Source organism: Cynara cardunculus (genome assembly GCF_001531365.2).
Source record: "Cynara cardunculus var. scolymus isolate 2C chromosome LG 13, CcrdV1, whole genome shotgun sequence".
Taxonomy (NCBI): domain Eukaryota; kingdom Viridiplantae; phylum Streptophyta; class Magnoliopsida; order Asterales; family Asteraceae; genus Cynara; species Cynara cardunculus.
This window is the reverse complement of record NC_037540.1, coordinates 38,954,565-39,005,368: the sequence shown is the minus strand read 5'-3', so window position 1 is coordinate 39,005,368 and position 50,804 is coordinate 38,954,565. Positions and strand designations below refer to the sequence as shown.

The 50,804-nt window shown below is 35.3% G+C and overlaps 2 protein-coding genes across 4 annotated transcripts; one reads left to right on the top strand and one right to left on the bottom strand.

Annotated features, from left to right (window-relative positions):
• The first annotated feature begins 18,995 nt into the window (after positions 1 to 18,995).
• Positions 18,996 to 34,429, top strand: LOC112524278 (histone-lysine N-methyltransferase ATXR3). Of its 3 annotated transcripts, XM_025134040.1 has the most exons (20): positions 18,996 to 19,229; positions 19,436 to 21,578; positions 21,724 to 21,780; positions 23,988 to 25,181; positions 25,974 to 26,335; positions 26,492 to 27,025; positions 27,110 to 27,210; positions 28,395 to 29,433; positions 30,485 to 30,556; positions 30,673 to 30,783; positions 30,879 to 30,979; positions 31,290 to 31,389; positions 31,504 to 31,599; positions 31,758 to 31,925; positions 32,012 to 32,137; positions 32,497 to 32,550; positions 32,632 to 32,876; positions 32,962 to 33,070; positions 33,152 to 33,454; positions 33,933 to 34,429. In XM_025134040.1, the coding sequence occupies exons 2-20, from the start codon at positions 19,553 to 19,555 to the stop codon at positions 34,107 to 34,109; spliced, it is 6,975 nt and encodes a 2,324-aa protein (XP_024989808.1). In that variant the 5' UTR covers positions 18,996 to 19,229; positions 19,436 to 19,552; the 3' UTR covers positions 34,110 to 34,429. The 3 variants fall into 3 exon arrangements, with proteins under 3 accessions (XP_024989808.1, XP_024989809.1, XP_024989810.1); XM_025134041.1 differs by lacking the exon at positions 31,504 to 31,599; XM_025134042.1 differs by lacking the exons at positions 32,632 to 32,876; positions 32,962 to 33,070; positions 33,152 to 33,454; positions 33,933 to 34,429 and having other exon boundaries at positions 32,493 to 32,550.
• An 8,113-nt stretch (positions 34,430 to 42,542) lies between these two features.
• On the bottom strand, positions 42,543 to 47,720 carry LOC112525669 (formin-like protein 3). The gene is made up of 6 exons (XM_025135890.1): positions 47,429 to 47,720; positions 46,057 to 46,669; positions 45,456 to 45,882; positions 45,181 to 45,380; positions 44,404 to 44,639; positions 42,543 to 43,523 (listed from the first exon to the last, which is right to left on the bottom strand). Exons 1-6 carry the CDS (start codon positions 47,630 to 47,632, stop codon positions 42,660 to 42,662), a joined length of 2,544 nt encoding a protein of 847 aa, XP_024991658.1. The 5' UTR covers positions 47,633 to 47,720; the 3' UTR covers positions 42,543 to 42,659.
• Between the last annotated feature and the right edge of the window lie 3,084 nt (positions 47,721 to 50,804).

Sequence of the window (50,804 nt, the reverse complement as noted above, 5' to 3'; positions counted from 1 at the left end):
ATTTATAATATAGATTATTATTTTTATATATAATTTAATTTAAGTTTAATAATAAAACAATTTATTTTTGGTTTAATATTATAAATTTTATAAAGATAATAATTAAGTATTCTATTAGAACTCAATGATTATAGTAATTATATTTTAGATTTTTTATATTAAAATGAGATGTTTATCTTGTATTTGATTATGTTTATCTGCAGTTAGTTACACGAATTTAGATATGGAATGAAATCGGATAGGGCTGAAATCGGATAAGGATGAACCGGTTTAAGAATTTTAAGAGTTTTTAAAAGTTGTAGCCAAATGCTTTATAAGATAGTATATATATATATATATATATATATTTTTTTTTTTTGAGAGACGGATGTGATTCTGTTGGCATTCGCATTAATTTGCATCCATACCATACTTATAATTAATACATATATATAGAGAGAGATGAGCGATCAAATGAAAACCACTTTCATTTGTACAAACCATCCTCATACGTCGATTTCATTGTTTAATCTTATGAAAAAATTTCATGAAATTGTTTAATCTTGTGAAATTGTTTCATATAATACTTTTTTTGTTGAATTTGTTTCAGATATGGTTATTAAATTGTTTCATATAATATTTAATGAAACTGTTTCATGTATTTTTCTAAAATTAAAATAATGAAGATAATAATATCCATGATTAACACCCTCCACAATAAAAATGGTTAATCAACCTCTCATAATTACAAAAAATTGAACAAAATGAAAAATTATGATTGGTTGAATGGGGTTTTCACAGTTTGTACAAATTGAGTGGTTTTTATTTGAACGCTCCTCTATATATATATATATATATATATGGGTTCACGTGAGACCCGTGAGACCTTTTTTTATACTTGAAACTTTACAGCAAAACGCTATAAAGGTAAAAAAAAAGACAAACTTTTACAGTAAAAACATTGTGAAGATTACCTTTACAGCATTTCATTGTGAAGTTTCAAGTATAAAAAATGGTCTCACGAAAACAGGTTGGTCTCACATGATATATATATATGGGGAAGATCAAATGTTAACCAACAATTTTTGTGTTAACTTTGAAAACCATGACAACCAATCAAATTTCATTCTTCTTGTAGGTATGTCATGTTCACATTTTAATTACAATGGTATTTCAGTAAATTGATTTGATATGTAACTCCTAAACAATTAATAGGGAGTTACAAATCATCAAATACCAAAAAATATGCATTTATAATATTAATATTTTTATTTTTTATAATATTGATCTTCAATGTTCATTGTTTTATCAGTATTTAATTCGCATAGAAAACACGGTAATAAAAATTTCCGGCATCAATCAAGCTAATATGGATAAACACAATGGAAAATAAATCGACAACAGTGAGAAGATTAAATGGTTTACGATGACAATCGGAGTTCAAGGCCGGGAATTGAAAAAATTAACCAAAGCGAATGTCTTGGTAATATATTTTTTATTTTTTTAGATTCGTTTTAAATCGAAATTATGTTCATTACGATGTGTTGTGTTTTTTATAATTCATCTTGTATTGATAGCTTTTTTCTTTAATTATTAAAATACGTACCTAATTCACATGTTCAAATGGAAGTACATGCACGACCCATTTTCGTATTGTCATATTACCGACTTTTATGAATCATGAACCATTACTTTTGATCATATGAACACAAGTGTTATTTTTTAAGCTTGATACCAAATCTTTATATTTGTGTAAGTGTTTGCACCCGGTGTTCATAGCGTTGGGATTATGTGTTCATATATTTTATACGATATGAACAAGGGTGAACATGATATAAACAAGAGGTGAACACGATATGAACAAGGGGTGAACCTTAAACGGTGTGGATGCAATGCATGTATAAAACTCCAATTGACAAAGGATCGCTTCTGAATGTGTTTATAATGAAGAAACTATTGTTCACAAGTTGTTCATATCGTGTTCATATCTGTTTTTTTTTCTTTCCTGTAGCAGTTATTTTTATTATGTTCATATTGTGTTCATAAATGTTATGCAGTCGAAATTCATATATATGTCAAATTTTTGTTCGTATTTGACACAATGGTTCATATATTTATAGTTGTGTTCATATGATTCTTACATTAACAAAAATAAATTAACAAAAAAATCATATAATTTTTTATTTTGTAACTCCCAATTAATTAATGATATGAGAGTTACATAATTTTTTTTTTACCTAAATACCCTTTTCAACTTTGTTCACTTATCTTTATGAAATTTTAAATTTAAAACAATAAGTTTTTATCATGATTAATCACAACCGTTTATTGAAAATTTTGATGGCCAAGATCGGTTAACAAAGTTAACACAAAAATTTTGGTTAACATTTGAACTTGACCCTATATATATATATATATATATATAGGGTTTGGTTCACGTGAGACCAAGGGTTTTTCGTGAGACCCGTAAGACCAATTTATGTTCATTGATCAAATTTATGAATTAATGATCTAATGGTTGCAAAGTTGCAAGGTAGCAATTTCGTAATTAGTGAGAAGTCTCGTGGCGTTTATAAATGTTCAAATCTGACGATTGTAAATCTAATCTAAGGGTTGAGAATTGGTCTTACGGGTCTCACGAAAAATCATTGGTCTCACATGATCCCAAGTCTATATATATATATATNGATTGTTCAATGACTTATTTGTTCCAAAAATTGTCCAAAGAGTTATTTAACATTTTTTGGAATGTCCAAGGACTTATTTATTCCAAAAATTGTCCAATGACTTATTTATTTCAAAAATTGTCCAAGGACTTATTTAACATATTTTGAAATGTCCAATGACTTATTTGTTTCAAAAAATTGTCCAATGACTTATTTAACATGTTTTGGAATGTCCAAGGACTTATTTGTTCCAAAAAATTGTCCAARGACTTATTTAACATGTTTTGGAATGTCCAAGGACTTATTTGTTCCAAAAAAAAGTCTAAAGACTTAATCATTCCAAACAAGAAAGTCCATTGGTTTTTATTGTACTTTTCCCTTTATAAAATCTCATCTCTCCTCTCTCTTTCCTCTCACCTCACCTTTGTCATCAAGACATTCCACCACCACCATCACCACCACCACCTATTCCTGTTACAACCCTAGATATACAAATAATGTAAGCACAATGTAAACACCACTGTAAACCATTTTTGTACAACCCTAGATATACAAATATTGCGATCACAATGTCAACGCCATTGCCAAAACAATTTCTTGTACAGCCCTGTGGTATATACTGTGAAAACAGTCTGCACACCACACTTTGGGCACAGCGTGCACACTCTATAAACGGTGGTTTTGTGATGGGATGACAATGTGCATATTGGCACAATAACGTCGTCACGAAACAATGTTTGCTTCTTCCAATCTACTTCAAATAGATGAATCTGGGTCCTTGACAGGAAATTGATAGATCTGAACTTGCAGCACCGGTCATCCGGTATTCCTCGTTATCCACGGGTGTCACCGACCTGAAACGTAAACTGGAAGAAGGGGGTGTAAGAGATCGTATATAAGCAACCAAAATGTAAGTTTCAAGATCATTAACGAACCTTAATAATGGTGTGGTCGTTGGATCTATGGTAACTGGAGGTGATCGTCGAATCTATGGTGTGGTGACCGAAGGGTGGTCGTCGATCTGTGGTGTAACCCTTAGTTTGGAGGGTGGTCATCGGATCTTTGGTATGGGACTGGAGGATGGTCGTCGGATCTGTGTTATGGTGATCGACTGAAGTTGTCGCTGAATCTGTGGTACCCAAAAGTGGTCAGGAATCTGGGTAGAAAAAATGCTGTGATTAGGGTTTGCAGGAGGAGAGAGATAGTTGACTATATTAAATATATTAAGTTGTTTCCTTATAAAATTACTAAATCACCTCTTATCATTAAATAAATTATAAAACAATTTATTTAAAATGAATGGTTTATATTAAATTTCACGGATCTTACAATTTATGAATTTCTTAAATGATTAAACTCCTAATATTAGGTGTGTGTATATATATTATTGAGTTCACATGAGACCATCCTATTTTAACGAGACATGTGATATCATATTTTTATACTTGAAACTTCATAGTAAAACATTGTAAAGGTAAAAAAAATTGAACCTTCACAGCAAAAACACTGTGAAGGTTACATTCACTGTATTTTGTTGTGAAATTTCAAGTATAAAAAAATGGTCTCACGGGTCTCGTGAAAACAGATGGTCTTGCATGATCCCAAGTCTAGATATATTGTGATAGAGTGTTAAGGGGTTGCCTTCACATGAGAACAAGTTGTTTTCGTGTGACCCATGAGCCACTTTTTTACATTTGACACTTCATATATAGCAAAATAATGTGAAGGTAACCAATCTAGTATCATGTTCAAACGAGAAGTATATCTATGTGTATATGTATATATATATATATATATATATATATATATATATAGGGTGATTCAAATACTAACTCATTTTTTTGTGTTAACTCTACTAACCAATATCAACCAATCACATTTTTTCTTTACTTTATGTTCAAATGTAAGTTATAAATTGAATACAAGGGTCATTTTGTAATTTGACCTTTATGTAACTCCCTAATAATTATTTGGGAGTTACAAATCTTTTAAGATCCCTCTAATTGATCATGAGGTAATTCCGATGTTCACGGTGTTCATGGTGTTCATATCCATGTTATGTCCATGAACATTCACCGTGTTCATATAAATGTTCACCGTGTTCATATAAATGTTCACCGTGTTCATGCGATGTTTTTACAAAAGTACCCTCTGAACCGTTGTTCATAGGCATCTCAATTAATATATTAATTAAATGATTATTTTTATAGTCTTATTTAATAAGGACCGTTTGATGAGAAAATGAACGATGAAGATCGGGTTAACATAGTTTGCACAATAGTTTTGGTTAATATTTGAACCAGCCCCTATATATATAGATATATATATATATATATGGATGGAGGTTTAAAAGAGAACTATCTAATTTAAGAAAACATGATAACACCCTGATAATACATGTGAGAGGACCAGATGTGTGTGGATGGACGGCGTGCCCTGCAACTTAGGCCGCTCCAAAGGTTTTTCACGTTACCGATTTAGTATCATTTGTGATAAATTATAGTATAACATCAAGAATACCTTATCACATGTGATAATATACATGAGGGAGGCCTAATGGTGTATAAACGACTTGGCCTGTAACTAAGGTCGAGCTAAAGGTCGTATGCTTCTCTGATTTAGTATTACATGTGTATCATATGTAATGGAATATAGTATCACGTGTGATTGGTTATGTAAAAAAAAGATGTTCCTGCATTCTCGTAAAATTAATATGTTCTCGTTTGAACCTTTCCTATATACATATATATACACATGTTCATAGATAAAGGATCATGTGAGGATCAGAGTTATAGTGAGAAGTGTAAGAAGGATTTGGATCATTGATCACTTTTATCCCAAAACAAAGTATCTCATTAGTGTTGGTCTACTGGTTCTTCAATTGATACTAGTCCAATAGTGGAGATTCTTTCTTACTCTTCTCACCATAATTTTCATTTTCACCTAAAACCAACCTAACACACACACACACACACATACATACATACATACATACATACATACATACATACATACATACATACATACATACATACATACATACATACATACGTACATACATACATACATACATACACACACACACACACATATATATATATATATAGAGAGAGAGGGGTTTATGGGAACCAGAAAAAATGAAAACTGAGAAATATCTTAATAAACATTCATTTATAGAAAACAAAGGAACATATTCGATTACTTGTATGTATATGTACAGACCATACAAATGAATGATTATTAAGGTGTTTGTATATATGTGTGTGTAGTTAAGTTTAAACGAGAAGACGATTAATTTACAAAACGACGAGAAACAATCTAAACCACATAACCTATTGAAAATGTCATAAATGAAAAATAAAAATTAATTTTAGAAATTAGAGTAATTACCACTTTAAATTGGGTCAACTATTCTGTTTAAGTGTATAATTGTAAAAAGAACACTATTTGAATCCATCAAAAATATCATTACATCTTTTAGATTTTTTTTAATTTTAACTAATATTTAATTTTTTTTGTTAATTTCTAAATGATTTTCTTCACCATTTTTCAGATACAATTTTGATAAGAATTTTTTTCACAATTTTCGTCAAATATCACATGTGATATTCACAATCAATCTATCATTCTTTTCATGATTTTTTCTCTATTTTTTATCCATGTTTTGAATCACATATGATCAGTTACATTTAACATATGATTAGTTACATATCACATATGATTTACTATATGAACTTTTGTACATATTATTTTTGACTAACAGTATACCCGTTGCGATGCGGAGGGATGAAAATCACTCTACATAACTGAAAATCCAAAGAATCTAAAGTGGTTTCACAAAAGTAATCATCAACCACATATATACACGATTATGCAAGTACTGATGGTACTATTGCAAGTTTGATCTCCAATGTTGGTTTGATCTTTGTTATTTGTATCCCGTTGACAACGGAACAAGCCTCTTAAGTCTTATCAGCTCGTGTTGTTCGGTGTCATTAAGATTTTAGCACAATGAAACAAGCCTCTTATCAACTTGGGTTGTTCTGTGTCATTAAATTTTAGCACCCAATGCGGCACCTTGACATCTTTACGCTCTCGGTGCTTTGTCTTAGAGACCACCATGGACAATGCACGTTTACACGCTTGATCTCTTGAGAGATGTTATATGGTCCCTATATCAAACAAGAAATCTTGTACATGATTTAAACTACGACTTATCGCTTAAAGGGATCTTTCATAGGACAATGAGAACTTGAAGTCTAAGCCTGCTGATGGTACACTGCAACAATGGTTCACACGAAGGTCTTGCCGGTAAATCTTGCTCAATCTACAGTTCAGCTGTTTTACATATCTGCCTTATGTTTCATATTCTTTCCTCATAAATCAGTGTGCTAACTGCATATGCAGGTTATCTGTGTTTTCTTTAGCACATGGATCCCTTTTATTCAGTTATCTTATCTGTGGATTCAGCTCCTTTTAAGACTAATCATTGCTTTCTACGTAGGAAAACGATAATGCCCATTGGTTTTGTGCTCCATGAGCTTTTTGGGAAGAGGGCTTATTAAGAACGACAGACACAAACATGAGAATGGATGCATAGGTCGAAGAACTACAACAAAACCTTTGATCTTCACATACCCATGTTGTCCTCCTTTAAGTTCAAAAATCACACAAAGACGGAGAAGAATAATCAGTTCAAGGTCGTTCCTTAGCATGTTAAATGTGAGATTTTGAACAGGGCGTAAATTTACATGTGTTTAGGGTCTTTTTATCGACTTGTGTAAAACTATGGCCGAAATTATTTAGGTTCAAATCATTAATCGTTTGCTTTTAGATTCAAATTATTAATGGTTTAGGTTTAGTTTCATATTGTTGATCGTTTTAAGTTTTACCCATTTTTGTTCTTAACATATATTTTCTGATATCTCATTTATACAATATACTCAAAAGTTTTGAATGTACCAAGGTCTCCAAAAAGATTGGAACGTCCCTGAATCAGTTAATCATTGTTAGGATCTACCAACACCATGGCTTTAGGCACAGACGTCAAAAATCAAACACGAAAACGAGACAGATGAACTTACTTGCATTCAAACAGATTCAGCCAAAGTCACCTTCAATTTCTAGTTTCATGGCTTCCACAAAACCTAATTTGTTAACCTGCAAAACTCCATTGACATCCCAAGAACTTGCATTTAGGGGCTGTTTGTTTGGCTCTTAATGGTGACATTAAGAGCCAACCTCTTAAACGGTAAGAGGTCAGGGTTGTTTGGCAAAAAAAAAAAAAAGGCTCTTAATGGTTACATTACCCCTCTTAACCATTTTGCATCTAGGGCTTCACTAAACCATTCAGATTTCTATTTTTCCAACTTTGTCCTCTCTACTCTCTACCCAACGTTCCTTCACACATCGCCGGTCTTCAAATCGCTCCCCCCACACACGATTGTCGGTCTTCAAATCGCTCCCCCCAAACACGATTGTCGGTCTTCTTCTTCCAGCAGGTCACACGGTTGCCGTCTCCGGTCGCTGTCTCACGTCGCCTTCTTCCAGCAGGTCTCCATTCGCCTCCATCCTTTTCCTCGCAAGCTTCAGGTAAACCGAGGCCATACCCTTTATGATAATGGTTGATCGCAACAAATTCCTTCTTGGAATGTCTCTAGAAAACTGTGACGTTTTGCGTTTAGCAAAGTTTGAAGCCAAAATGGGTCGTTTGTCCATTGTTATCATCACAACGTATTTGTTTTGGTGCAGAAGATTCATATGTTTGTGTTATTATTGAAGGAAGTTTTAGATTCATGGTTAGACTTTTTTCTGCAGAATGTTGGATTGCAATGTTTTGGTTGGGTTTTGTGGCTACCCATACTGCATACTGCATTGGTCCTACTGATGGAACTCGCTGTATATTGATTTGTAAGAACAGTTCCAAAATGCAATGCAGAGTTTTGCTGCCAAAATAGCTGTTTTGTGGATTGTATGATGCTTGATTAGTAATCCTGCAATTGATATGTTTTTGTTTATTATGTTTGGTTGGACTAATATGAAATCTTGTTTTGAACTAATAATGTTACATTTGTTTGGATTAATATGAAATATGTAGTTATATTTGTAAAATAATTGTTTTATCAGATATCTGCCAAACAGCTCTATTTCATTCAATACTAAATCATTCAGATGGTTAAAATGGTAATTTATTGTCATTCAGAGAACAGTTACCAAACAACATTATTTCATTCAACACTTAACCATTCTGACCCTCTTAACCATTCTAACATCTTAACTATTCTGCACTAAATCATTCAGCAACTGTCAAACAACCCCTTATTTTTCCAATTTGTATTTGCTTGGTTTACCGGTTTCACAATTTCGTATCGGGTTTTGCACACTTCTAGTTGTAAATTTTCCATCGTATTCATCAACTTATTCTTTCATTCGTACTAGATGAGTTGATAAAAAATTTCTAATAGTATTGTTTGTTTATTTCTTAATAGTTTCATTAAGAGACAATCTTTGGATCATTAAGAGATGAATCTTATTTGACAACAAGAAAGTCTGTCTCTTAATTATTCTAAAACCCTCTAAATGATTTTGTATCATGGGTTTCCCTTAACCATTCAACGCACCTAATTTCATTGTAAACAATTATATTTCATTTTGCACTATATCATGAAAGCCACTTAATCATTTTACACCAAATCATTCAGCAACTGTCAAACAGCCCTTAGCACCGTAACAAAGTAAATACAATCCTAAACTACGATCATGATCCAAATGCTCTTGTAGATTGTAGATATCGTTGAAGGTTAAGAACATAAAGTTTGCAGCTTTCAGATTCAATCATCATAAAGATTCGATCTTTATTATAAATGTAATTTTTATCGCCTAATCTATTTTGTTTCATTTGAATCGCTCGCAAGATTATGATTAAGCTTCTGCTATTTATATAAATCCTGTAACATAACACTTACCACAAGACTCTGTGTTTTTTTTTTTTCCTTTTTCACTGAATAAAAAGAAACAGGTATAAGGAGAAATATTATACATCTACCCTCATAATTTTTCAATGAAAACAACGATGACGAGTTTAAAGTTTCACACTCAGTACCGTCATTTTCCAAGTATGCACTGTTCTCCTTCTCACGTGTTTGAGCTACAACCATGAGTATATCGTTTACGATCTCCTTTTCTTATATTTTTCAGGGTTGATCGAGGCCCTTGCGAAATACATTCGTTTATTTTTGTTTAACTAGAAGACCCTTCTCAGATTTGTGTCGCTTTAAAGTTCGAGGCACGCCATTTTGTTGATTTATTGTCGTTCATGAAACATTATGTAATTGATATTAATTATAACTTGTACTTTTTGAATATGAAAAAACAGTTAAATGCAACGACATTTTTTCTTTGGCATGTCCATCTTGTAATATACAAGAAAGGTTTAAAAAAATAATGGAACTGTTTTATATCGGTTCGATCAGGAGTTGGACCGTGAACCAATATAAATATGCAATTTTTTGGTTTAAAAATATAAATATAAAACAAAAGCGAGTTTCAGATCCGAACTCTTTAATTAGTACAAACTAATCAAATTGATGTTTAAAGAAATGATGAGAGTTTTTTTATTATGATTTGAATATTTATTAAAGATGATCAAATTTCATTCATATGATTAACGCTTTATGTAAGGAAAATAATCAAGATATTTATGAAATCATATATTCAATAGACTAGATGGACGATTGAGATTGAGTTGTATGGTTTGTACCAATTAGAGTGTTTGTATTTTAAACTTCCTCTATAAAAAAAAAAACGTTCCACCAAGTTTAAAATAATTATTAAAAAAAACTTAAAAAAACCAAATTGGATCAGGTCCAAATCAGTCCTTTAGTTTTGTCATTCTAGAGCGATTTTATACTCGTCATCATTTATTTATTACTTAACATAATCCCTCTTAACTTGGGGGCCGTTTACCTGAACACTTACTCGGTAAAACACTTACCGGTAAAATTCAACACTATCGCTTACTTACCAGATAAGATTTTATTCACTCAAACGCATCGTATGCAACAATTTATCTCGGTAAGCGCTAACCATGGTAAGAGTCATCGTCATCACTTACCGGGTAAGACTCTCAATTTTTGTCTTCGCTCTTACCGGGTAAGATTTTTAGTCTTTGTCATACTCATTCGTTAAAGTAAAATGACTTGGTAAGCGCTTACTTGGGTAAGCGTTTGGTAAACGACACCTAAATAAACCAAAAGATGTCAATATTATACAAGAACTTATCTACCATTTAACAATCTATAGTAATTGTTGCAAAAATTTATTCCCTATTTGGTTCTCATTTTATAGTTATATATACAGAGTTAGGTTCCAGTGAAAAATGTAAGAAGGGATCTTAACCCTCGAATGCACATTAGGATGAGATGCATTGAGATGTACCTGATCAATTCCCGTGAGAAGCGAGATTCATGGGTGGACAAGAGATTAAAAGTGATCAAGGTTCCAGATCCATTCTTATGTTCATCAACTTAACTTTACTTCTCACACGATACTTCGCTTATATATACATATATAATTTTTTTATTTATACTTGGGGGGTCGGATTTGGGGCGAAGGGGTATCCCCGTCACTGGTTTATTATACATTCAGGGGGTCCTCATCCCTAGTCAGTTCGAGGACTCCCCTGTCACATCGGGGTCCATTTGGGTATAAGTTTTTCTTGTAATCCATTTTTGTATATGTATTCTGTAAAAATAAAGAAGGTTCGATGTCATGCTTTAGATCAAGCAAAACAACTTAGAACATCTGTTGTCTTCGTATCGAGTAACCCATAAAATTTATGGTATAATGTTTATGATCGCGTATAGAGCTAACATTCGGGTTTGATGGATTATATGTCGACTCGTAAGGAATTAGTTTCATGTCCTTGTAGCAGACTGTTGCTATAATCAAGATTAAATCCATCTTAAACCAAATTTAGTTCTATATATTTATATATTAGACCATCAAAAAATCGATCAAGAATCCTGAATTTTCTAAGACGATCAGAGTCTATGACATCATTGATTGCGACGGGGATTTCCTGTTTACTGGGTTAATAACTATTGTCGGTAACGTTGTACCCCTTTACAAAATGTTCTAAGTTATGTAACTTTTAAAAGTAGTCATTAAGTTGTTTAATCATGCAATGCATACTAGTGATGGCCAAACCGGCCCGGCCTGGTCCGCGACCGCCAGAGGACCGGAACCGGAACCGGCTTGGGGACGGGACCGACTGGGACCGGTAAGGACCGGTTATACGCCCGGCGGTTACGAACCGGTTCATGTTTTTGTCGTTTTTTGTGATCGGGACCGGTTATGGGACCGGCCCGGGAAAAACTAGCCATTTTTTTTTAAATTATAGTCGTTAAAGCTAGCCGTTGTGAGTCAAATATAGCCGTTTTTTTGGGATTTTTTGTATCCAAAACACTATAAATATGTATTTCATTTGGGAGTAAACATACTAACTTTCTCTCTCGCAAAAAAACGTTCACAATTCTCGGTTTCTCGCTATATTTTGTGAATACGACTCGTATTAATTTCTCGTTTCTTTCTCTCTTTGTCTTATAAAATGGCCGGTGAACAAGCATCAAACGAACAAGTTGTCCAAGTTCTCGCTGAACACGGACGAAAGTCCGAGATTTGGAATCACTCAAACTTGGTGGTTCTCACGAACTGAAAAAGAAAGGCATAATGCAAATTTAATAACTTATTAAAAATATATATCATTTAAAAAACATTTTTTAGAGGGCCCGATTGGGACCGGGACCAGTATCCCATAACCGGTTACGAGTTACATTGACCGGTCTTCATTATATCGACCGGGACCGGCTATGTTATGACCAGTTACAAGAAAGAGCAGGCCCGATTGGGACCGGCTTGATCCGGGACCCATTTTTGCCATCACTAGTCCATACACACCTCTTTTTGGAAAGAAAAAAAAAACATTTGAGTCCCATGTGTTCTTTTTTGGGTTTTTCTAAAAACTCAGAGAGAACATGGTCGATTTCAATGTGGTGATTTGGGTTGTCTATTCCGAACGAATTTTGTAGACCCCTATATATATTTTGTCAACAATGAGTTCTGAAATGACAATTGGTTCGAAAGAGTCCTTTAGGTTAACAACCATAATTTCAAAATGCAAACAAAAGAAGCCGACAGTAATAGCAAAAGGTGTCTGGTTTTGTGTTTTCAGAATGAGTATCAACACTTTTAACTGATCATTTAATTATTTATTACAATATAATTATATAAATTTTCAATAATCATCTATAAATCATGTCAGGTAAATTGATTAAAATTACAGTACAATTTTTATAACTGATACAATATAAATAATACTAATAACTATAGATGATTGAAAACAAATAACTTGATTAAAATTAAACAAAAGAAAACACATCTAAAGTGTATAATTTTAAAACAATATTTGAATTAGAGGTGATCATTTACAAGTCTGGGCCGGACCTAACTTTTTTTTGTCTAACGGGTCTAATATTGTAAACCCAAGCCATTTTTTCCGGACTTGACAACTTGTCATTACCCGGCCTGTAAACGGGTCGGGTTTGTCCATATCTAGGCATGGGGATGGGGCGGGGACCTCAATCCCCGTCCCCGTCCCCGATTACTTATCTCTATCCTCATCCCCATCCCCACCGGGGAATATAATCACATCCCCATCCCCAACGGGGAAACGGAGAATTTTTTTCTCCGTTTATATAAGTTATTTTAAATTAAATATGTGAGAGACCATACATATTTAAATCTCAAACATTTTCAGTAAACGTAAAACTAAAATGAATTTAATTTAATACAAAAAAACCACAACATCATATAAGAACTAATAACATAAAGCCAAAAAATATTCAATTAAATCCAAAAAATCTTAAAGTCACATGTACCAAAAGATATTGAGTAATATAAAACCATATCGAGTAATATACAAAACTTATCGAGTAATTGCATTTTGACTTGACATCCAATATATTGGATATTAACATCCAAAAAATAACAATTTTAGATTATAAACCTAGTTAGGAAATAGAAAATTATGAACTACCGCTTTAGTGAAATAAATAATACACACACACATATATAGGGGCCTAATCAAATGAGAAGTAGATAGTTTGTGATAACTGTGAGATCCAATATGAGCCAATCATTTTAGATAATTAATGTTATTTACTAAAATAAAACAAAGAGTGAATTACTAACTTGTGTTGATTATTCAATTTACTTTAATTATTCCAATTTACTTTAAATAGTTTTAATTATTTTAACATATGTATATGTATACACACACAGAGGGAGCAAATCCGGTGGCCTTCCCCGGCACCCACCACCACTCTGGTGACCTCCTCTGGTCATCTTGTTGGTATCACAGCGGTACTACAATTGGTATCACAGTGGTACCACAGTTGGTATCACAATTGTCTCAAAATTTACGTGGTGTGTTTTGGGTATCACATTGTATGTATTTCGGGTATCACATTATGTATCTTGGTGTATTTTGAGTATCACATGGTGTTCGTCGGAGGCCCGAAGTAGGAGAGAGAGAGAGAGAGGAGAGATAAAAAAAAATTAAAACACCTATAAAATGCCCTTTAATTACGACTTTAAGTCAAATTACCAAAAATATTAGTTTCTTAATTTATCTATTGATTTGTGGTTGAGATTGGATCTCACAGTTATCACAAACTAATCAGTTATCCCTTGAATGGACCCTTATATATATATATATATATATATATATATATATATATATATATATATATATATATATATATAATTTATTAATTAATATATATAACGGGTATGGGACGGCCCCCGTCCCTGTCCCCATCCCCGGTTTGAGGCAAACGTGGATCCCCGTCCACGTCCCCGATTTAGCGGGGAATCCCCGTCCCCGACCGGGGCGGGTGGGCCGGGTTCCTCGACAGGTCGAGGCCTATTCCCATGCCTATCCATATCCACCCGTTAATTTTAATGAACAAACCAGGTCCATCCATTTTCTCGATAATGGTTGTCCAAGCCTGTATTTTTAACGGGCTGGATGGGCCGGTCCTAACTTATTTTTTTGTCTAACGCGTTTAATATTGTAAATCCAAGTCATTTTTTTCGGACTTGACAACTTGTCATTACCCGTCCTATAAACGGGCCGGGCTTGCCCATATCCGCCCGTTAATTTTAATGAACAAACCAGGTACATCCGTTTTCTCGATAATGATTGTCCAAGCCCGTATTTTTAACGGGTTGGATGGATCGGATTTAACGGATCGTCCCGTCCATGAACAACTCTAATTTGAATAATTGTTGATTAAACTGTCTAAAACCGTTATCATTTAATTTTCTATGTTACAAAATTCCAGTTGTAAAATAACCCAAAAGTCAAAACCAGAAATTGAACCGAATTCCCACAATGCCCTTTCACCTTTTGACTTTGTGTTTTCTTTATTGCAAGGGTTGGTTCGGTTTGGTTCTTTCCCTCCATGTTGCAATATTTAGGTGTGAAGTTAGAGCGCCAAAATGACCCGCCCAATGGTGTTTTTGGCCTAGATTTATGGTCCCAATGAGGGACAATAACGTAATTTCACAAGCCATTTTTGTTTAAAAATTGTTAAAAATTAACTCTTTACTTATTAAAAAAGGGTACGGACCATACTTTAAATTCCAAAAATACCCATAAAATTTCAAAGGGGCATGGATCATATATATCAGGGATGTGTGTTAGAACAAATTATTTAAGTCGTTGAGTAAACGAATTATAATTATGATTTTTCGTTTATTTATGATGAAAATAATATGATCAGATAAAATGTTGTTATAAAAAAACTTATAATTGAAATAATGTAAAATTACATAATCATCCCTGACATTTGCTTATTTGTTGTGATTAGTCTACTTATTTGACTTTTTTTACTGTATATTTGTTTTAATTTTACCGATTGTACTGATTGTTATCATTATCAGTATTCTTGCTTTGTGATTCTATTTTTCTTTTAACTTATGTCCTTGCATTCATCTATGCTATGTTTATAGTGTAGTGTATTTGATGCTTGTTAGAGGGTGTTTGAGATTGTTTATTTGAAACAACTTATGTTTTTTTACAAAATCACTTATCAACTTATTATAAGTCAGAATGATTTAACTTCTTCAAAAACTCCTTATTACCGGTTTAGCACCGGTATAAGTTGTTTATCCAAACACTCAAAAGTGTTTATTACCAGTATCACACTGGAATAAGTCAATAAGTTATTTTTATAAGCAATCTCAAACACCCCCTTAGTATACACTTTCATTTCTAGCTTGTTTTCTTGTTTCTTTTAATTTTTGTTTTGCAAGTCAGTGTTCTACATAAAAATTTCATGTGTACCCCTTAGGGTTAGAGGAAAGATTCTATTTTGTAATTGTGATTATTCAAGTCAACTTACATGCATCGATTAATCTCTTGTGCAACCACGAATGTCCGACAGTAATAGTATGTGAATCTATACAGACATAAGGGCGGCAACGAACGACTATATTTAAACTAGGGGTGCTCAAAAATCCGATCAACCCAACCCAAAAAATTCTAAAAAACCTAACCTGAGGTAACATGACGTAGGATTGATCAAAAAATTAGCTAGTCGACTCTATTGGGATGGAATTGAATCCGGCCTAATAGAACCCGACCTAACCCGATAACCCGTGTGTGCCCAATACTCCTATAGTCCTGTTTCAGTCTCACTTAGCAACCAAGCAATGTAGTCGCACAAAGCTTTCGATTCATAAAGGCTTCGATGCACAACCTCAAAGGTTTCGCGTCACAAAGGCTTCCATTCACAACCTCAATTCAAAGGTTTCGATTCACAAAGCTTTCATTCACAAGGGTTTTGCTTCACAACCTCAACCCTCAAAGGTTTCGATTCACGACCTCAATTCAAAGGTATTGATTTACAGCTTCAAAGGTTTCGATTCACAACTACCAATTCACAGCCTCAAAGGTATTGATTCACAACTTCAAAGCTTCCACATGTTTCGATTTTGACCAACAACAGTATCATTCTCTCTTCCACAAGTTTCAATTTTGACTAACATGTTCGAAATTTTCCACAGGTTTTGGTTTCTTCCTACCTAGTTGATAACACAAGTTCAAGTTTCGATTTTGGCTCAACAGATTACCATTTTTTATTTCTTCCAACCTATGTTACTGTTTTCGATTTTTCCCTAACTATGTTATTGTTTTGAACTTTTAATGTTACTGTTTTTGATTTCTTCCTACCTATTGTAAATTATATGTTAGTGTAAATCTGTAATGAGCTTTTATGTTATTGTTTTGAAATTTTGATGTTGCTATTGAGTTATGTATTGATGTTATCATGTTAGTGCTAATGTTAATTGACTATTGAGTTATGTTATGGATTTATTTGTTAGAGTTTCCAGTGAAAATGAGATTATCACGACATCCCATGAGCCTAAACCAGTGCCTCACAACCCAAATGACTGGAAATGACTCGAGGCCAGTCTTTTTCCCATCCTTTCATCTTGTGACTTTGTTAGAGTTATGACATCTATGGCTTATTTATTTGAAATACATTTTTCATCATTTGCCATTGCCGTTATTTCATTGTTTTGTCTATCAACCCTTTGCTTGACCATCACCATGGATATTCTAGCAGCCATGGCTATCAATACATCTGTTGTCATATGTCAAGGCTCACGCTTCTCACTTTTTGCTTGTCAACTCCAACATTGGTTTGTATGATCTCTGTAAAATGCTTGGGCTAGGCTTGACTCGGAAGAACCCCCCACCTGGGAAATCCTGTCAAAGCCCGAAAATGTTCAGTCTAGAAAAGCTCGAGCAGGCCCTTTTTGACCCCAAACCCAGCTCGGTCCGGGCCTTATGTAACATCCCAACCAAAATTTTGTTTTGTTCACATACCTAGACTCACAGTCTTAAAACGTAGCTGGTAGAGAAGTTATCAAATCCCTTATAAAGACAATCTTTTATTCCCCTTCCCAACCAGTGCAGGATCTTACAGTCCACCCCCCTTGGGAGCCTAACATCCTCGCTGGCATACAAGTCCGATTCCCAACTCTAATACCATCTATAACATCCCGGGTCAACTGTACAAGATATTTGTCTGCTTTGTCCACACACCTGGAATCACACTTTTAAACCGCGCCTTTATCAAGTCCCTTTAAGGCAACTTTTCATTCCCATCCCCAAACCAATGTGGGATCTTGTACCTTATAAAGCCCAAATCTTAAAAAGCCCGAACTTTTATTTATTGTTTTATGAAAAACAGACTTGGAATGTTGGGGCCCATGTCCGAAAAAAGCCAGATCATTGTGCATCTCTAATTTGTATCATTCTTTTATCAGATATAAGTCAATCTTACAATGTTTCTGCAACTTCAAGCCTTGAACAATTGACATATTGACATATTTTGGCCAGTAAGCACAACAAAAATCTTATATGTTACATTCCACTTGGATCATTGATTCAAATTTTTACTCTGTATTGGATCCGATGACGCAAGATTATTTAAAAGGCAGGTCCCTTACTTTTCTCATATAACGGTTTCAAGTCAACTATCGAGTCAGTCAACTTACTATTGTTTATACCGAAACGTATCAACACATATTTCCTTCGTATCCGGCCCATCAACACAACCTATTTTCCTTCAAGGTCTCTTTGAGATCCTTACCGGTGTAAATCCAATCTCCCTAAGCCCAAAAAAACCCTCGAAGCTTAAACCAGCAAGTACTGTATTTCAAATTTTATTTATGGAGCGCAAACTGTTCCAACCGTTAGAATCTCACAATCTTATCTGTATAAGGACCGTTATAAATTTGAAAACATGTTTTCGTCAACGATTTTATCTTTGCCATATCTGTTTACGCTCTTACAATCAAGGAAAATACATAACTGTGCAGTTACGACCTTACCAATATAATAAATCACAAAATACAAAATCAATACCCGCATTTATGTTTATTTTCAAAATTTAAATATCAAATACGAATCGTTGACTTAAAAATAAACCGAAATAAAATTTTACCAAATACTATATAATTAATTATTATAAAAAAATATATATTTTTGGTATGTAATATATATTAATAATTATTACATTATATTAAAAATTTAATAAGTTGTAATTTTTTTCAATAAGTAATTATGGGATAAAACAAAGGGTACAAAATCACAAGAAGTCTGCCCGAGGATGAAAAGACGAATTTACCCTCGATGTAATACATACGGATACGGTAACGGGTGTGTGGGTGGATGAATAAAAGGGGGGTAAAGAGAGGAAAAACGAAGAAAAATTCATTCAAGAAAAATAGAAAACAAGTTATTTTTGTGTTCGTCTCCCACACCGCAACTCTCAAATCGGTTTTTCGTACACAGAAACAAAGATTTGCAGGCACAGATTCGTCTTTGAGCTATTCATTTGTGGGTTTGCTTATCGATCTGTTCAATCTAAAGTGTTTGATTCATTGGAAAAAGCTCTTGAAGATTCGTTACGGTCCGATCCAGCGTTTCAGTTGGGTGAATTTCTCTTTGTAAGTTTTGGTTTTGGATTCTAGGGTTTTCAATTTCGAGTGAGTCTTACTGATTTAGGTGAATCCGGGGTTGATTTTCTTTTGAATTGGGTGATTGTGTGTGTTCATGCATATGTATTTATTTTTATTATCTTGAAACCCTACATTGTGTTGGATTGGTTGCTGATATGGATTTGATTTTTTGTTTCTCGATTGACTGGAATCAGGGGTTTTTGCGTGAAGATTTTGCCAAGATTTTTGGTTGAAGCATGAGCATCGAGAGCCCCGGTGAAGGGGAGAAAAGCTAGGGTTTTGCTTTTTCGGCATTGCGAGCGAGTATTTCCATGGGCGATGGAGGTGTTGCATGTGTGCCTTCGCTGCGATTCTCTATTCCCGAGACATTTTGCGGCGGTAATGACGGTGGTAAGTTTAATATCAAGGTTACAGAAGACAAGGTAAATATGAAGCTGGCGAGACGTGACAAGTTTCCTTTAAAAACTGGAGAGCTGTGTGATGATAATAGTGAAGAGTTGTCAGTAGAAGAGAGAGAAGATAAAGTTGTTGGAAACGGGCATAAAGAAGAAGTTGAAGAGGGTGAATTGGGAGAATGGGAGAATGGGGAGTTTGTCCCTGAAAAACCTAGAAGGTTTGAAATCAAGAGTGAAATTGAAAAGGGAGAGTTTGTTGCGGATAGGTGGAGAAAAGGGGAGGTGGAGAAGGGCGAGTTTGTTCCAGGTAAGTGGCGAAAAGGAGGGTCGCAAAGTGGGGATTACTCGAATAGGAGGAGGGAGTTTGAGAATTCTGATCCAGGGCTGTCGAAAGGAGCTAAAGATGAAGTGGAGAAAGGTGAATTCATCCCAGACCGATGGCAGAGAGATGACAATAGCTACTTGAAAATGCGACGCCATGATTCTGCCAAGGACAAAGGGTGGAAGTCGGAGCGCAGCAGGACACCATCTTCTGGCAAGTATTCAGGCGAAAAAGAGTGCAACAGAAATGGAAGCCAGTATACCAAAAAGTCTGCAAGGTGGGAAAATAATAACAGAGAGAGGACCCCAAGGATCAGCTCAAAAATAGTAGACGAGGAAGGGCTGCTAAAGGATGACTTTAGCAACGGTAAAAGCCATGCAAGAGACTTCCCTTTAGGGAACCGTTTGAAGCGGCACACTGTTCACGGCGATAGCAGTGACAGGAAACATCATGGTGAATTTAATGATTACGCACCCTATAAAAGCAGGAGAATTTCTGATGATGGCAGCCGGTCCGCGTACAATCCAGATCACTCTTACAAAAATTCTTTGTCTACTCGAAATGTTCCATCAGACAGGTATTCTTCTAGGAATTGTGAATCTCCACTTTCTAGGCCAGCATACGACAGACATAATAATAGTCCACGTCATCCTGAGCGGTCCCCACGTGACCGGGTCCGTCAGCATGATCACCGGAGTCCAGCCCGCCGTGATAGGTCCCCATATGGTCGAAATCGTCATTATGATCACAGAAATCGGAGCCCAAGTTATTCGGAACGATCCCCACGTGAGCAAACACGTGGTCATGATCGTAGGGAACGAACTCCAAATTTAACGGAAGCTTCCCCACATAATCGTGGTAGGGCCAGTAATTATCGAGAGATTAATCGAAAGACAGGCTCAAGTGAAAAAAGGAAGAGTCATTATGAGATTAGAAGCCAAGAAGAGAAAGTGAATTCTAGGGAGCCTATTGGAAGGGAGGTACAGGTCTTGGCAAAAGAGTCTGAAATAAGGACCACTCTGGATGCTTGTGATGGTTCTGCTGAGAAAAATACTCGCTCAACATTCCACAAGGAAGACTTGAAGCAAGCCCAGGAGGTCAATGGAGCTGCCGAGGAACTGCTTTCTATGGAAGAAGACATGGATATATGTGACACCCCACCACATGTTCCTGAGGCTGAGACAGCAGTTTCAACCACAGGAAAATGGTTCTACCTAGATCATCTTGGTGTGGAACAGGGACCATCTAGGCTATGTGACCTAAAGATACTTGTGGAAGAAGGTTTTCTTGTGTCAGACCACTTGGTCAAACACCTGGACAGCCAAAGATGGGTAACTGTTGAAAATGCAGTTTCACCAGTAGTGACTGCTAACTTTCCTTCCAGCTTTCTTGACTCTGTTACTGAGCTGGTTAGTCCCCCTGAAGCTCCTGGAAATTTGTTAGTAGATGTTGGTGAGTTGGCCTCAACTAGTACTCAGGTAGGTGAAGAGGTGTTGGCTGTTTCTGCAGAAACAAGTAATGCCTCAGACTCTCAAGAAGGGCTTCGCATTGACGAAAGAGTTGAAGCACTTTTTGACGGCTTTCCGAGCATTCCAGGCAAAGAACTTGAGACTGTTGCTGGTAATGGTTTTCCATGTACACTCAAACTTTTCTTAAAATTTTCCTTTATACAGTGAGCTATCTATTTTTTCCCAATCTTGGTTTTATACCCATTATCTTTAGTCTAACAATATTTTTTTATGCATTTGGAACTTCTTTTCTGCAGAAGTGCTGCAAATGACATTTTCCCATGGTGAGCTGCAGAGATGGGGATGCTCAGAAGGTACTATTTTATTTTATATATTTCATTCCCTTTTATAATTTGTTTCCCCTTCATAGTAGTTGCCATTTCAATCAAAACGACATCATAGACTTATATATCATGATCCTTTTAGATGGTTGAACTTGGTCAAACTTACGCTAGTTGTCACTCACCCACTAGAAATTTATCGACAGGACATGTCATGTTAGGTTTCAAAATTCAAATTGCTAAAATATGGAAAGAAAAAAATTTGCATTTTATGGGAGGCCACACACCTTGCTCATATGTTTCTTTTGGAACGATATGATGATGCTTAGACGTAGGGGATATTGTTGGCTATGTAGACCTAAGATATGTGTTTGTGCTTTAGATCTGGTCTTGCTTGGTTATAGTTCCATGCTTACTTAAACAAGTTACAGTTGTGATCGTTATCCCTCTTTTGCTTACGATTATGTTAATGTCATTTAGAGATGCCAAATCTAACCCAAACAGTTGCATGCTTTGAGAATTAATCAAGTATACTTTGAAATGATTATTTTCGTTTTGGAAACAAATCTGAAACATAAGCTGGATGAAGTTTCCACTTTTTTATGGTGTATAGATGAGATTGTTAAATGTGATACTTGAAGAAGGTTTTGCTATTATTTGACACCAAATCTAATTCTGTGAGCGCTTTAATAAAATTGGGTGTAGGTTTTTAAGGATGTGTTTTAACTCTTTAAGTTATTGCGACTCACTTCCATTGAACTTATATCCTATCTAAGGGTTAGCTGCCTTTGTACTGAATCTTCAGTTGCAGAAGTTCTGTAACGTTGAAGACAGTCCCTTCATTTTTCTTTACCATTATCAAATTTATCTGTTTGATTTTATTATTTGCATTTTTCTTTTATTTCTTAAGATGAAAAGAGGGCTGTAGTTGCTTACATTAAATTTATTTTACGGCATATTAATTTATTCATTTATTCCACCTGTTCCACAGAAAATACAAAGTTTGCCTCCACACGGTTAATAATTATTTTTGACTACCGATCAAACACCAATCAGTCTCACTAATAACTTCTAATTATTGCTAACGGGCAAATAGGTGAATTTGAGAAGGAATCATTCCAAAAAAAGGAAATGCTGCATTTCTTTGGGATTATCCAAAATATAGGTATTGTGTTTTTCAAGGACGGAAGGAGTACTAGCAACCAACCTAATTTATGCGACAGTCAAAAAACCGTTCGTGAAAACTGAAATCATGACATGGATGGGACCTAATATCTTGCGTCTTTAGTGTGTAGTATCTGGAAATGAGAAAAGCATACTGATTAAGTTTCTATACTTTGAAACATGTACCAAAATAAAGTGTGGCCAACCCCCTCTTCACAATGGTACCATCCTGCTTTACCTGCATGGGTAATATATTTATTGGTTGATTTATTTAGGCCTTTGTGAAGCATGGCTCGAGTAGAACGATTTATTTTGAAGGAATAAAAAATGTTGTTTAGTTAAAGATTTGGAACGGAAACAGGCCCAACGGGAATGTTCATTCTACCAAATCTCTTGTTTTTGCAAGGTCTATTGCGCTGAATGGGTCACATACATTCTATCATTCTATTCATCCCAACCAAACAAAGCATTAGTGATACTACATAATTGAAAGAGGAGGTCGGTTTGTTTTCACAATTAACTTTTTTATTTTGTGGATCTCAATTATGTGTTTCTGCTAAGAAATTAAGCTGTGATTTTGGGTTCCCTTCACTTTAGGCGAGGTGAAAGGAATATGGGAACCATCAATTGGAGAATGAAGTAAGTTGGTATAGGTGAACGAGAACAGAACTTTTCTGACCAACATTTGTGATACCTGTCAAATGGTATGGTCCATTTATATTGGACCCTTCATATGTGAAGATGACATATACCTGTTCTCTGTACAAATATCGTTTGTTGTGTAAAAACTTTTTTTACAAATAGAAGCCCAAGGAGGAATACCAAAACCCATAAAATGCCTCAAGCAAATGTTTGAGTACTAGGCACTACGGCGCTGAAGTAACCCATGCCATACTTGTCTTGCTCTCCTTTTTAAACTCAACATGTTACCTTTGTTATGGAGTGTAAATGCATATATTGTTTGGACAACTACATGAAGTGGTGACAGAAGTGTGTGTATGCTACCACTTTATGCATTCCCTTGGTTCTTTTATGACCGTGAATATTAATAGGTGTCTTATTTGATGTGTTCACAGGTTTCACATTTCATCAATGTGAGTTTGCGGATCATGATAGTCTCAAAACGGGTGAGGACGTATCCAGTCACACTGAGTTTCCATCTAAAGAAGTTGCAGATATAAGGCCAGCTGGACCTGCACCTTCTGACAAGGATTGTTCATTCGAGTTTGGAGATACTTGTGACTGGTTTTCTGGCCGATGGTCATGCAAGGGTGGGGACTGGAAGAGGGTTGATGAGGCTGCTCAAGATAGATTTTGGAGAAAGAAGTTCGTGCTTAATGATGGTTATTCTCTGTGTCAGATGCCAAAGTCTGGGCATGAAGACCCTCGTTGGCATCAGAAAGATGAGTTGTATCATTCTTCTCATGGCAGGAGGCTTGATCTTCCGTCTTGGGCCTTTAACCCATCAGACGAGTCTACCGAGTACAGGTCAAGTCAAACAAAAAATTTCGGTGTGAGAGGAGTGAAAGGAATGATGCTTCCAGTGATCAGGATAAACACTTGTGTTGTTAAGGATCATGGTTCATTTGTATCAGAACCTCGCATGAAAGCTAGAGGGAAAGAAAGATACTCTTCGAGGCCTAGTCACCGCTATGGTGTGACTAATGATTCTAAGAGATCATCGGAGGAAAGTGTTTCTCGCAGGAAAAATACTCATGAACAAGGCCATAATTCCTCTTGGAAGAGCATCATGTCTCTTAGTATGCCCAAAGATCATCTTTCCACTAGAGATGACTTGCAATTAAATCTTGGTGATTGGTATTATCTTGATGGTGCTGGTCATGAGCGGGGGCCATTGCCATACTCGGAAATTCAAATCTTGGCTGATCAAGGTATCATCCAGAAGCATAGCAGTGTTTTCAGGAAGTTTGATAAACTGTGGGTCCCAGTTACCTCTGCTGCAGAAGTTGCAAGAAAGATTGATACGGAGAACTCTAGTGATACATCTGGAGCATCAGCTTTGGAAACCGCAGATGCTATACAGAGTGGAACCCATGCAATTTCTAGTTCATTCCACAATTTGCATCCTCAGTTTATTGGCTATACTAGAGGAAAGCTTCATGAATTGATCATGAAGTCGTACAAGAGTCGGGAGTTTGCTGCAGCCATAAATGAGGTTTTAGACCCATGGATCAACCTGAGACAGCCGAGGAAAGAAATAGAGAAAAGCATATATAATCCAGCCATCACTAACAAGTTCGCAAGATCAGGTATTAAAAACTGTCTCAAATCTCCATTTTGTCTCTTTTTCTTTCTTTATGCTGTATATAGCCGTCGTTTTCAATTTCTATAATGCTATCAATGTGCTCCTGCGGGATACCTTTTTTATATAAAAACCTACTTGTCCATTGTAAGCTTTGACTAGCTGTCTCTCCCTCTCTAAAGCAAGCACACATGTTTTCCAAGTGCATAAAGATGTACAGAAGAAATATGCTGTGTGGTGCCTTTGGTTATCTTCTATCTACTGTGAGGCTCAAACTAGATTTGGCCAAACCCTTTCCACTCCATAGGATGTGTGTATTTTCTTGGTTTATTTCCAGTTCATCTATCACTTGCACCTGTACCCGCACCCTATCACCCAACTTTTTACGAGTTAAAATTCTCAATGTGTTTTCTTGTCCATGCTCCCATCCTTTATAACCAATGAACATTTGGCCTTAATGCATTTTATTATAGAGTACCCAAGTTTAGGTTTTGAGATAACGTAATAATCCACAGCTTACCTGGCGAACCTTAACTGATTCACTCATATGATACGTTCTCCATTTTAGATTTCATTTTGAAGATCTTGATCCAAGTGTTCAACTCAACATTTATTGTACTCTTATCAATTATGCAAAGTTTCCGTGTCAAATATTGGAATGGCAGGATTGTGTATCAAGGTTTTCTCTGTGGGAACAACAGTTGCATCAATTCATTATTTTCCCTGTCTTTTTCTTCCCTCTCCCCTGGTTTGTTTATGAGGCTATTTAAAACTTAAGTTTTATAATCTGTGGGCACAGATCAAGCTAACAAAAGAGCTCGTTTTGTGGGTGATGGATTTGATGGAGATTATGAATTACAAGATGGTGTATCTACATTGGAAAAGGACGAATTCCCGTTTGAAGATCTGTGTGGTGATGTTACCTTCTGCAGAGAAAAAAGCGGGGAATCAGTGGGGGAGAATGAAAGTTGGGGTCTACTAGATGGACAGGTGTTGGCAAGAGTTTTCCATTTCCTTAGAACTGATATAAAATCTCTTGTTTATGCCAATTTGACTTGTAAGCACTGGAGATCTGTTGTAAAGTTCTACAAGGATATCTCTAGACAGGCTGACTTGTCTTCGGTGTCAAATTGCACAGACTCTATGATCCACAACATAATGGTCAGTTGATATTTTCTTCTGCTTCTTAGTGATAATTTTTTTCCTTTTCCTTTTTGGTAAAAGCTGCACCTTAAAAGTATGCCTGCTGTGCTGTCTAAGCATGATTGAAAGTGAGATAGTTGTATTTAATGATTTAAATTTATTATTTCCTTGCAGAATGGTTATAATAAAGAGAAAATTACTTCCTTGGTTCTACGTGGTTGCACAAAAATAACTCCTGGCATGCTTGAAGAAATTTTGGGGTTGCTCCCTAGTCTATCATCTGTAGATATCAGAGGTTGCAGCCAGTTTGAAGACTTGGCTTGTAAATTTCCAAATATCATATGGGTCAAGAGCCGGACCTCACAGTCAACAATGGGGAGCATCAAGCACTTGAGTGAAAGAACTTCATCAGTTTTTAGAACTTATGATAGTCGGGATAGTCATGTGGAGGATTCTAGTGGGCTTAGAGATTATTTCGAGTCTCTGGACAAGAGAGACGCATCAAATCAGTTATTCCGAAGAAGCTTGTACAAACGTTCCAAGGTATTTGATGCCAGAAAATCATCGTCAATGCTATCTAGAGATGCCCAGTTGAGGCGTTTGGCAATGAAGAAATCTGAAAATGGGTACAAGAGGATGAAAGAATTTCTAGCTCTGGGTCTGAAGGACATCATGAAGGAGAATACATTTGAATTTTTCATTCCAAAAGTACTATATCACTGCCTAATATTTTTTTTTTCTCTTTACGCGTCACCTGCCTATTACTACAACTAACTTCTTTTTGATGGCCAGGTGGCTGAAATTGAGGGTAAAATAAGAAATGGTTATTATGCCGGGCGGGGGTTGAGCTCTGTGAAAGATGATATTAGACGAATGTGTAGGGAAGCTATAAAGTAAGTCCTGATTTTGACTCTGTTCTATTAGTTCTTTTTTCTTTCAATGTCCTCAATTTCTGGTGCATGCTATGGATTATGTTTATACTCTCTCCTTCCAGAACTAGAGCCTCTGGTTTTGTCCCAGCTTATGAGTCATTTGATATTTCCAACTTTTGAAGGAACTTTTTGCTGTTATTTATAAACCGATAAATGTTCAATATAAATGAACTGCAGTACTTCAGTTTTTCTTTTGATCATTCCTTTATGTGGCAATCTATTTTAGCTAATCAAGTGAGTCCTTCAAGCAGGAAAAATGAAAGAGCCGGAAATTAAAGAGTTTTTTTTATATATGTAAAGGGATTGCCCCAAGTTTGGCTCTACCAAAAGTTTGCAATAATTTACCTATCATCTGTTTAATTATGTAATCAGAACAAGCTGGGCACAACCAGAAGTAGAACCACAAACATGAAAAAAATAAGATTCTGTCCTCGGTATAATCTATGCAACACACAATTTTGTCTTATTGTCTGATCTAATGTGCTTTGATATGGCAAGGTATTACAATAAATTATCATAAAAGTGCGCACTGGCACAAAAAACAATGTAATTGCCATGATCACTTGGTCTGTCTTATTTAGCAATTTATAACAATCTTAAAAAACAAAAGTAAACAATGATATCAACATTGGAGAATGAGCAGTATGGAGAATTGGATGTGGGTGCTGTAAGTGTAAAGCTTGGGATAATTTTAGGATACAGGTAGGACATAATCATAGAGACAGGGCTTGCTTTTGGGTGAAAGAATGGTGAAGTATGAGGGATTTTAGGAGCATATATATATATATATGGGAGAATAGGAGACGAATTAGGAAACCAGGCTGGACCAAATTTTATCAGTCTGATGTTTTGGGCTGCAGGCTAGCCAGTCTGTCGATTTTGCTGATCTGGCCATACTCAGTGCATGACTCTGTTTATGCTGTAAGCCAGCACACTCCCTGGTCTTATAATGCCAACTGAGCTTTCTGCCTATGTTTGTTCAGCTGTTCTCTTTCCTGATTGAATACATAACAGTGAATCTAGCAGTGTTCGAATTTATCATGCTGTTTGCTTATTTTGTTCTGTTTCTTATGCTAAGAAATTCTTGATTATCAACTTTTTTTCTAAGCTTTCTTTTAATCACCATTATGTATTTGTTACTCCAGAGAAAAAAGTAAGGGGGATGTCAAAGATATGAATCGCATCATCACATTATTTATCCGGCTTGCCACAAGTTTGGAAGATCGTTCCAAATTTTCGATCGAGAAAGATGCGATGATGAAGAATTGGAAAGATGGCTCTCCTCCAGGGTTCTGCTCTGCTTCAAAGTCAAAGAAGCTCAATAGAGAAAGAAAGTACACGGGTAGAAGTAGTGGATTTATTAATGGCAGTACTGAACATGGGTATTATGCATCTGATCGTGAAATTAGAAGGCGTTTATCCAAGTTAAACAGAAAATCTCTGGATTCAGGAAGTGATACATCTGATGATCGTTCAAGGTCATCGGAAGAAACAGAGACCGACAGTGAGAGTACTTCCTCCGATACTAATAGTGACTTGGATATGCGATCAGAAAGCGGAGCAGTGGAGTCAAGAGGGGATGGTTACGTTAGTGCAGATGATGGATTTGATTCCTTGACTGATGACCGTGAATGGGGTGCTCGCATGACAAAGGCGAGCCTTGTTCCACCCGTTACTAGGAAATATGAAGTAATTGATCACTACGTTATTGTAACAGATCATGAAAGCGTGCAAAGAAAGATGCAAGTCACTTTACCTGAAGACTATTCTGAGAAGCTCATTGCCCAGAAGAACGGAACTGAGGAATCCGACATGGACTTCCCTGAAGTTAAAGACTATAAACCTAGGAAGCAGCTTGGAGATGAAGTGATAGAACAAGAAGTTTATGGCATAGATCCATACACTCATAATCTTCTATTAGATTCTATGCCAGAGGAATCGGATTGGCATCTTTTGGATAAGCACGTGTTCATTGAAGATGTGCTTCTCCGCACCTTGAATAAGCAAGTCAGAGCTTTCACAGGTACTGGCAATACTCCTATGAAGTATTCATTGAAGCCCGTGATCGAGGATATACTAAAAAGTGCCAAAGAAAACCATGATGCACGGACAGCAGAGCTTTGTCAGTATATGCTGAAGGCTATGGGTAGCCGTCCTGATGATAATTATGTTGCTTATAGAAAGGTATGCATTCACTTGGGCATTGTTTGGCAAACATAAGCTAGCTTATATTTTGAGTAATCGTTTGGATGCACATAAACTAGCTTATTAGTTAGCTTGTAAGCTAGCTTATTGTTAAGCTACTTGGAGTAGCGTATAGAAGTTTGTTTTGACACCTTTTCCAATTTTAACCTTAATTAATATTAATTATTAGTGACTGTAAATGAATATTAATTATTAATAAATATCAACTATTAACTATAAATAAATATTAATTTTAGTAAAATTAATTAAAAATTATTAATTAATTTTAATTATACAATAGATAATAATTATTAATTGTTTATAAATGTTATTAAATATTAACTATATAAATTATTCTTTAATTATTATTCAATATATTTATATATCAAAAAGCAAATATAACAATTCTAAAAATGTTTAAGTTACATAAAAGTTAAAGTTATACTTATTTTATTTCATAGATGATTAAAATATGCTAAATAATTCTAATAAATATTTAATTTAATTATTAATTTTATTTTTGAAAAAATGTTTATTAATTAGGATATGTGAGGTTGATCAATTTTGTTGTGATTCATATTATAGGTAATGGTTATTTAAAATCACACATTATTATAGATTTTTCAAAATTTTGTTTTAACAAATTCAAGTTTTACAATATGTATATAATAATCAATTCCAAATTCTTTCAATTATTATATTATATTTTTTTTCTCACTATCTTGGTTGTATTAATCAATATATTATATTATTAGAAATTTGTTTTAATTATATTATTAGAAATTTATTTGTTTTATATCATGAAATATTTGTAATTGACTATTTTTTCAAGATGTCCTTTTTGGTCATTTTACATGCTTATAAGCTAGTTTTTGCCAAACATAATTCATTCATCAGCTAGCTTATCAGTCATCAACTAGCTTATCAACCATCAGCTAGTTTACCAAACGTAGCCTTATTGTATTGTGTTGTTCATTTATCTGAACCAAGAAGTGTTGTTTAAACTGTCTTGTTTCTGCCATTTGTATTTATCGTTAATTTCTTAATTCAGGGGCTTGGTGTTGTTTGTAACAAAGAATCTGGTTTTGGTGAGGAAGATTTTGTTGTGGAGTTTTTAGGAGAGGTAAGGATACACATTTGCTATTACTTGGTTCTTGATCTTTAATGTTCGTTCAATATTTTGCTTAAACTGCAAAGATTCAAAGTTATGTGTGTTACATATGGGTCACATATTGTTAGGTTTATCCTGCTTGGAGATGGTTTGAGAAGCAAGATGGTATTCGTGGTCTGCAAAAAGACAGTAAAGAACCGGCACCTGAGTTCTACAACATCTATCTTGAAAGGCCGAAGGTATTTTTTTTGACTTGATGAAATTTCATTCATCAGATTTATATTTTGACGATTTTAGAAAATCTACCTTATCATGTTTCTATTGTGGCTGTCAGGGTGATGGCGATGGTTATGACTTGGTTATAGTTGATGCAATGCATAAAGCCAACTACGCTAGCCGGATTTGTCATTCGTGTAGACCAAATTGTGAAGCAAAGTAAGTTTATGTACTTTTTCTTTCTATCTGAAACAGAAGTTTATATACTTCATTCATACATGTTCTCATTTCTAGTGAAGAAACATGAACCTTTTCAAATGAAGGTCATCACTGTTCTCTATTTCAGTCTTAAAATATTTGTTGATTTTTTCATATATCATATACTTGTATGTTTCTTTCTTGAACAATGCCACCTGCATCTGTGTTTTTGTTGAATATTATACAAAAGAATGGGTAAATTATTGGTCAACTATAATTTGATTGACAACATCAATCAACTGACTTAGATCCATCCTTATCTTGGGAACAGAGTTACCGCTGTTGACGGTCAGTATCAAATTGGCATCTATAGCGTACGGCCTATTGTATATGGAGAAGAAGTTACTTTCGATTACAACTCTGTAACAGAGGTGAGCTTATGCAGCCTACTACCTTCTCTGCCTTGAGTGTAGCTTTCAGTTGTCTAAATATAAGTTTGTTCAGATGATGAATAATCTTTCTGTGTGTTTCTTATATCGATAAAGAGTAAAGAAGAATACGAGGCATCTGTTTGCTTATGTGGAAGCCAAGTTTGCCGAGGGAGTTTTCTGAATTTGACTGGTGAAGGGGCTTTCCAAAAAGTAAGTTCAGTGAAGTCCTGAATTTAAGCAAATTGAGCCTAAATATCGTAAATCCAAATGGAATTGAGTGTGAAGGACCTAATAAACCTGAAAATAATGTTATACAATCATAAGCAAGGTTGTTTATAATTTTCATTTCCGTGTTATGTTTTTCCCAGGTGCTCAAAGAATGCCATGGAATTCTAAATCGGCATCAATTGATGTTGGAGGCTTGTGAAGTGAATTCTGTATCAGAAGAAGATTATATTGAATTGAGTAAAGCCGGACTCGGTAGTTGTTTGCTTAGTGGGTTGCCGGATTGGCTGGTTGCATATACCGCTCGGGTGGTATGATCCCTCTCCCATTTAGTTGTCGATGAGTGTGATATTGATGAAAAACTTGGACTCGCTTCTAAGATTTATTTTTATTGTAGGTAAGGTTCATCCATTTTGAAAGAACCAAGCTTCCGAAGGTGATTTTAACTCATAATTTGGAAGAGAAGAGGAAATACTTGATAGATATTTGCATGGATACCGAGAGAAATGAAGCTGAAATTCAGGTAAATGTGATCAACTACCACCTCCAACTTATGAGTAGCTTGGTATATGTAGTTGCTTAGGGGGAAGTTCGTTTTTGAACCGTAAATATTGAGAACCAACTATTCATAGGCTATTCATAATGAATATAACCTAAAGATTCTTGAATATTATTCATATGCACTTCCATTATTCATTGTATGCATCTTTGATAATTCATGAATAACTGGTTCTCATGGTTCTCAAAATATTTACAGTTCTCTAATGAACCTGCCCTAGTTGCTTATTTTTCTTTTTTATTTCTTTCAAAATTTCGAATGTGTTTGTAGCTCTAATTTCTTTCACTTGGCTCATGGTACTTGTTTCTTCTTGATTGAGACAGGCTGAGGGTGTTTTTAATCAAAGGATTCAGAATTTGGCTCTTACGCTGGACAAGGTAACTCTTCTTTCTCGATTCGAAATCTTGACTTCGACTTCCTTGATGCTTTTTGGTAAACTCTATTTTTTCCGTTTATAGGTGAGATATGTGATGCGAACTGTTTTTGGAGATCCAAAGAAAGCTCCACCATTATTAGAGAAGCTTACTCCCAAAGAGGTAGTTTCTTTCATCTGGAAAGGCGAGGGATCTTTTATCGAGGAACTTATTCAATGTATCGCACCTCATTTGGAAGATGGACACCTGAATGATCTGAGGGCCAGTATTCGTGCTCATGATCCATCTTCTGACGATGTTCAAGGAGGGCTTCGAAAATCTTTGTTATGGTAAACAATGGATCCTGTGAACTGTGAAATACTGAAATAGCTTCTTTTCATGTTGACTGTATATTGACTTTTGTTTGTCTTCCAGGTTGCGAGATGAGGTTCGAAACCTTCCTTGTTCATACAAATGTCGGCATGATGCTGCTGCCGATCTGATACACATTTATGCTCACACAAAGTACTTTTTTAGAGTTCGGGTGAGTCCAATTTCGTTGTGTTTGACGTTGATGTTGTTTGTTGACTTCATATTCATATTCTTATTTTATCTCTAATTGTAGGAGTATGAGACGGTCGTATCGCCACCTGTTTACATTAGTCCTCTCGACCTGGGCCCCAAGTCGGCTGAAAAATTGGGACCGGGATTCCATGAATACCGCAAGACATATGCCAAGAACTACTGTTTAGGACAGCTGATCTTTTGGCATAACCAAGCTTATGCAGAGCCAGATTCCAACCTGATCAGAGCGAGCAGGGGTTGCTTATCGTTACCGGAAATTGGCTCCTTTTATGCCAAAGTCCAGAAACCATCACCACAGCGTGTCTATGGCCCAAGAACTGTCAAGTCCATGCTTGCTAGAATGGTCAGTTTTTCCACTTTTTTTCAATTATGCTTCTTATATTTTCCTGATTAGGTTTGCAACATGTCCTTTTAGGTCATTTTACATTGTTATCTAGCTTTTAGCTTGTTTTTACCAACAACTAGCTTTCAGTTAACAGCTAGTTTGCCAAGCATAGCTTTAGGGTTCATTTTCCAACACAAACTGGGTAAGCGCTTACTGCGTAAGAGTCACTGCCCGCAATTACTTTACTGGGTAAAATTGCGTGTCATCAAAATAGCATAGTATAAGCGTCTCTTACCCGGTAACGACCAACTGGGCAAGAGTCACCACCCTCACTTACCGGGTAAGATTTTTTATTAGTAAACTTCTCTTACCTGGTAAGAGGCAGTAAATGTTTATTAAACAACCTCCTAGTCTTTAATCCTTGAACAATGAAGTGAGGGATTCATCGGGTTCGTTTTGTTTGTTATACTGAAGCGAATGGTGTTTCATTTTTCAGGAAAAGCAGCCCCAGAAGCCGTGGCCCAAAGACAAAATATGGTCATTCAAGAGCAATCCGAAAGTTTTTGGTAGTCCGATGTTAGACGTGTTATTAAGCAAGGCTCCTTTAGACAAAGACTTGGTGCATTGGTTGAAGCACAGACCACCTATTTACCAAGCCATGTGGGACCGATGACGGACCGACGACCTAACTTGAGAAACTGAGCCCTAGATTCGATTCGTTGCCCAAAACCGAGGCCACAACATGGTGTTATAAATCGGTCGGGCGGACAAGAAGCATTTCTGGGTGGCTTCTTTTCATATTCTTGTGTACAGTTACAGTCCCTTTCTTTTTGCTCTTTTGTAGGTCTTGTAATTTGTAATTCATTATTGGGTAGGTGAAGTAAAAGTAAAAGTAAAAGTAAATTTTTGTTTTTTCTTTTTGTTTATGGTTATTTACCTCATTATATCAGAAGAAGTGAAAAGGGAAAATGAAACATCTTTTTGAGGTTCTTACTGTCTTTTCTTTTACCATACTTGATAACTTGTGAATCTGCTGCTGCTAATCTTCATGTTTTTACTGCTAATCTTTTACTTGTACATGAGACTGTAAAATTGAGTTTGATGATGATGTGTCGGAAGTTGATTAGTGGACTGTCGTTTGTGAAGAACAACCTTCGCATGTTGAACGAACGTGACCTAGGAGGTTGTGAAGACGATTGCGACTTGACTGGATTGTCGTGAGTTCTGCGATGGGCTATCCAGAGGTTACATAAAAGGTTGTACCTATATGCGTGATCGTAAGACGTGCAAGTTTGACGTTGGTGAGATCGATATAGAATGTTCAGTCGACTTGATATATATGTTTGGATTGTGTTAGTCTGGTTGAATACATTTGAACAACTTAAAGCTATGTTTGCAGTTTGAAAGATCTCAACTTGATCCTAACAAAAGTACGACCCAACCCAATCTGTATGGATTGGATTAGGTTAACAGGTTAGTTGGGTTTAAGTCTTGGTACATCATTTTCCAATCTAGCTAAACGATTCTATTCAAAAAAACATACAAAAAAAGCTAACAGTTATATAACAGATGTTAAAAGATATTTACACAGAGACTTTCTACTAAGGTCAACAATTACATATATTAATTAAGAACTTAATGATCGTATTAAATCCATGGTATCAGGGTTCATCTGGTTGGGTTCAAATGGTCCTTATCCAACCCCAACCAAATACCTACGGTTTGAAGATTTTTTACAAGTTGATTAGGTGTCGAATGGCTTCGATTGGATTGGCCAGATAGGTCGGTTTTTTGAGCTAACCCTAGTTCCATCTATTTCATAAAAGCCAGAGTAAATTATGCATTTGGTCCATGCATGGTATTGGTATGTAGTTCCAAAAGATTTGTAATACAAAAACGAAGGTGGTGTTTGGGATTTGCTTATTTGAAACAACGTGTTCTTTTTTATAAAAGTCCTTATCAACTTATTATAAGTTAGAATTGTTTAACTTCTTCACAAACTATTTATTACCGGTTTGACACCGGTATAAACTGTTTATCGAAACACTCAAAAGTGCTTATTACCGATGTCACACCGAAATAAGTCAATAAGTTGTTTTTATAAGCAATCCCAAACACCCCTTGAAGCAAACCTTAAAACCTAAACAAGAAAATAAATCAAACCCTAATCAAAAGAAATCAAACTAAAAACTAAAACTAAATCAATGGTTATTGCTGTGTTAACCACAATCAGGAAGAATAATAACGAAGAAGGGTTTCCGTTACGATGGGAAACAGAGATGTCGAACAAGAACAAGAAGAAGAATGTGAAGATGGATGCTTATCGATGGCTCTTTTAAATGGGTTTTGACAGCGTCTAACAAATGATCTAGTTTGGAGATTACACGATTAATTATATTATTAAAATAATCAATACAGCTCATAAAATACTATTTGTTTCTATTAACCATTTAATTTTAAACAATCTAATTGGTAGAATGAATAAAAAATCATTTCTCTCTCGTAAGTAATCATCTTTGAAGAATTCTCCAAATTTGGAGAATTTCCTCCCCCCTCTCTTATACTTTCTCCATTTCGGAGAAGATTTTGACGAATCTGTTCGAGCAAAACTCCACAAAATCTCCATTTTGTAGAATTTGTTGGAGACGCTCTTACACTGTTTTCTCGAATTGTACAAACATACGCACTTATGTAGGTGGTTCTTAACTTTTAGCTTTCTTAACACACCTGGTCCCTCTTCGTTACGTAAAGTCCGTCAAATTAAGGTAACGACTTCGGACATGGCCAGCTCCCATAGCATGACGGTAAACAGCCCCTTAGAGATTCCAACTCAAGGCTTCTTTGTGATCTCATTGATGAAGAATACGAAGATTCATAATAAATCACCTTGATAAACTATCAAATTAAATCTTGACGATAAATTTTTATTTTAGATATAATACTTTTAAAACTTCTATTTTAATACTTGACATGTGAACATTTAAGTACCTCATGTACTTGATGACTTGATACTTGAAAGGGCATTTGACCTAGCAGTATGTGAGTCTTTGGTCTAGCGATATATGAGTCTTTGACTTCCTCAAGGGTTCAAACCTCATCAAAGATGAGAAGGATGTGTGAGTTTTTTGTTCTATTTGTCGTATATAAATTTTATATACTTAAAAAAATATATTATTAATGATGCGGCAACCCTTTCACCGTAAATTCATCTTTCTCTGGTCCTCGACACCCCTTCCCTCTCATCGTAATTCGTAGAACCTCCTTTCCGTTCCCTTTCACTATGACCATCTTTCCCTTCCCTTACATAGTTTATATTATAGGTGCCAAAACGAAAGCTTTAAAAGTATGTTACTTAAAATAAGAATCAGATCAAAGTACGTTACATTTTCATACAATTTGTTCATATTTTCTTAAAGTAGGTTACCCAAGATATAAACTAGGTCAAAGTATGTTACGTTTTTATACACTTTGCCCAATAAATAAAGCCTAAGTATCAATTTTATAAAATCCTACATCAGCATGGTAACCGATTTCAAACTAATATCCGTACCCTAAAAACTATAACGATTTCAAACTAATATCGTATATCCAAAAAGTATATATATTGTGGCGAGTGATGTGATATCCAGTTAATGCTTCAACAAATAATACTGAGTTGGATACCACATCACTCACCACATCAGCATGGTAACCGATTAATGCTTCAACCGGTTACCTGAGTACTTAAATGTTAAAACTATACATCTTAGGTACCAAAATAGAAGTTTTGAAACTACGTTACCTAAAATAGAAAACAAGTTAAAGTACATAATTTGCCCTTTTCTAATTTTATTTACTTGTAAAACCTCCACAACGTTGTAAACCTGAGGAAGTACGACGACGAAAGGTGTTAAGTACCATATTTTTAACCCAAGATCTTCACAAAGTTACAAGACTACAAATTAGACTTTTACGAGTAAAAAAACTATTTGCTCTGTTTCATGAAAGTTGTAACATTTTCTGCTTAAAAATTTAAAGCTGAAATTCCATAACTACCTCTTATGAATTAAACCAGACAAACCCAACATATTCTACTTAAAAATAGGGTCCGAAGGATGAGATGAATGCAAACTTGTTCTCTACCTCAAAAGGTAAAGCGATGGTTTTTTTTACAGATCCTCGTAATTGTCTGAGCTGTCACATTCTATTTTATGCGATTGACATAGACTTACAAGATTCTCCTATTTTGACATTATTAAAGAACTTACAAACATGTGGTCGGTAATCGAACACTTAATCGATTATATGTTGTGTAAAACATTGGCGAATTTCATAATGATTCAGATGTAGATATAACTACATTTGGTTTGACTGAGATTTGGAATATTTGGTGTGTTTATTTTGTAGGAGTTGAATAGATAATTTATAGAAAAAACAGATAAAGAATTATAAAGAAAATAAAAAAATTGTTAATTGATTATTACAAAACAAATGTTTCTAATATACTTTAGGGAAAAGTTCAAAAGAACTCAATGGACTTTAATGTTTGGAACAATTAAGTCATTGGACAATTTTTTGAAACAAATAAATCCTTAGGCATTCCAGAACCTATTAAATAACTCATTGGACCTTTTAAAACATGTTAAATAGATCATCATTCTTTAAAAATATAACTTGTAACATGAATAGGAGGTAAACCTCAAAATAAATAAAAAACCTAAAACTACACTAAAAACACATCGACTCCCTGTCTCCCTCTCGCTGCTTAACGTGCCCTACACCACCGTCCCATCGCCGGTCCCTGCTGCACCACCCCCGTCGCTGCCGCACCATCGCTCGTCACCTTACAACACAGTCCCATCGCCGGTCCCTGGTGTACCACCCCCATCGCCGCCACACCAACGCTCGTCGCCTTACACCACCGTCCCATCATCGGTCGCTGCTGCACCATTCCTATCGCCGATCGCCGCTGCAGTTTGATCTAGTCAAGTCTTTTCCAACATTGTTCTAAATTTGAAGGCCATAGCTGTTGGCAAGCATAAATAATGCAATATGAACCTACTTTCCAACACCATGATATCATTTGTGGTTGATAGGTTTTCTTTTCATTTGTGAATTCTTAACATCATTTTGTGCCATCCTTTCTAGAGTATGATAGGTTTTGTTTTCACTAGTGAATCGTGATGAAATCGTTATTCTTGTTTAGAGAATGATATCTGATTGCGATGGTGATTGTAGTGATGATCCTAACTATGAAATAAACGATAATTCAAGTGAACGTATGTCAGATTCTTTATCTTTAGACCTTGAAGATGAGGATGATATAATTAATTTAAATACAACAGTTGATAATCAGTTCTAAATAAGCTTTGTATTGTAAACACGACTGACAACGTTGAGTTTAATGTGAATGAAGATGATGATAATGTTGGAGATCATGCTATACAAAAAGGTGTCGAATACCCGATACATGATCCTAATATTCCTTGGAAGCTGATGAAGCCCGGACTTGGTGAGAGGTATGAGAATCCTAGTCAATTAAAACAGTGTTTGATCAACTATGCGGTTGCAAATGGTTGTCAACTAGAATATGTGAAAAATGATTCAGAAAGACTACTTGTTCCATGTGGAAAAGATCAAAAAGATCACACATGTCCTTTTAGATTATGGGCATCTTGGATGCAAGAAGAAAAGTCGTTTCAAATTAAAAGCATTAATTGTAAGCACATATGTAGTAGAGACTACAGTTTTGGATCCCTAGTGACACCAAATTGGATTGCAAAAAATTATGTTAGAGAACTCACTGAAAAACCGTTCATAAAAATCAAGGATATGCAAGATGAAATTTTGGAAAACGTTTATGGTCAAAGTTAGCATGGGTCAATGCATACGGGCCAAGTCCAGGACACTTCTTGAAATTGAAGGTTCTTTGACAGCACATGATGGAAAACTTTGGGATTATGGACATAAAATTAGGAGGGTCAATCCAAGATCTACAGTTACGATGGACGTAAATTTAATGGCAGCTGGAAGCAATGAATTTAGGAGATTTTATGTATGCTTCAAAGCACTAAGAGATGGGTGAATTAGTGGATGTAGGAAGGTTATAGGACTAGATGGTTGTTTTTTGAAAGGGGTGTGCACAGGAGAGTTAATACCGGCTATTGGTCGGGACAAATAATCAGATCTACCCTATAGGTATATACATCCAAACTATGCTTGTTACATTAATATCAAGTGTTATTATGTGTTTAACTCGTTACAATGTTGAATGTTTATGTAGCTTGGGCTGTAGTACATGTGGAGAACAAAGAGAATTGGAAGTGGTTCATCGAACTATTAATAGAAGATACTGATGTTATCAAAGGAGCAGGGCTTACCATCATGTCTGATCAACACAAGGTATGAACTTTGTTAACATTAACTAGTGTATGCTTTATGTCAACATACCAGTTTATGCACTATTGCATCACCCATTTTGACCACCTAACACTAAAAAATTCACAACTTTTCGTTCGGACCTCCGTTTTCGATGAGATTTTTGCCTACGCGTTCGTAACAAGATAATCTATAACTTCCAATAAAAATATTCCAGAAAAAATCTCCCAATAAAAAAAACTTTACATATTTATAGGTGTTATGCTTTCCTTTGCAATTTTGTCGATTTTGATTTTGAGCTCGGAATCCCATAATTTTTTTTCGACACCTCTAACAACTCCTAATAGATCCAAAACTTAGTTCCAAAGCTTAACATCCCGTCAAACACCTCCTGTTTGGGTGTTGTGTGCGTAGTTTACCGAAATAGCAACGTAATTTGTAAAACTTGCATAAAATGCAATCTACGCGACTTTTTCGACTTTCGTCACTTCTAACACTTCATATTAACTTATTCAAAGGTGTTTCAACTTTTAGATCACCATTTAGATCATCCATTAAAGTTTTAGGTAGATTTTTCCCATTTAGGCACTTAATTACCTATCCGATTTCCATTTAGGCAATGTACTTTGTATTTTGAACCCTCACATCATCTAATTATGTCATTTGTGAGGTGTTAGCACAAACTTACCTCATACATCTCATTCTAACTATGCTTTCCTTTGCAATTTTATGCAATAGGGCATCATTGAAGTTGTAAAAGAGTTGGCACCATATGCAGAGTATAGACAATGTGCAAGACACATATATGCTAATTTTTGTAAAAGGTTTAATGGCCTATGAGAATACTATACGACCATTGAATGGGAACAACCTGTGGACTTCAACACCTTACATCAAACCAAACCCACATAAGGAGAGGAGAATGTCTGGTAGACCATCCATCAAAAGAAAAAGATCAGAATCTGAGAGCCAAGGTACAAAAGTGACTCAATCTGGGAAGGCAATGACATGTAGCAATTGCTTGGAAACAAGACATAATGCTAGGACTTGTAAGAATGAAAAGAAGAACCCACCACCTAAACTTGTTAAGGCAAAAGGTAGACGAAGACTCAACATTAGAAAACCGACTATAACAAGAAGAGCCAATAGAGGTGGAAAAGGCAATAGAGATGAGAGGATACCATCATATGTGGAAGTCTCTTATAATCCAATCACGAGAGAAGCAATGATTGGGGTAAGCCATTATTTATTTTTCAGATTCAAATAACATTTTTAATGACTACTGCTTACACATTATCTTCATCATTAAAAACATCCTCAGGTGTGCCACAACCAACATGACCGAAGGCATCCTAGTGTATTCAATTTCAAGAGAGGCTGTTGTTAATGATGAAGACCGTGATGAAGGTGATACTACTGTTGGTGATGAAGAACATTATGAAAGTGATGATATTGTTGGACATCAAGAAGGGTTACAAGAAAGTCAAATGGTTATGTCTCCACCAAAAATTAATGATGCAAATGAAGAATAGTTCATACCATGACCTTAACATAGATTAGGCATTACTTTGGTATATTTTAGCGCAACTTTTGGTATATTTGGTGCAATTGTTGGTATTTTTTGGCGCAATTTTTGTTATATATTTTGGTTCAACTTTTGTTATATATTTTGGTTCAACTTTTGGTATACATTTTGGTAAAATTATGCCCAAATTTTGTATGAAGATTATTATGCTTTCGATACAACTTTTGTATGTTATGGGAAGAGTAATGAGAATGGTATATTTTTTTTTATATATGTAAGTACTTTTTTTGTTCAAAAAATGTTTAAGAACTTGATCGTTCAAAATATGAAAGTCCATTGGTTTTTTCGGACTTTTTACATTATTTTACCACATTAATCAGTTTTATAGGTCATAAGAATGTATTTAATAGGTTTTAGAAAGTTCAAGGAGTTATTTAACAGGTTTTAGAATGTCCAAGAACTTATTTAACAGGTTTTGGAATGTCCAAGAAGTTATTTGTTCCAAAAAATTGTCCAAAAAGTTAATCGTTCCAAACACTAACGTCTATTAGGTTTTTTTAGACTTTTCCCTATATTTTAAAGCATTATTACAAATAAATCCTATGAAATCCCGTGAAATAACAACCACCACCATGAGATTTCTAAATCCAATGTTTATGTGATTTCAATTCCATACTTCCCTTTAAAGCAAAACCAAAAGGATCCTAAGGGGTTGTTTGGTTGGTTTTTTACCAAGTCCTGTATGGATTAATCTGTCTGTATGGATCAAAAAAAAAATATAGATGGAAGAAGCGTGTTTTTTAATTGGGAGGGACATGTTTGGAAAAAACTTAACTTTCTACATATAACTCCCCTATAAGCTTACTGAATTAGTCACTTTCTATATCATTAAGTAAGAACCAAATAGTCATATATAGCTACCTGAATAAGTTATGAGTCTCGTTAAGCTCATTAAACTACTAACAAACAACCCCTACGTATCCCTATTGAACTATGAGGTGAGAAATCCATAAGTGAGATCTCGGGTTCAAATCCGGGCCCACTTGCCTCTAGGGCACCACAAATTTCCTTCCGATAATAAAAGGTGGAATCGATGCAGTGGGGCCGTTTACATATATTCTAAGGAATCTTAGATTATTACTAATACGGGGAATTGACTTTTTAAACCATCGTACTTACTTTTTTCTTTTCAAACAAATATCATTCTCGAGAAAGTAAGCGATTTTGGACAAAACAGTTGGTTCATGACGAAAAGCCGAAAATGTCTACTGGAAAATTAACTATTCGTGAACGTACCGAAACTAAAACAGTTATATTACCTCTTTGAAGTCGAGAGGAAAACTAAGGAGACATATCCTCATCGTCTGAACTCGAATAATCCATTTGGCGGTCCTTGATCGCCGGAAACAGTTTCTCGTGAATGTTTTGTGCGGATCGCGGATCATTTTCTTCAACCGATGGTTTGGTTTTTCCAGCCGGGGTGTCGTCTTTCTTTTTGCTGTTCGTCTCGGCCGTTTTCTTGATATTGATACATACTCCATCCAACAGCTTCAAGAAGTCACGAACTATGGTAAATAATCGTAGCCCTTCATCCTTCCCGGAGTTCCCATGGAAATAATCCCCCGTGCTCTTGACCAGCGTCATTATCCTCTTCTCCTCTTCGAGCATCCAAATGATCTCAGATTCCGCATGCTCCATAAACCCGTGGAGGGCATTGCAGAACTCTGTAGCTTCGGAACTCAACTCGTTGTTTATTAAATCTTTCGTTTTCTTGAACATGGTTCCTAACTTCAAAACCGTTGAGGTAATGTTATCACCGTCAATGACCGCTGCTTTTTTCACGTCCTCGAGCTCATCGCTTAATCGGGAAACGACCTCGAGCCCGAGTTTTCGGTAATATTCCGGTGATCTTTCGGTCGGCTCTTTTTGAAGATCGTTGGTGTTAACGGTTGACGAACTCCCACTTGGCGCTCTGGCCCGAGCGGCTTTGATTCCTTCTGACCGGATGATTTCTTGAACCACAAACGATAGCAATGTCGTTTGGCCATCTGTCCCTTTAACATCCGAGAGTTTTAAGAGGCTATCGAGCTTGATTGCCTGGGCCCCACCGCGATGCGTACCAACGTTCATACGATTACCCGTTTTCAATACCGCTTCAAGAAGTTTGAGGAAAAGCCTGCTGTTTTTCAGCTTTGTGCAAGCCACCTGTGATGGTGAATGGAAGAAAAGCAGTTATAGTCTGCTCAAAACAACACTACAACAAAATCCGCTTTTATAAGACGCTAAAAATGTCTAAATGTCCTAATAGACTGGTTTATAGGACGTAAGGTTACAAGACCAAATAATCACGCATCCTATGTGAATTTGTTACAATAAGTTGATAGGAGCTTTTGGGCGTCTAACAAGTGCTTTAGAACAATTTTTACATAAAAAGCGTCCTATTAGTCTTTTTAAATTATCAGGAAAAAAGTCATAAAAAATAAAGGCTTGTTTGTTAGCAGCTTAATGAGCTTAATGAGACTCGCAACTTATTTGGTCAGCTATATATGATTGTTTGGCAGTGTCTTAATGATATAAAAAATGGCTTATTTGGTAAGCTTCTAGGGGGAGCTTTATGCAGAAAGGCAAGCCTATCCGAAACATTCCCCTCCCAGTTAAAAAACACGCTCCTTCCATTTATGAAACCCTCCCAAACAAAAACCTTCTCAATCTATACAGACATCTTTATCCATACAGTACTTAATGAAAAACCAACCAAACAACGTGAAAGTGTTTATTTCAGAAGTGTCCTTAGAAACTTGTTAGGATGTCCAATTACGTCCTTAACACCTTACTATAACACCTTCACATAGGACATACAATTATTTGGTCTATATAAAGTCATATATAGCGGTCTATTAAGACAATTAGACATTTTTGGCGAATTATAAAGCTGATTTTGTTGTAGTGCAATTTACTGGATTTGTCGTGGTGGGTCCAAAAAGACACTTGTAAAGATCATACCGAAAGGGTAAATAGTCATTTTGATCTAAAATACACATTGTGGAAAAGATAACCTTGCAATTGATAGAAGAAGACATTGCACCTCTAAGGTCGCAAATGCATCTCTAAGCGAAGAAGATTCCTCTTGAAGAGAACTCATAAACAACAAAGCTTCGAAACGTTTAAACACAAATGGGATTTCCACCACGACTTTAAGAAAGCGTTCGGCAGGGCCAAGAAGATCTAAGTCGCCATTATACAATCGAAGTTTTAGTTCTTCTTCTTGGGTCGGTGCCATTTTTATCAAAGTTGAAATCAGCACCACAGGAAGCTCATTACCTAATCATTTTATTCACACAATAAGAGGTTGACTATGAAAATAAGCTACAAAAAGGTATTTACTTGACTCTAGAAGCAAAAATGCCCATTGTTCTTGCAAAAATGCAAGGAAAAGATGCTATAGCTTACAAAACCTCTGATTTTGGACAAATTGTAAAAAAATTCTACACTTCTTGTCCAAAATCACTTGCAAAATGTAGCAGGCTGGTTCAAATTTGAGAACAGTAAATATTTTGAGAACCAGGAAACCAACTATTTATGCTTTATTGATGATGAATATGCATGATATTCATGATGAAAATGCATGCTATCATGAATAATGAAAACGCATGAATAATATTCATTGTTACTAATCATGAATAAGAATAATACATGAAATAGTTGATTTCCATCATCCCATTTTCTCAAAATATTTATGGTTCTCATTTGAATTTTCTTCCAAAAATTTTAGTGCCTTTTTGCAATTTCACAACTATGGTTGGCTTGCACAAATTCAAGAAGTGATAACTCAAATCACAAGCGTGTGTAGCGGGATAGTTACCTTCCTTGAGGGCAGTACAGACTTTCTCTGTTGTGACATTCAATGCTTTTAGAAGAATGGCCAAATTCTGTGCTTTTCTGGGATCAATAATCTGAATAAACTTTGATCGAGGATTTAAGTTTGATGTAGATTTTCCACGGTCGCCCTTGCTTTGACTGTTAGCATAACCAAAGAGACTTTCCATCATCTCTTCATCGAATCTGTTCATCAAGAAAGTTGTTTTAGTGTGATATATAATGAATCAAATGAACAATAAAATGAGTTTAGAGCCTCACTGGAATGATCCCTCCTTAATTCCATGCCAAACCATTGATTGATTAGGACTAGCGTTCATCTTGTCCCAGAAAAATGGCTTTAACTTGGTTTTGAGACTATTAGAACTTCTGGATCGATCTTTTTCATCTCCAGAAGAGGAACGCCCGTGATTATGTAGACCAACAGGGGGAGGTGGACCGGGTGGCCTTTTCAAATTGCCTAGCTTTGGTGGATCAGGTGGCCGAGCACCAATCGGTGGTGGTGGTGGAGGTGCTTTTGGGGCGGCAGGTGGTGGTGGCTCGGGTGGAGGAGCGGTTTTTCCTGGTGGAAGTGGTAAGTCTCCACCTTCTGGTGTTTGGCAAGCAGCATTGGCAGACAAATTGTTTGTGTTACAAGAGTTTATCGAATCTTTATTGCCTCCAATAGCCTCGGGTGTTTGTGAACAACCTGAAAATAGAAACATTTCTGTTAGTCTTTTGGGGGTAGAGGTCAAGTCCGCATACATCTCAACCCCCCCCCCCCCCAAACACCCTACTTTCCAGTGGGGTTTATGGGTCGGGTTGGTTTAGATTTGGTTTATACGACTGTCGTAAGTTGTGCAATCTTTGTTAATCAAAGTACCAGAAATGCCACCCGGGCATTTGTTGATAACGGGTTTCTCGTCTTCTTGTGCACTCATTGCAACTCTGCTCTCATTGCCTCCAACACAGCAAATCAATAGCAAAACAAAAAGGGACAATGTCGCCACAGAAGTCGAGACAATAATCCCTATCAGTAGCACATGATCAGGGGGCTTTTTTTTGGGTCGCAATTTATGTTCGATCTCGAGTTTTTGGGATAAACGCTTATGAGAAGTTTCAGGCGAGTTGGTTGGAGCTGGAGATGGCTCTTTTTGGGCAGAACCCAATGATCTGTGGCGGGATCTCCTCCTTTGCTGATAGTGACGTCTTTTGATGGTTTTTCTTGGATGGATGTTATGACCATAGAGTTTAGAAAGACATTCTTCACATCCATCTGAGCCAGAAACACGAGATTGAGATCTTTTGGACTTCAAAGACAGCAAAAGAGATCGTTTGAGTTGTGGAGGCAGATCAGTAACGGGATTATGTACAAGTGTCTTTCTTGATGATGCTACATCATGTTTTGGGTTATTGTCTGAGTATAGGTTAAAACCGTTCATAGTTTTGGCGATTTCTCCAAGCTCTTTTTTACAATATACCCAGACTTGCTCTGCCTGGACAAAAAAACATCCCATTAGGTAAACCAAATAAAACCAAACCAAACCAAATGAGCCCAGAATATCCATTCGATGGGGTCTCAAGGGTTGGATGAACGCAGATCTATCACTTACCCCAAAGAGTAGAGTGGTTGTTTCCAATGAGGTCAAGCAAATATTTTTAGATATTCGGGCCTTACTACAAATTTCATGGAAGCGAATAGGACTACAATCAACCTTGAGGGCCAGCTCAACCTGCAAATAAAGGCTTGGCCTTTGGGTTCCTCCCTATAGGTCGACAGTTCGAGTCTTCTTAGAGCCATTGGGATAGTTTGGCTGTTATCTTCATGACCCCATGGGATTAGTCGAGGTGGCCCGGACACGAAACACCAATGGTTACAAAAAGAAGGACTACAATCACATCTTCACTTTTGTTCAAACCATAAAAGACAAAATGGTAACATTGAATGGCCTAAATGAATACAACTATATATAAACATGATGTCTCTCTAAAGATGGAATTCAGAAAGTAGTCTCATTTTAGGAAAGAATTGTTGTATAAAGCCTAATATAAGAATCCTAAGAACCACCATGGATTTCATAAGACTTTTGAACCACTTATATACTTTATGCTTGTTACCTGCAACTATTCTTCTATTATCAACAATTTAGATACAACTTCAAACCTTCAACGATCATTATTCAATTATAATCATATAAAAGAACAACAAAATCATAATATGAAATCTAAATTAGAGGCACAATGAGGAATCATACAGTGTTTTCATCTGTTTCTTGATGAGTCCAACGGCCGCCATTACCAGAAGAAGCTTCTTCAGAGATTCTGCGATTTCCTTCTGAAAAACCGGTTAGGAACAAGCATAGAATAGCTAGAAAAATGCCCACAAAATGGAACCCTAATTCGCCCATCGGTTTCTTAATCGATCGTTTCATTCCACAGTACTCTCTTCCCCATTTCATCCAATGTTGTTAGCATACGGTTACACCAACATTGATACATAAACTCTAATTGATTCAGATTGAGAATTCCTTTAATCCTCACGAAATCGACAACATTCAGATTGTTTTTGAGTTCATATATAACCTCAAAATACAATCTCCAACCAAATCTACAAACCCTAACTTCACAGATCCAAAACCAAATCCCCAAACATAAAACCTTCAATCAAAATCCCCAAAATAAAACTTCACAAAATCCCCAATAAATTTTGGAATTTCTGAATGCAATATCGAGACAAAACTCAGAACTCTTCAAATTCTGAATGTAATAAGAACTTTTGTACCCTAATAACTGAATTGATTCAAAAGCATAAACACGCAATTGATCTCGAACAGTTGAATGCTGAAGCTGAGCTGCTGAAACATGAATGAGACGTTATTTCGTGATTTGCTAAGATTTTCAAACAAAAAATCCGGAAATCCTTTTTCTCTTCGAAGATTTGGTAAGCATATTCACAACGAAATTTTTGGCGGTTTGGAAATTTTGATCGTTTTTTGATGAAGAATCCAGCCAGCCGGCCATAATTAGTTTCAGCTCAACGGCCATAACCGGATTTTCCAGTAAATCCTTGATTATGTTTATATATATTTTATAAAAACCAAAAGGATACTCGCACAATATACTGAGATATATCTTAATTTTAATGTTTTATTTTATTGTTTAATTCTGTCGATATTTTAATACGATTTTATGTGTTTTAAAAAAACGATAATGATTTTATTTTTGAATAAAATATAAATTTGAAGATATCAAAAAATTTGAAAAAAAATATATCAATGTTGATATCAAATCAACTATCTAAAAGTTCTTATTTTTTATGTAATTTCATTAGGTTTTTTATTATAATTTAATTTAAGTTTAACAATGAAATAATTTATTTTTGTTTCAATAATATAACATTTTATAGAGATAATAATTAAACATTCTGTTAGAACTCAATAATTATTCTAATTATATTTTAGATTTTTTATATTTCAAATGAGATGTTTATCCTGTATTTAATTATGTTTATCTACAGTTAGCTACACGAATTCAGATATGGAGCTTTAATAAGTGGTACTTACGTACAATCTACTTGTAATCTTGAGTTTTAAGTAACATGCATTAATAAACAGTATTTTATGCATAAAAAGTGGTTTTAAGAATTTTTGTCAAATGTTTTATAATAAAGTATAGATATGATGATCACGCACTATAATCAACATCTGATTTTATAAATATTTCGAACGTTTCTTAATATAAATTAGTTTTTTTCTGCGTACGTTGCATAATGACGAATTTGGTTTATTTACAAATTATATAACAAAATTAAGATGAAAGTGATTCGTTGATTTACTTATAATAAAATGCAAATGTATTTCGTTTAGAGTGTGGGATAAAAAAACAAGGGGTATTTATAAAAATAACCGGTTTACACAACCCTTTGCCACAAAATAACCACATTTTAGATGTTTTGCCAAAATAACCACCCGGATCGCCCCCGTACACAATGGGGGTGATCCCCCTTAAAAGTCTTAAAAAAAATTCCTCAAAAGTCGAGATTACTGTTCACCTCGTTGATCGTGTTTGACACCTTGCCCCCGGGGCAATCCGTACTGTACGGGGGAGCGATCCGGGGTTTTTTTTTGTATTTTTTATAAAATTGAAGTTGTATTTTTTAACTTTTTTAGAACCAAATTTCATGCCATTTTGCTTTATCGTATTCTCATCAATGTGGATTATCAAATTCAGTATCAATAGAATAATTATGAATATTCAAATATCATAATATTATATAATCACCCATAATTCTGCTTCTATTATTTTGATGATATTTGACATTGAGATATATTGGTTTATTGATGGTATATATGTTTATTTTTATATAGATGAACATTTTAAAAGGGTTGGTCAAATTGAACGGACTCCATTAGTTTGGAGGGTCAATCAAAACGAGTCAACAACATGAGTTTAGATGATCGATTTAAGGGAGCCAACCTCATTAGTTGCCACAAAGGCATCTCAACCACTTTTCATATACATATCATTCATTATCAATCTTTCATATTTCCATCAATATGAGATTAAAAAAAACTCAACCACAATTCAAGAAACGAAGATTACCCAACTATTTGGGTGCAACATCAATCTCGTGTTTGTTTGCTTTTATACTTTAATTTGTTTTTAACTTTGTGTTTTGCATGATATTTTAACTGTGTTTACACTATAATTTTACCATTTGGTTGGTTTTGATTCCACATATGGTCATAGATTCCACATATGGTCATAGATTCCAAAGCATTTATCACTCTTTTATATGTCCATCATCTTCTTCCAAATTATCATTTTTTCCACCAATATGAGATGATGAAAGTCAACTTTATTTCAAGATTTGAGAAACACTCAAACCTCATATTGTCACGTCATCATCATTGGTTTCACTTTAATTTTGCACTATAATTTTTACCCTTTGGTTGGTTTTAATATCAACCATGATTATTGATTTCAAAAAGGATCATCCAAAATAAGACAGTCTTATGCATCAAATCTCATTAATTAATACAAAGGTATTCGATCCACATTTCTTATATACACCATTTTCTTCAAATCTTTCAACTTCTCACCAATGTTGGACAACTAGAACTAAACCACAATTTACCGTTTGAGAATACTTTCAATCCACCCTTCTTATATACACCACTTTGTCTAAATCTTTCAACTTCTAACCAATATGAGATAACAAAAACTCAATCACAATTCACTATTTAGAAATACTTAGTTCTCATGGTGTCACATCAATACCCTAAAGTTTTGCTTATATATGTATAAAGATATAAATATATACATAATATTTATGATTGGAAACACAATTCTTTTTTATTTTTTATATAATAAGATTTGTTTTGTAAAAATAGTGTCATCCAAATAAGATAACATTATGAGTCAAGCTTCTTGAGTTGACACAATGAATCTCATTCTTCTTTTTTGTACACACCTCCTTATTTCAATCTCTCACCGATGTGGAATATCTCAAACTCAACTACAATTCACCAACACCTTAATACTCAATTCTCATGATGTCACCTCAGTACCTCTTGGTTCTTCTTTTAATATATATATATATATATATATATATATATATATATATATATA

Bases quoted from the DNA above. Each gene is read 5' to 3' on its own strand.
- LOC112524278 (XM_025134040.1), top strand. From the start codon at position 19,553: ATGGGCGATGGAGGTGTTGCATGTGTGCCTTCGCTGCGATTCTCTATT. The intron at 26,336-26,491 runs GTCAGTTGATAT...ATTTCCTTGCAG, and splicing joins CTATGATCCACAACATAATG to AATGGTTATAATAAAGAGAA. The intron at 33,071-33,151 runs GTGAGTCCAATT...CTCTAATTGTAG, and splicing joins AGTACTTTTTTAGAGTTCGG to GAGTATGAGACGGTCGTATC.
- LOC112525669 (XM_025135890.1), bottom strand. From the start codon at position 47,632: ATGAAATGGGGAAGAGAGTACTGTGGAATGAAACGATCGATTAAGAAA. The intron at 44,640-45,180 runs GTAACTATCCCG...TAAAATGATTAG, and splicing joins CTGTACTGCCCTCAAGGAAG to GTAATGAGCTTCCTGTGGTG. The intron at 43,524-44,403 runs GTGCAATGTCTT...TCACCATCACAG, and splicing joins ATGCATTTGCGACCTTAGAG to GTGGCTTGCACAAAGCTGAA.